General features: G+C 41.1%; 1 long non-coding RNA gene across 1 annotated transcript; it reads right to left on the reverse strand.

Annotated features, from left to right (window-relative positions):
* Nucleotides 1-3,294: 3,294 nt before the first annotated feature.
* On the reverse strand, nucleotides 3,295-37,064 carry LOC149471168 (uncharacterized). The gene is made up of 3 exons (XR_016307218.1): nucleotides 36,937-37,064; nucleotides 33,612-33,670; nucleotides 3,295-3,930 (listed from the first exon to the last, which is right to left on the reverse strand). It is a non-coding gene; the product is annotated as an uncharacterized LOC149471168 (long non-coding RNA).
* Between the last annotated feature and the right edge of the window lie 35,025 nt (nucleotides 37,065-72,089).

Raw genomic sequence — 72,089 nt, forward strand, 5'->3', positions numbered from 1 at the left:
CTGCATACAATGACCGTCTGGGTAGTGTAGCAAACCTAAGGTCAAAAAGGGTAGCTCCCAATTTTTTATCTAGACAATTTTTCTTTAAAAGTTTGCATCCAATTCCCAAAATGTCACCAGGCAGTACAGTATTTCCCTGTGTAGCTACTCCCATTGTCTAGAGTACGACCACCTTTACAAAAACAATTCCATTATGATGTATGGTTACCACATTTATGTTCAAATATATTCAATCCTCTACATTTATTAGGGTTTTGGAAGCAAGTTATGAATTAGGTCCTTGTAGCTAACTTGTAAAATGTTGTAGCAGGGAATAGGAGGAAACATTTATGTGCAAACCTATCCAAAACTTCTGCCTTAGTTATGAATTTAGAAGCAGATTTTGAATTAGATCCATTTAGCCAACCTGTAAAATTTATTACCAGCAAATAAAAAGAAACATTTATTTGCAGTGGTATCCAAGACTTCTGTTTTTGAGGTTTTGACTCATGGCCTATTCATACCTTTCCAATGTGGTGTATTAACACAACACACTGTAGTGCCATTCATTTTATGTGGCACCCCAATGCACTAAGGCAATGCACTTGGGTTGCAGAGCACCATAATGCACAGCAAAGCGATACCATGCGCCGTAGTGCGAGGCTTTGCCAAGAATAGTGCATGCCCAGTTTTCTTGATGTTTTGGCGCTTTGCCAGCCCATTAATTCAAATGGGGTACTGTAACTTAACATACATTTACCATGAGTTAAAGTGGTATTAAACCCAAAAGCGAACATATTATATTGCTGCTTACCAATTCTTAGACGGCTGCAATAGTTTTTTTTTTGCAGGCTTTCTTTCCCTTATTTTTACCTGGTGATCCAGCCAATAAGTCTGTACTTTATCAACAGATACAAGCTGCCCTGCAGATGTAGCAGTTGCAGGTTTGAGAAAAAACATTTACTACTGACAGGGGTGCTTACAATGATCTGCTTTTATTTATTTATGTAAAACCTTTATCCCAAAAGGAAAAAAAAAATGTTGCTGTAACTGCTTATAAAGTGTGAGCTGGAGTTCTGCTTCAATTTGTTAGTGTAGCTAAATCTGCTAGTTCATCTAACATTCCCTTTCCCCAGGCTGACAATGCTGCTGTCCAAAGTTGTCTCTTGCTCCTTCATCCAGAGTGGGAGTGCTCTAATACAGGAGGTGTGTTACTGGCCAAATCACCAGGAGAAAACAGGGGGAAAAAAGCCTAAAAAAGAAAAATATTGCAGCCACCACATCTAATTATTGGTAAGCTGCAATATATTACATTATTGGTTTTGGGTTTAATACCACTTTAACCACTGTCCCGCCGCCCTATAGCAAATATACTGCTACAGGGTGGCAGGGATGCGCAAAATCATATATATATATATATATATATATATACGTGATTTTGCATTTTCAGATAGGGAGCACAATTGTCGGTCTTTTTTGCTTTATAGCCAGGGGCGGACTGACCATTTGGAAACTCGGGCACTGCCCGAGGGCCTGGGGTCAGTAGGGGGCCCCATGAGATGCCCCTGGTACCTTTTTCATAGGCTTTTTTGAGTATGGGCAAGGACACAGGGGCCCCATGATCCCCTATTGCCCAGGGGCCCCATGAGTTGTCAGTCCGCCCCTGTTTATAGCACAAAAAATAAAAACCACAGAGGCGATCAAATATCACCAAAAGAAAGCTCAATGCGTGGGAAACAAAGGACGTAAATTGAATTTGGGTGAAGCATTGCATGACCACGCAATAGTCAGTTAAAGTAACGCAGAGACGTAACGCAAAAAATGGTCTGGTCAGGAAGGGGGGTAAATCCTCTGGAGGGCAAGTGGTTAACATAAATGTATTAATGCCAGACACCAGGGTACCAAGGTTTGAGTGAGCCCATGGATCATTGTTGCTGACCAGTAACTTTATCTGGATTTGATGGGGTTAAGTAACTATGTAGGCTAATTGTTGAACAATCATTTTGAAAATGTCTTCTAGCTGTTTGTTATGTGTTTTTGTTTTTCTTACATTACTTTGAGTTTTTCTGACAAGAGGAGTCTGGTAGTGTTGGAAGCTGGAGGAAAAGTTCTCTTGTGGTGAAAGTTGGAGTTCTGGAAATATAATGGTCTAGGATCCCTAAAAATACCTAAAAGGCGTTTATTTCACCAGAATCTGGTGAGTGCGGTATATATTTTTGATTTGAGCACTAATTCTTGGTGGAAGCACATCTCTGTGGAACAAGGACTTTTTTGTTTTTTTCTACCACCATTTTTGCACCTGTGATTTATATTTATAATAATTTTTTCACATATTGTTCACTTATTTTGGAGTAGGACTATTATATATATATATATATATATATATACTTTTGTTGTATATTGATTTGGTATATGTGAATTATTTGCGCTGTTTGTGATACTTAAATATTTTTTGGTGTTCAAGACACTTATGTACAGCAGCATTTAATTTTTAATTTTACATTTTTTTTTTTAATTTTGTATACTCATTTCTTTGGCGCTGGTGTTTTATGGTCATGTATTAAAAATATATGTTTACTTGTAACTTCTCAGTTCAAGTACCAAAAAATTAACTATAGAAAATAGGGTGCAGAATAGAAAAAAACAGGCAGTATTTCAAAGACTAATTTCAACTGCTTTGCTTAAAAAAGAAAAGCTTGTCCTTAATACATCTCAGTAAGGTGTCCGCTTATGACACAGAGAATAGCTGCGATTCCGAGGATCGCAGCTATTCTCTGGTCATTCACAGTTTATGACACTCAGGAGATCAGTGGAGAACATGTTCAGCCCTTCACTGGAGATCTGTGTTCTCCCTCCAGATTCTCCAGCCCAGAGTTGGAGAATCGGAGGAACCGCAAACTAAGCAGAGATAATTTACCTCTGCTTAGTAAACTGATCTTTTACTGTAATCTCGCGAGATTATAGTAAAATCAGCCGTTTTCCAGCATTTGTAAACCGTTTTCCAGCGTTTGTAGATCGTTCTCCCTTTGTTCGGAGAACTGATCTACACCGCTTCATAAAAGGCATTCACAGGAGAACTGTGTTCTCCGAGAATGCCGGAGACCTGAGCAGCGATCTATTACCGCTGGTTCATAAACAGACACCAAAGTTGGGTAAGAGGAGCGATCCATTTGTACAGATCTTCAACTAGAAAGAAAAAGTCTGAAAGCAAACAGCTGCTGCTACACATTCTCTTTATAGAATCAACAATGGCCAAAAATGTGTGTGTGTGTGTGTGTATGCATATATTTATATATATAAAATATTTCATAAATCTTATAACATTTACCACAATTTATTATAACTACATATAAGCACAAATAAAAAAGAAATATCACACTAAAAAGCAGGGGCATATCCTTTCTATGTCATATTAGTGACTCCTAAATTACACGTGCACTTTAATTCTGTTCTAAGAAATGATCTTAAGAAAAAAAAAAAACCTACGTCGAAGACCATGAAATGTAAAATTTAGTAGGGAGCCATATAAAAAATATCAGTCAGTAGTGAAATTACATAAACTCCCGAGACAAAATAGAAGTCTCATAACACAAACATTTCGATAGCGAAATTAATCTCAGCCGGAGTCTCTTCCTTAACCCTCAAGTAATTAGACAAAACTCATAAAGCAACAATATGATTTTGCATATAACACTTCTAGTGTCTCGTATAACAAATTCAGATTTTATATGTGCAGTTCAGTGCTTGGCTTGTATTTCTTTATGTGTGCCATCACTGCACAATAATATAGCTAGTTATTATAATGTCTTCATTAAGCTGTTGCGAAGTTGTAATTCGTCTTTCGTGGCTTTTCTCACTGCAAGTTAAAGGATGTGAAGTGGCGTCCCAAAGTGCCAGAACTTGTGATGGTTGGCAAGGAACCTAGAGGTCCCTGAGATGTTCCCAATATTCCTGCAAAAATATAAACACCTTAATTGAAAAATTAGATAAATAAAAATAACAGAAAATGTTGTTTTCTTTAATGTTGTTTTAGAAGGTTGATCAATTTCCCTTCAATTTATTTTATCTTTATATTTTTTAATTATTTCCTGTCCCAGGGACAATGGCTGTCAAGGCAAACAGAGAAGATGACTATGCCCAGGAGGAATACAAACATTTGATAGAGCTTCTTACTCTTCCCTATTCTAAAACTAAAAAATAAATTAACAAATTTGGCTATTGATACATTTAGCAGGTTGTTGACACTTTGGGGGTGTATTTATAAAAATCTGCAGAGCTGTTCATCCTGCAAAATTACATGTACATTTGTTCTGGCCGAATGCCTGAAAAATCAACTAGTTCTCTCTAGGTCTGATGTTCTATTCATAAGGTTAGCATGAATCAAGAAAACATTGAACTATGGCCACTAGAGCTGCTGATCCTAGTAAATATGCATTTATTTCCTATGATCATCAGCTCCATCTAGTGGCCATAATGTAGTATTTTCCCAATTTATGCTTTTCTTATCAACAAAGAACACCTGACCTGGAGAGGAATAGCCTAGTAACATTCACTTTTGCTGGCATGTGCACAGAACGATAATACACACAATTTCACAGAATGAATGGCTCTGTATAGTCTTAATAAGTACACTACATTGTGTTCTACCATAGCAATACTCAATAGCCAGCATTATCACAGATAATGACAGTCTAAGCTACAAGTAATGAAAGCTGATCTTTGACAAAGTTGTCCCCCCACTAAATTTTACCTGCCCCACCCCCTCTAGCTAATTCTCTAATTAAATAATATTTTTAAAAAATTCCTTAAAGCGGAAAAAAAAAAATAAAAGTCAGCAGCTACAAAAACTGTAGCTGCTGACTGTTAAAATACAGCCACTTATCTGTCCCTCGGTCCAGCGATGTCCTCACAACGGCTGGTTTCACCAGCTGTCTTCTCTCCCTGGCGCCGCCATCTTCAGTGTGGGCACCCGGCTGTCACCGCTTGCGGCTTCACAGCCGGGTGCCCACTGTGGATGCGTGAGAAGCACTGCGCTTTGTTAATGACCTGTAGTCTTCTGGGACCTGTCACGTGTTGCAGAAGACTACGGAGAGGGAGGGGGGACAACTTCTGCTTCCAATCGCACCGGAAGTGGGAGCGGGTACCTGTCAAATTTGGGTACCCCCTCCCCCCCGTTCCTCAAAGGTGCCAATCCTTAATGGGGAGCGGGGGACAAAGGCTTAAAGGGGAACTTCCCCTTTTGGGTGGAGCTCCGCTTTAACTCTCTCAATCAACATGGACTGTTTCAAATCGTTATGCTGCTAGCATTAGTAACTAGATAGGGATGTAAATTTTACCTACTTATTTAAAACTTTTTTTTACATTTCTTCAGTTACTTCCTGGTTTCCATGCCTAGGCCAGGGGGGACTGATCATTTGGAAACTCGGGCACTGCCCGAGGGTCCGGAGTCAGTAGGAGGCCCTATGAGATGCCCCCGGTACCTTTTTTCGTACGCTTTTTTGAGTTTGGGCAAGAACACAGGGGCCCCATGATCCCCTATTGCCCGGGGCTCCCAGGAGTTGTCAGTCCACCCCTGGCCCAGGCAAATGATGTCATACATCCCAGGAGTCTCCAGGAGGGGAAGGAGGGTTCTCAGCTCAGCCTATGTCTGAGCTAAGGGCAGACAAATTCCAGGAAGTAAATGATACTTGAATCATCTGCCCTTACTCAAGATGGTCACTGCCAGATATGCCAGGGGGTGCTTTTCATAATGATTTCTCAACAAAATAAAGCATGGAGACATGGATGAATGGGGGAGTTTGCTTTGAACATTAACCACTTACCCTCCAGAGGATTTACCCCCCTTCCTGACCAGGCCATTTTTTGCGACACGGCTCTGCCTTACTTTAACTGACAATTGCACGGTCATGCAACACTGCGCCCAAATTACATTTAAATTCTTTTTTCCCCACAAATGGAGCTTTCTTTTGGTGGTATTTTAACGCCTCTGCACTTTTTATTTTTTGTGCTATAAAAAAAGACCAACAATTTTGGAAAAAAAGCAATATTTTTGACTTTTTGCTATTAAACATGTCCAGTACAAAATCAAATTCCGTCATAAATTTAGACCAAAATGTATTCTGCTCCATGTCTTTGCTAAAAAAATCCCAATACGTGTAAATTAATTGGTTTACGTGAAAGTTATAGTGTTTACAAATGCAGATTTATGTACTAGAATTCTTTTTTTTATACTAGTAATGGTGGCGATCAGCGACTTATAGCAGGACATTCTGGGCATTCTGACACTGAGGGAGAACTGACTAACTGTCACTGACATCCCCAGTGACACCAATACAGTGATCAGTGCTAATAAAAAGCGCTGACACTGTACTAATGACACTACCAGGAAGGGTTAATATCTGGGGTGATCAAAGGGTTAACTGTGTGCTGTGTGTGTTTTACTATGTGCTGTGTTTAACTGTAAGCACGCTGCTTTGAGTTGCTATGCTATGCAGACCAATACAAAGCAGTGTGCAGGAGCTGACAGGGAGAGATCTGTATTGTTTACATATAGACCTCTCCCCCATCATTGTTCCTCGGCGATCGATGGGCGCGGGCGGGGAATCTCTGGCCAGGACCCGGTGATCGACAGCTGAAGCCGCCAATGGCACTGTGCACATGGCCCCTACCCGGAAATACAACATCACGTATATAGATGTGATTTTACGCAGCCCTTCCTCCCTGTAACAGTAGTTCTGCTATAGGACGGTCGGGAAGCTGTTAAAAATGAATAAAAATAGCATTTTTGGTTTGTGGTTCTCAGATGCAGTGCAGTTCCACTTTAATTTATTATATATCACCAGGTATGAGTCTTCCTTTTTCCGCATTGCAGAGTGAGAGGAGTGTACACATCCCTCCCTAGTGGCTACAAAACTAGTCCACTTTCCAGGTTCCTGAAGACTTCAGTGGCAGTGATGGGCTGTTTTGAGTATTTCAAAAACTGCTGATCTACTGGGATTTTCACGCACAACCATCTCTAGGATTTACAGAGAATGATCCGAAAAAGAGAAATTATCTAGTGAGTGGTAGTTGTGTGGGTGAAAATGCCCTGTTGATGTCCGGGGTCAGAGGAGAATGGGCAGACTGGTTGCTGCGACATTTAGATGGTTGGGTCAGAATTTGCGTAAACATGAAAGCATGGATCCGTCCAGCCTTGTATCAATGGTTCAGGCTGGTGGTGGTGGTGTACTGGTGTGGGGGATATTTTTTTGGCACTAGCAAAGTGTACCTAATAAAGTGGCCGGTGAGTGTAAGTGCCTTACATAAATAAATACATTGCAGAGCTAAGATGGAAGCACAACATGCATATGTAGTGAGATACAAAAGCTGTTTTTAGGGGGGTGGCAATCTAGCAGCTGCTGCTACATTTGGCGAGTGGGTGGCAAAGCGAGCAAGTGAGGTGGCACTCCATAGATCGCTTACTTCTGCATTAGCCACCAGAAGTGAACATAGTGACCGCGTATTATCTATGACACTAGGGGAAACTTGCAGAGGATTAATTGCTTGGCTATGAATAAAGCCATGTAGGCTGAAACGCGTCAACTAAATTGTATTTGTGTGCGCTGTACACTGTGGTTTTCTGAATAAATTTCAAGATTTTATAAGCAATAATGGTTGTGGGGATCAACTACATGGATGCTTACTAACTTCTGCATTGGCTGCCAGAAGAAAACAGTGATCACGTATTATCTATGACATTAGGGGAAGCTTGGAAAGGATTCATTGCTGTTTTGCACTGGACTCCCAATGGCCATATTAGGGTAGCTTGTGTCTGAATGGAACAGCGTTGAGGGGCTTGCATCAGTTGGAGATCATTCAGACTTCATTGATGGATACATTTGACCCTCAGTTGACCATCTTGTGACCTGCAATTGACTATCTTCAAGTGGAATTAGCATCCCTATAAACGTAAACCACCCCCCCATAAAACAGAAAGGACTCACACGCCTAGCGCATTATCTTTGGACACTTTATTAAAAAATGTGATACACAAAGATTTTACTCACAAACTAAAAACTCACAAAAATGTGGAATAGATTCCCTCAAGAGTTGGTTGTGGCCAGCTCAGTGGATTGCTTTAAAAAAGGCCTGGATTATTTCTTGGATACACAGAATATAACTGGATTCTAACATTTATAGGTAAAGTTGATCCAGGGAATATCTGATTGCCTCTTGGGGGATCAGGAAGGAATTTTTTTCCCTGCAGGAGCAAACTGGATCATGCTTTGCTGGGTTTTTTTGCCTTCCTCTGGATCAACTGTAGGTATAGGTTTATAACTTTTTTTTTTTTGGTTTAACTGGATGGACGTTTGTCTTTTTCAGCCAGACTAACTATGTAACTATGTAACAAAGTGAGCTAAAAGCATGCATTGCATTAAGCACACAGTGTGAACTACTCTCCAGCTCCAAATAGAGACCAACGGCAGAACCAGCTGATGCGTTTGGGAGACCTATTCCTCTTCTTCAGAGCTAGGCTAGTGTCTCCCACAACTCGGACCCCTAAAGAGTACAATAAGAAGGTGGTGTCTCCTTGACAGAACTCCCTGCCCCTTCTCCCCATCTCCCCCCCCCACCCTCAGTGGTAAGTGGGCTGAACAATCTGACAAAGCCATTTAAGGGGTCAGAGTTCTCGGATACACTAGCCTAGCTCTGAAGAAGGAGAATGGGTCCCCTGAAATGCATGATCCTGTTCTGCCATTGGTCTTTATTTGGAAGTGGAGAGTGGTTCATACTGTGTGCTTAATGCAATACATTCTTGTAGCTCACTTTGGTTTGTGAGTATAACCTTTGTACATCATATTGTTTACTAAAGTGTCTAAAGATAATGCACTAGGCGTGTCTCCCTTTCTGTTTTTCTTTAGTGTTGGATCTCCCTGGTCTGAGGAGGACTTCACCGCCTAAATCTCCTGTTTTGGTTGCCAAGGGACCTTATGATCATTGGCCTCTGCTACGAGTGCCTTTGTCCATTTCGGAGTGCAAATCGAGATCAACGTCAGAACCAACTGACGCGTTTGGGGGACCTATTCCTCTTCTACAGAGCTAGGCTAGTGTCTCCCACAACTCTGACCCCTAAAGAGTACAATAAGAAGGTGGTGTCTCCTTGACAGAACTCTTTATTTGTCTTCATTCCTATAAACTTGTATGGGAATGGAAAACTCAGGCCCAGAAATGGAAAGATCTTTTGAAGTTTGAAAAAATTTTTTTTCTTTAAATATAATTGAGATTATGAAGCTTGCACAGCAAGAATATATATTTTTAAATAGAGAGTATTATTAAGGTGTACTTGCAATACAGTCTTTGAAACATAAGTGTTGGTTGAGTTTCGATCATACATTTTTTTCTATTTTCCTTATATTCAAAGGTATTACTCCCTAGTCATCAATTCCCAGGCGATCGGCTCAGTTATACAATCTGGAGGAGGCTCTGCAGTGTTGCCTGCAATGGTCACTAATGGAATCAGGGAAGACCCAGAGGTGTAGGCAATAACCACCTCACAAGATCCACATATGAAGCAGCTGGGACACAGGCAGCTGGGCTAATCCCTTTAGGTCTTAGCTTTAGAACATAGATGCGGAACCTTTGGCGGAAACCAATATGAAGCTTCTTGAAAGGTCTGGCCATAACTCTAATATTCGGATGTTACGTGGCGTGCGGGATTATTTTTAGAGCACGCCGAGATGATTTTCTTTGAGGTTCTCAGTCACAGCAAGACATCAAGCATGCATGGAGCCTATAAAAATTACCAAGACCATAAATCAAAAATTGTTTACTTTCCTGCTTACAGTTTGCCAGTCCGGCTCACATTTGTGTGACTTCCAGTTCCACAAACCATCAGCGGTGACTAAAATAGCATCAAGCCTTTGCTAGCATTTCATTAATACTCTTCGGTAAGTTTGATAATCATGAAAAGAGGAATGACAGTCAGATGTTAAGAAAATTGTAAAAAAAAAATCTGCAAAGTACAATGGCTGCCTAACAGTATGATATGAGTTATTCTGTGAGCTTGGCATTTGGTTGTATGTGTCCTCTATGGAGTATACTAGAAGAGTTTTCTGGAGCAACAGTTTACCCTTTAATGAGTCATAGCTGTGTCTCCTGCAGGGGCGGACTGACCAATTGGAAACTCGTGCACTGCCCGAGGGCCCGAGGCCAGTAGGGGGCCCCATGAGATGCCCCCATACCTTTTTCATAGGCTTTTTTGAGTTTGGGCAAGGACACAGGGGCCTCATGATCCCCTATTGCCCGGTGGCCCAATGAGTTGTCAGCCTGCCCCTGGTCTCCTGTATCAAACATTAGGTTCAAACACCTTCTCATTTACTCTCGGTATGGGATGTCAAATTGTGTGAAGCACAGAAGCTAGGAGTTACTAAAAGTTACCCCTCTTGTTTTGTTTCAGCAAGTGGTGCAGCCAAATACAATGGCAAACTCATATGCAATTTAACCTGGTGTGCAGGAGATGATAGGTGTGTAATACACAGATTCTACTGAAGGGATAGATTGCTTTCTCCATGATGTTGGTGCGTGCACTTCATAATGATATGACATTTCAGCTGGCATGCAGTAGGTAATAGGTGTTTCATATAAAGTTTCTAGTGAATAGATAATCTGCATTCTCAGCGATGTTACTGATCTTTAGTGAATGGATAGGCTTCATTCTTTGTGGTGTAATTGGTCTCTAGAGAATGGGTAGGTCGCATTCTCACTGATGTAATTGGTTTCTAATGAACGGATAGGCTGCATTCTCCGTGATGTGAATAGACTCTAGTGAATGGAAAGGCAGCATTCTCAGTGATGTCACTGGTCTGTAGTGAATGGATAGGCTGCGTTCTCAGTAATGTCAATAGACTCTAGTGAATGGATAGGCTGCATTGTCAGTGATGTCAATGGCCTTTGTAGTGAATGGATAGGCCGCATTTTTAGTGATGTCATTGGCCTTTAATGAATGGATAGGCTGCATTCTCAGTGATGTCACTGGTCTCTAGTGAATGGATAGGCTGCATTCTCAGTGATGTCATTGGTCTCTAGTGAATGGATAGGTTGCATTCTCAGTGATGCCACTGATCTCCAGTGAATGGATAGGCTGCATTCTCAGGGATGTCAATGGCCTCTAGTGAATGGATAGGCTGCATTCTCAGAGATGTCATTGGCCTTTAGTGAGTGGATAGGCTGCATTTTTAGTCGTTGGTCTCTAATGAATGGAAAGGCTAAAATCTCAGTGATGTCACTGGTTTCTAGTGAATTGATAGTGTGCATTCTCAGTGATGTTACTCATCTCTAGTGAATGGATAGACTGCATTCTCAGTGATGCCACTGATCTCCAGTGAATGGATAGGCTGCTTTCCTAGTGATGTCATTGGTCTCTAATGAATGGAAAGGCTAAAATTTCAGTAATTTCACTGGTCTCTAGTGAATGGAAAGGCTACAATTTCAGTGATGTCACTGGTCTCTAGTGAATGGATAGGCTGCATTCTCAGTGATGTCAATGGCCTCTAGTGAATGGATAGGCTGCAGTCTCAGTGATGTCACTGGTCTCTAGTGAATGGATAGGCTGCATTCTCAGTGATGTCAATGGCCTCTAGTGAATGGATAGGCTGCAGTCTCAGTGATGTCACTCATCTCTAGTGAATGGATAGGCTGCATTCTCAGTGATGTCATTGGCCTTTAGTGAGTGGATAGGCTGCATTCTCAGTGATGTCATTGGCCTTTAGTGAGTGGATAGGCTGCATTCTCAGTGATGTCATTGGCCTTTAGTGAATGGATAGGCTGCATTTTTAGTCGTTGGTCTCTAATGAATGGAAAGGCTAAAATCTCAGTGATGTCACTGGTTTCTAGTGAATGGAAAGGCTACAATTTCAGTGATGTCTCTATCTCTAGTAAGTGAAAAAAATTCTGCATTGCCAAGGATGTCACTTGTGTATAGATGGATAAACTTCGTTCTCATGTAATGCTTGTATTGTGGTGTCATTGGTCTCTAGGTGACGAGTTCCCTTCAAATGTAAAGCATTAAATTTGAAACTGCACCAGTAAAAATCACCTAAGCATGTTTTTTTGGAATCTAATCCGAATTTCCATGCTGTCAGTGTGTTTTTCTATTTTGGTTCAGATTCGCGTTACAAAGAGTTTATTTAGTAGCCTCATGTCATCTTGATGCGGGAATAATGCAGGAAACAAACAAAAGACACTGACTCGAAGTGACAGCATGTGCAGCTATTTCCTAAAAAAAGGCTGCCATACCAGATGTTATCCAAGATACATTAGCTAATTGAATTTCATAATACAGGGTCACATACATTTAAATGTTTGGTGAATGCAGCAAATTTAAAGGACATAGGACAACAGTAAGGCACCCAGACAAGCTAACTTAGAGGAGACCAAATTATGTTTTTAAAAGGTCAAGTAAGCAGATTTTTATATTATTTCAGGAATTTTTGAGATTTTTTTGCTTGACCTTGTTCACGTCAGCGGTTTGTCAGCGGTTTTGGTATTTGTACATCTTATAGGAAAGCTTAAAATGCACTTGTAGTTTTGTAATTAATATGACCTCAGTGTTCCAAGTTAGGGGTTGTTGTATCTATAAGGGTCATGTTCAAACTTTCCGTATTCCAATTTGGCACACCTTGTCATTGTATATTGTTACAACTTACAGTACAAAAGGTGGGTCTTAAAGTGAACCTATGAAGAATCAAATGTATAATTTTAACAAGTAGTAAATTAGATCTAATATAAACCTTCACTAACCTCCGTAGCTGCAGATACTGTGGAACAATTCATCCACAACCTTTACAGCAGTAAACACTGATCTTGTTCAGGTTCTCATCAGCTCAATTTTCCTCCTACTTTTCCCATCAGTGACTTATCAGCTTATTCCCACTTCTCCCCTTCCCAGCAACAACTCAGCAACTCAGGTTCCCTCTCCCAGCAGTGGCTTAGCTGCCCCTCCCTTCCAGCAGTGAGTCAGCAGCCCATCTCACCATGTTTACTCCTCCCAACAATGACCTAATCTCTTATGCAAACAAAAAGTGAGCTGAGTTGCTAAGGTATGTTGTTATGTATGATTTTTGATCCTGTAGATTATCTTTTGAACTCTGCCTGTAACCCTAAAATTAACCTTGTCTGTAATGAAAACACAATTCTCCCTCCTTAACACTAAACCTAACCCACCCACTAACACTAACTCACCTATAATCCTAATAGCAAGCCTTCCTGTAACCCTAACTCTCACAATAACCCTTCCTGTAACCCCAATCCTGACCTTAACCCTTAAACAAAACTTTCTGTAACCCTAACACTAACTTTGCCTGTAACCATTACTCTAACCTTCCTATTACTTTCAAACACAAACATAACCTCTAAACCTAACCTCTAATTAGTGTTAACCCTAAAACATATCTTCCTGTAATCCTAACACTAATCTTCATTATAACCCTAACACCAACTCACCTTTACCACTACCCCCACCTCCCCCATACCACTGACCGTGTTTATGGGGGAATCGAGCAATTTTCTTTCTTGGATGGTTTCAGGAATGTAAATCGCTCCATCTATGGCTGGCTTAACACTAATCTGGATTATAACCCCAACACCAACCCACCTATAACACTACCACCACTTCCCCCGTAACACTAACTTTCCCTATATCTCAAACACTAACACAGCCTTTAATCCCAACCTCTAATTATAGTTAACTCTATCAGTAATCTTCCTGTAACCCTAACACTAATTTTCATTATAACCTCAACACCATCCCATCAATAACACTACCCCCACCTCCCCCGTAATACTAACCTTTTCTATATCTCAAACACTAACACAGCCTCTAATCTTAACCTCTAATTAGTGTTAACTGTAACACTAATCTTCCTGTAACCCTAAAGCTCGCCATAGACAGTTCAAACCTTGGCTGGTACTGACCAAGATTCGAACCATGTATAGGCAGACTGAATGCACTCAAGTTGATTGATCGATAAACTTGGGTACAACCAGTCGGTCAGATTTTACATGCCATTATTGCTAGCGGCTATTATAGCCTCTAGCAGTAGTCACTGTGTTCTCCCATTGGGGATGGCTCCCCCATCAACACTAACTGTGTTGATGGGGAATCAAGCGATTTTCTTTGCTGCAACCCTCGGTTGCAGGAAAGAAAATTGCTCCATCTATGGCTGGCTTAAAACTAATCTTCATTATAACCCCAACACCAACCCACCTATAAAACTACCATCACTTCCCCCATAACACTAACTTTCCCTATATTTCAAACGCTAACACAACCTCTACTTATAGTTAACTCTTACAGTAATCTTCCTGTAACCCTATTACAAATCTTTGTTATAGCCCCAGCCCTTTTTTTTTCAGAGGATAGGAGCGGGTACTTTCCCCTTCCCAATCACCCCTTGCCTATTCTCTCCTCTGAGCACAATCCCTTGGTTCCCCCCCCCCCACTCACCTCCCAGGACCATTCCGTTTAGAGAATACAGAACCAAGTATCATTTTGTGGTGCTCAGTAATTTGTATGGAAGTTGTTAATAAAAACAACAAAAGCAATAAAATAGATCCCCTGCAGCCAGGAACAAAGGACCTCCATCAAACAACAATAGATCCACTCAGCAACAATAGACCCCCTGGAACAATATATATCAACCCAAGCAACAATAGACCCCCACCAGCAACAATAGATTTCCCAGCAGCCACCATTAACAGATCGTCCAGTTACCAGCAGCAATAGACCCCTCAATCAACAGTAGATCCCCTCAGCAACAATGTATCCCCTCCTCCAGCAACATAAGCCCCCCCCAGCAACATAAGCCCCCCCAGCAATAATGGATTCCCTACTAGCAACATTAGACTCCCTGAAACAATAAATCCCCCCCAGCAACCAGCATCAATAGACCCTCTAGCACACCCCACCACCCCTTGCTATTACATACCATCAGTGCTGAAGGTACCGGAACTGCGTTCCTCCACATTCCTGCTGAAAAAAAGCCCTGTATAGCCCTAACACCAACCCGCCTATAACACTACCCCCACCTTCCCTGTAACACTAACTTTCCCTATATCTAAAACACTAACGCAACCTCTAACCCTGGGACGCTTTGTTTTGAAAATCTTTCTTTCTCCGAGGTTTCAAGGACGATTTATAAATAGGCCTGTAGAGTTTTGCCCTTTGCACAGACCCTGTCTGTATTTTTTTTTTTGTGGTCCAGGGGTGGACTGACAATTCATGGGACCCCCGGGCAATAGGGGATCATGGGGCCCCAGTGTCCTTGCCTAAACTCAAAAAAGCCTATGAAAAAGGTACCAGGGGCATCTCATGGGGCCCCCTACTGACCCTGGGCCCTCGGGCAGTGCCCGATTTTCCAAATGGTCAGTCCGCCCCTGTTCTGGTCAAAACTCTTCTGATTGCTGAGAATACATTGGACTATGTATGCATCATTCAAGGTCTGACCATTGTTGATAGTAGAGTTGATGAGTACCTACAAGACACTTGCATTACGTATAGACATCTCTTGTCTCTATGGAGAGCCTAGGTGCTCCCTGGGCTGGGCAGCATTAAATATACAAATGCCCTGCAAAAAAAGCAAGGGCCACACTCCAAAAAATATTTCTCAAAAATTCTGAAGCGTTTGAATAAAACACAACAGTGTGAAAAATTTCTTCAGTCTTTCTTCAATCCATTAAACATTTTTTTTAAAGTCCTCTGGAGTTTACTAAGCACAGGATAATCGCTTACATATTGTTTACTTTGCTGAATAGGGGTTTGATTTGAGGATTGTTGTGCATATCTTAAACTCTTTAGCCTGCAAATAATACATTAGGCTTTGGTACTTAGACTTTGGTGTCACTATTCATAAAATAATTGAGTTTACAAGAAAAATCGATCCTCATAATAGCTTGCTTTTTTTTTTTTTTTTTTTTTTTTTTTTTTACAAGTAGGTACATTTTATTTAAAATTACTAATTCAAAGGCAAGGTAAAAAAAAAAAATCTCACCTCCAACAACTTCCTGTAATTGCAAATTATTGTGAGGCAAACAAAAGGAAAAAAAAGATTTGAAAATTATGAACCATTATGCTTGAGAGAGAAAAAAAAGAGAAAAAATACAAGAACGGAAAGCTGAGAGAAAAAAAAAAAGATGTCTCAGCTTCATGAAACACAGCTGACAAGCTCGACTAAATTACCCCCGGACCATTACAAAAATCACTTAATTGGCAACCATTTTGTTAGGTCAATTGACTCTAATTGAAAAAATAACAAAAAGCTTATTATGCTGCAAATGTGGCCGCGGAAAATGAGTCTTGTGTTAGAAAGAAACGATAATTCTACATTTCAGCTGCCGCTAACAGCACAAACTTCTGTGTTTTCCTCCACAAAAATATACCAACGAAGAGACACTGAATGTGAATTGAATTGGTTGTTTTGTTATATTTAAACTCTGGCTTCCTCCCCTCCTCCAGTTTTTGAGTGTACGATTGTGGTTTCAACACTCGACGGGTGGAATATATAATAAAGTGCCTGTCATTGTAATTACAGTTTAAACCAATATTTTTACTGATTGGAATTTTTATTTTTTTAAATGAACTTGAGACTTGGAAGCCACATTAATATTAAAAGAGATCCCAAGGTCATTTGAGGGTCAGTGTTGGTATTAAAGAAGAACGTAGTGAGGACAAAAACACCAGTAGCATACTTTGCATAATCTGGATTTTTTTTATTGCAAACTCTAAAGGTATCACTAGTGATGTTTAAAAGATAAGTTCCATTTTAAAAAACAATGGAAAAAAACCTCTGGACTCCCAAAAATTCAAGTCATCTTGCAAAAAACTCAAAGATGCCACCCTACTGAAAGGGCAGCATTTATTAATTTCAGTGCCCATACAAGTATGCATGGGTGGGGTTTGTAATGGCATCTTGTCTTGACGCTATGAACTTTGTCTTCTTCCATAGGAGGTTCTAATATATTCTTTCCAGGAAATGTTTAATTATATCTAGTTGACATTTTCTGTAAAATTGTACATTTCCTTCCATGACTAAATGCATTGGCCTGTGCTAACTTTCAGTTCTTGCATCTAGTTTCTGGCTGTGCCTACCGCTATGCCAGATTACAGGTCAAGATTGATGGCACAACTATCAACATTTCCCATCATGCTAGGGTTCTCGGTGTAATCTTGGACTCTCCTTTCAACCCTACAACCAATCACTGTCCAAAGCTTGCTGCCTCAACCCACGCAACATGTCCAAAAAAATGCCCATTTCTAACCAATGACACCACAAAGCTGTTAATTAACTCCCTGGTCATCTCTTGACTACTGCAACTCCCTCCTCATTGGCTTACCTTTACATAGGCTATCCACCCTTCAGTCCATCATGAATGCAGCTGCCAGAGTCATCCACCTTACCAACCGCTCAGTCTCTGCAACCCCTGTCTGCCAACCCCTCCACTAGCTTTCGATGTGAAAACAAATAAAATTCAAAACATTAACATTCACATTAATTTGCAATCCTGCCCCGAGCTACATCACCAATCTTGTCTCCAAATATCACCCAAACCTTCCTTTTTGCTCCTCCCAAGACCTCCTGCTCTCTAGCTCCCTTGTCACCTCCTTCCATGCTCACCTCTAGGACTTTGAAGCAAAAACAAAAAAAGAAGCGCACCAACCTTGCACATTACCTCAGTAAACCAAATTTTTTATTATGCAGAAATATACTCACAAACAATGAAGTATTTCAAGCATGTCAGTTCTCAAAGGAACTATGGAAAGGTAAGACCTGCATGAGTCCCATCATAGGGGTGGGCACTCAGGGAACAGCTGACACGTTTCGACGGATGTTCCTTCTTCATCAGAGCTTAACTGAACAATGAGTGCTTTCTCCCATATATACTCTCTATAGTTAGAACCTCCAGGACTTTTCCAGAGTCTCTTCCATTCTATGAAACTCCATATCTCAATCTGTCTGACTATCTCCTACTCTGTCCACATTTAGGAGATCCCTGAGAACTCTTCTATTCAGAGAAGCCTATCCTGCCCCCAACTAACAACTGTTTTTTTATTTACTCCATCAACTCATCCCCCACAGTTATTACCTTTTTTATTACTTGACCCTTCCGGTTAGATTGTAAGCTCTAAAGAGCAGGGCCCTCTGATTCCTCCTGTATTGAATTGTATTATAACGGTACTGTCTGCACTAATGTTGTATAGCATTGCGCAAATTGTTAGAGCTATACAGTATATATCCTGTATAATAATAATAATAATCAAGTAGCCAACAGATGGTTCATAATCAAAATCCTTGTTGTTCCAGGCAGGACTTTAGGTTTATTATATGCTAATAGCAGTAGTGGTTCAAGAAAATAGACACATTTAAGAGAATTTGTCACGTTACCCATGAACCTTTGCCATGCTCCCCAGCCAGTCCATTCATAAATGCTTATGTTATGTCTCCTGAGTATGCAGATACCACATGTGTGAGACTTTTTTACAGCCTAGATGCATAGAGGGGCCCAAAATACAAGGAGCACCTTTGGGCTTTCAAGGAACATAAATTACACATGTGGGGAAGTGCTCACCCTTTCTATCCCTCCAAATAATGGCTTGGGGTTCCACCTAAAATTTATATAGATAACCTGCTTCTCCCCAGGAGAATGAGTACAGGGTACATTAGTACACATTATTACTCATTCCCAGAAAGACCTAAAAGTAAATAGGCACATCAACATTTTAGACAAAGTCCCTTATTACATTACAAAAAAAAGACAAAAGTGAATAATATGCCATGATGTAGATCCATTGTCACACATGACAACCCACCACCTGATGATGTTTCCCCACCTCATGACTACATTTTTCCTGCTGTTGCGACAGTGTGTTGATTTACATTAATCTCCTTCCAGTAAGGAGTAATAAAGGGTAGTAATGTGCCCTGTACTCATTCTACTGAGAAGGGGGGGCAGACATGCTTACTATAAAGGGGCTTCAAGATTCCTATAGTCCCCTCTTCCCCCCACAAGCCCCCATATCCTCTTGTGGACAGGATGTGGGGAAGACATCTGGAACACGGTGCTTTGCAAGGGAGGAGGCTTGTCCAACCCCCCCTTCCAAGGTATACCCCCTGGTGTTGAAAGGTATATGGTCTGGTGTGGTTCAGTAAGGGAGGGCTGCATACTGCCTGCTCTCCCTTTCCTCACCACCCAGGCCGCATGCCTGGATAAGGGTCTGGTAGGAATTTTAAGAGAAACTTATGTGCTTTTTCAATTTGCCCTCTAAGCCACATGAAAAGATCCTCTCCCTACTGAACTATATTTTTGAATATTTTTTTGTTTTGTGCCGTTACATGTACCCCATGGCAGTGCCTAGCTACCCATGACCTTTTTTTAACATAATTTTGAAAATCAGCCTCTAAAAATTCCACAAAAAATACAATATTTGCCTCCCACTGACCTCAATAGCAATTGTCACTATATTCAGAGATTGCAAACTTCTTGCTAGGTTAGCTGCACCGCATGTAAATTAAATTTCATTCATCCCTAGTTCCAACCCTTACATTACACAAAATAAAAAATAAAATTGATTTCAGATACACTTTAACCAATTACTGTGTTTTATTCTTTATAGTCCATATAACTGGGGGGTATGGCAGAGGTATCTCCATTACAGGCAGTCCCTGAGTTACAAACATCCGACTTACATATGACTCATACTTAAGAATGGAGACAGTGAGACATCACGCTGGTTCAGGAAACCACCAGGCAGCCATCTTGCTGCTCACCACATGCTGCCACCTACTGTCCGGCAGACCTATCAGCAATCTCACATCACTGCATGTCCAGTTAACCCTTCCCTATGCTATCCAAAACTGGAGTTACACTCAAAAAATGTACCTGTTCCAGCTTACAGACAAATTCAACTTAAGAACAAACCTAGAGAATAGCATTTGGCACCATATTCAGGGATTGCAAACTTCTTGCTAGGTTAGCTGCACTGCATGTAAATTAAATTTCATTCATCCCTAGTTTCAATCCTTACTTTACACAAAATAAAAAATAAAATTGGTTTCAGATACACTTTAACCAATAACTGTGTTTTTATTCTTTATAGTCCACATGACTGGGGGTATGGCAGACCTAGAGAACCTATCATGTCCATAGCCAGAGATTGCCTGTATCTACATACAGGGGTTATGTGCTAAAACTGGACAGTGCAAAATCTGGTGCATTTTTTATTGGCAAAGTTCAATTAAACAAGCTGAAGTTAGCAGCTGATTGGCTGCCATGCACAGCTGCATCAGATTCTGAGTGCACCAGTTTTAGAAAATCTACCTCATAGCTTTCCAACGAGTGTTCTTGTTTCTCATTTCAAAATATTTGGACATACATGACAGTCAGTTCATAGTCACTGCTTCTCATGGCCACCATGGTGGTCGTGGTGGTGCTGGATCAGGTTTTATTCAAGATGTGTATTTTGTATAAATTCAGTCTGTTCTCATGGATGCTAACAATCCAAAAAAAAAGATCCTCCATCACTTGAATTAGTGTGTTGGGGTTTAGGTGCTCCAATATAAAAAAAATGTAAGTGAAGAGGTCCAAAATGGAATCCCTTTATTTGTTAAAAGAACGTGTAACAAGCCTTTCTGGGAGACTCAAAATGGCCCCATGAGACTTGGAAATGCCTAGACTTCTTTCATAATCTTTTACCAAATAAAAAGATTTCCTTTTGGACCTCTTTACCACCAGGACATGGCTATCATTATTAGTGCCTTCGCACCTGTATTGGCAATTTTAGCTACTAACAATCCTCCCAGGCGGGTCCGTACAACTAGAACCACACCATTAGAGAAGCAGGGGAAGAGTTCACACTTTGGTAGCAGTGTGGTTTTAGGTGTAGTGATAAAGAGCAGATGTGAGATTGGGCAGAGGTGAAGGTGGCTGTAGACATTTACATCATAGGAGCATAGCAAAGCTCCATCAACTCTGAAGGATACAAAAGATACATATGACTAAGAAATAAATTATACTGTATATCTATGTCTATGTATTGAGCAAACACTTGAGGAAAGAAAAAAAAAATCAGACCACATTATTATTATTATACAGCATTTATATAGTGCCAACAGTTTGCTCAGCGCTTTACATTATAAAGGGAGACAATACAGTAACAATACAGTTCAATACAAGAGGGATTTGAGGGCCCTACTCCTTGGAGCTTACAATCTAGGAGACCACATCCCACAATGAATTCAGTTCAGACAACATCTAATGGCTACACATGATGCAGCTCAGTCAAAAAGTTAATCCTGGCCCAATGAAGATTGGAAACTTTGCTATGTGGAGTTGATCTGTTATAACTTTCAGCATGCAGGTATTGCTGCAGATTGTAATCAAGAAGCAAATCAGCAAGCAAACCTATCCTGACAGTAATTTTTATTCTAAGTGGAGTTCTCTTTTAAGGAAAATAACATTAAAACAGAATGTCACTCTCTCATTCAGCATTGACTTTTTTTTAAGCCTTATGCAGCTAGCCTTAGTAAATAGACAGGAAAATATATTATATTGTTAAACTTTTGTTAATTTTTTTTACATTTTCTCAGTTACTTCCAGGTTTCTGGCCTAGACAAACAATGTCATACATCCCAGGAATCTCCAGGAGGGGAGGAGGGGTTTTCTCAGCTAAGCACACCCTTCTGCCTGCCTGAGCTAAGGGCAGATGGATTCCAGGAAGTAGATGCTATATGAATCATCTGCCCTTACTCAAGATGGCCACAGCTAGAAATGCTAGGGGGGTGCTTTTCAAAGAGGTTTCTCAGCAAAATAAAGCATGGAGACATGAATGGATGGATGGGGGAGTTTGCTTTGAATATTAAAAATTTATTAAATAGCATTTTTGGTTTGCTATTTTTGAATACAGCGTAGTCCTGCTTTTACTTTAAACTGTTCTGATATTTGTATAAAATTGGATGTAACTGGTTAACACACACACAAAATCAGCTTTGTGTTGACATGTATCACTTGTAGAAAATGGTATGACAAGGTACACATCGGTACTAGAGTTCATATATATATATATATATATATATATATATATATGTATGGTGTGACATTTTAATTCCCCTAATGCCCGCGGTTTAGCTCTATGGTGGTGATTCACACAGCCATTTGCACTTGAGCATATTCTGACATGTTCTAACTTGCACTCTTCTGGGTCGCGGACCACTTGACTCGGAGTAGTGGAAGAAATAACACATGTGTGCGTTGCGCTGTTGGTGGAAACTGAATGACAGGAATCTGGAGCAATGGATTAGCATAAAATTTTGGGTGAAAATTGGAAAAAGTGCGAGGGAAACTTTAGGTCTGTTGCAACAGGCTTATGGTGGACAATCCTTAAAGATGTCAAGTGTTGAAAGTCATAGGTGGTTTAAGGAGGGGCGGTAAGATGTCCACGATGACACACGAAGTGGGCAGCCAAACAATGCAAAGGATGGATGCAAATGTGGAAAAATAAAAGGTTGTGGGACTCTGTTTATAGAAAAAGACTGGAACTCTACCCAACAAGTAGATTCTCCACCACAACAATGCTCCTGCACTTGATGCGCTAAATGTTTGCGAATTACTGGTCCAGAAATCCATTCTGAAACTTGATCAACCACCTTGTTCACCTGATTTATCACCCTGCAACTTTTGGCTGTTTCCAAAATTAAAAAATGCCTTAAAAGGATACAGATCTGATAAAATTAGTGAGCAGTATTCCAATCTTCAGGAATATTTCCAGCAGCGGCACGGTCATCTAGAAGTGCATCGCTTTACAATGTAAACAGAAGAAATGCAGTGCTAATTGAAAAGCATACAAATGTTAGAACTAAAAGTCCATATAAGTCCTCAAATGAATGAAACAAATTGCAAGAGAAGATTCTGATCCCATAAGCCGTGACCATACACCCCAAAAAATGAGCCCCGTACTGGACACTTTGACCATATAACACTGGTCAATGAACGCAGTGTGATAAGGAATCAGTATGGCAGATAATACTCAAATGAAATCTTCTCCCAGATATAGGATGGTTCCTCCGCTTTAAAGATCTCCAAAACTCACTCGCATGGTCAGTGTATTCTTTCACAGTGGAACTGCTTTGAAAGTGACAACAGCTGCTAGTGTATAGTTAAGCTAAATTTTGTTTCCATTCCAGGAATTAAATTGTCACACACACACACACATATATATATATATATATATATAAGATACCAGTATATACAGCTGCACAGGATTCTGGGAGTAACCTATGTCAGGCTTGAGCAAGGCAGCCTGCCGCGGCGATAAAATCTGTAACATTTGCCAGACCAGTGGGCCTCATCAATTAATCAGAACCAAATAATCACCACCTACATTAAAGAATAAAACATGAAAAGGACAGGGCACGGATTTAACTTATTCAGAGAGGACCGGCTCCCCGTTCCCTCCGAGTCTTGACATGTTAACTGGCTAGCAACTAATTAGATGTCAAAAATTCATAAGGGCTCTTTAATATTGCATAACGCTGCCGCAGACATTTCAATATGAGCGTTGTATACACAGAAGTCACTTGAACATTAAAACCCAGCAGGTGAACAAAATAAAAGTGATGCGCTGGGAAACAATGGCTCGTAAAAACCCCAGAGAAAGGAAGAATATACTTTCTTATTCAGAAAAGGTATCACCTTAATAAGAATTATGGGCGTACTGGTTTCACAGCCGTGTGCGGCATCGCTGGGAAGAAGGGGGATGATCTTGGCTTATCAAAGTGCCTGGCAGGTAAATAGTAATTTACTATGCATGCACAATGAATGCTACGCGGAGCCTTGACACAGGGTGATAATGAAAGACATTCTATTGTGGCATCTATCGAGGGAATTTTTTTTTTATCCTTTTTCTCTCCCCGTCTCTTCAGAGTCATGGAGAAGTGATGTATCTTGGCAGCTGCCTCCTGTTTTAAGCCATTTCACATAATATGAGGAGAACTGCAACTTTTTTGTGTATTAGGGAAGGCGTGTTACTTTTGTTGCCTTTCCCAGTGTGCTTTGCCTTACGTGAGCAACCAAATGAAGAATGGAAGTGGAAAGGGAAAAAAAAAAACAAATGAAAAAAAAAATTTCTGTAGTGTGAGTCATAGTTAATGTACTGAGCATCTTCATAGCTATTTTGCATTGGGAACAATGGTAATGGAGTGAAAGGTAGATCTTTACAAATAGAGGGAGGGTAGGAGGTGTAATACTGTAAAATGTAACTGAATTGAAGGTGCCATTATTCTAGAGCAGCCTTTCTCAACCTTTCAACCTAGAGCAACGCTTGAAATAACTATCCGATCTTAGGGAACCCTTTCTAAAAATGGCTCTATCTACAACTCATGATATATTAGTGTGATGATCAGTGGGAAGAATTCTCCTTACACTTGTCAGTGGGAAGAACTACCCCCGTACGAATAGCTAAAAAGATCACTGGTGTCAGTGGAAACGTATCTGAGAGGCAGAAATTGCTCATTGCTCAAGGAACCTCTAGTAACCTCTGAAGGAACTCTTGGGTTCCATGGAACCCTGATTGAGAAACCCTGCTCTAAAGAGAGTTAGAAAATGAGAGTGAGTGTGCAATTTGTTGAGAATGCAGGAAAACGTAAAGATGGGAGATATAGAGAAAGGAGTGAAGAGAGGCAAGAAAGAAAGAAGAGAGAAAGTGAGTGATGAGATGTGAAAAGTATAGCAAGAGGAGGATGGGAAAAGGAAGAGAAGGGAAGAGAGCAGAAGAAAAGAGAAGTGAGAAGAAAACAAAATTAAAGGAAAGACATAAATTGAGGAGTTCCAAGAGGACACAAGGAAAGAGAAAATAATAGAAGTGAGGAGAAACGAGGAGAGAGGATGGGAGGAAAGGTTGGAGCAGAGGAGGGGAAAAAGGGTGGAGAATAGAAGGGAGATTTGGAAGGGGAGGAGAGAGGAGAAGAGAGAAAGTGGTGGAGGTTAGAAAAATATGGACAGAAAAGAGAAGGGGGAAAAAAGAAGGAAGAGCTGTGAAGAGCAAAAAAGTAAATCACAGTAGAGCAGAGAAATTGTAGCCATGGACTTTAAAGGGCATATATATAATGACAGCACATCAAAGACTATAAAAGCATATAGATTATTTCTACAATTTAAAAAAAACAAACACATGTAACACCATGTCCATTATAGAGTTTACACACTTTTCCATCTAAAAATTCACATGTAGGTTCAACACGTTTCAAAAGATCGAACATCTTCAGGAGCACATGCAAATAAAATCAATATAATGGAACACAATTGTTTAAAGTCAAGGAAATGCATGGTCTACTGGGACAAGATTAGTGTAAAATATAATTTCCAAAAAGGGGCCACAAAGGAACGATAAAAGGCTGAAGGACATCAAATCCTCACGCAGGGAACCTGCCAAACGCTTACAGCCAATCATATAATGTAACAACATATCCAGCATGTGCAAGCAACATCCTACAGAACAGGACAGAAAAGGAGAAGGGGTAAAGGCAAGGGGGAAGAGCAAAGACAACTAGAGGAGAGTAGATCAGAGGAAAGAGAAAGAGGAGACTTTAACCTCCCTAGCGGTCTGATTATGTCCATATTTCTGTGCTCAAAGCGGCACATTTTTTTGCATGGAAATATGTATTTTTTTTATTGTAGGCCTGTAATTTTTAGGAATAACTCACTGAAATCTGTCCGAACAAGAGTCTAGTAAACATCCCGGGTATATTAAAATATGAAACACAAAATCATAAATTATAATTTAATAAATAATCATAAACAATATTAATATAATAATACATTTAATTCAATAATATAATCAAACCAAAAACACTGAAATTTGAAATACAGCGCCAAGTTCACACATCACTGAGCAAAGTCGCAGATTCGTTTTCAGTGTCTGATGACGAATTTTCCCCACGAATCATTATCACTCAATTCTGCAAGTGGTTCTGATTTACTATCGCTGTTCTCTAGCCGGTCTAAATCTGCTTTTGACCTAAAGGGAAGCTTTTTGGACACCATGGACGTTTCTCAGTTTCCAGGCAGAAAGAACAGTAAAAATGCAGGCAGGGCGCCGGACAAAGCACTCGGGACAAAATGTATGTGAAATGGTTTGATACAGTAATGTTATAGTATGTGATTTTAGTGAATTTTGTGAATATCACTTTTTGTCATTTTCAAATTTCCTGCCGTTCCGTCCCCCGTACGTCCTGACGCTCGCAGGGGACGGAACCCAAATGACAGATGCCGGCATCCGCCAGAGACCAATACAGGGGACACTGCAGGAGGGACATCGCAGGAGCGCAGGACAAGGTAAGTGATCGAGGGATCCCGGAGCAGCACCACATGGTAAGCCCGAGTGTAGCTCTGGGTTACCGCTTGTGGTGCTGAAACTTTACCCCGAGCTGCACTCGGGAATACCTCCAGGGAGGCTACAGGAGGTCAAAAATCGAGACGGCTGAAAACAAAGGGAAAAGATTAGAGTAGAAGAGGAGAGGAGACTATAACGCAGGTCAGAAAGAAAGAGGGTTGAAAACAATGGGAGGAGAGGAGAAAAATAGAAGGCAGGAAAGAGGAAAGGGGGTCGGGGGGGAGGGAGTAGAGCCACGGAGGAGAGTAGAAGAGGATACGGGAGAAAGGGGAACAAAAGATGAAGAGGAAAGAGGAGGTTTGAAGACAGTTACAGACAGACAGAGAATAAGAAGGTAAGATGGAAATCCATAAGGCATACAGAGATACTATAGGGTCTTCTGTTGTGCTGATGCTAATCCAGTGTTGGATGTACTCCTTGGGGAACTTCCCATCAGGAGGTAATGCTGTTGCTCATAATATATGACTTTGAGTCAAAGCAAAGAATAAATAAAATTTTAAACTTTTAATTTTTTCTTTTTAATAATGTTAAAAACATAATGTGTTGCTTGAAAAAAGATTTTAGGTAAAAAAGAGTGATAGTAATATATATAGTATGCCAGGCCGAAGATGTATGTCAAAAGGAGATTCAGAGACCCACAGCAGCTTGTAGTTTGTAGCTGACCTCTATAAAAGTGTACATAATTTAATACTGTTAAGAAATTCTATTCTAGTTTAAAATTCCCATGACCTGGATAAGAACTGACACCTTTCCCAAATTCTGAGCTACCCTATTGGTCATTGAGGCCACCTATAACAATAATAAACGTAAAAATAGATTGAGAGGTGAGAAGCAGACAAACTTAAAGTTTACAAGATTTTCTTGTCAGATGCCTATATTTCTGGATCTATATATATATATTTTTTTTTTTTTACTGACTGTACCCTCTGCTTATGTTTTTTTCCTCCTCATATGCTCAGTTTAAATTGCCAGGGTTGACATATTTACTTTAATGAGCATCTTCTTTAAGTCAATGGTGTCCCTTCTTATTGTGGTGAATTACATACTGCAATGTTACTAACTCTGGCTGGTCTTTGTGCTTTTTTCCGATTTATTCCTATGCCAGGACACATCGGAAGTTACCATGGCCAATTCCTATTCATGCCCAGCAATACAGACACATTCCACTCCATTATTATTCAGTGGGCTCACTGTAAAAATATTTAATGTTGCTGTCAGGAAGCCAAATCATGATGTTACTTTGATCCTTTCTGATTAGTTGACTTTTAATATTTGCTTTAAGGTGTGCTAAGAAGAAGGTGCCGTCCAGACTTGCCAGCTGGGTGGGGAGCCTCGCAAACCATAACCTCATCAATGGACCTTTGTTATTATTGTCCTTTAAGACTGAAATTCTCTGTTTCCTGAAACCATGGAAGAAGAAAAAAGAATGCATCAAACCAAGGGTCGACAGATGTTTAAAAGTTAATTGAGGGAAGAAGAATCTTGTCTCCGTTCACAATATCACATTGTAACAGTTGTGCTAGAAAGAATTAAAGGGCAACCCCAGACACGCAGCCAATGCAAACAGGAAACATGGATATAGACATAACCTTTCCCCTTAGATGTATCCAAATTTCAGCCTCTAGTTGTTGATAAATAGGTATGCCAATTTCTGTAGGATTCCCCTTTTCATGCCATTACTGTCCTGAAAATGCTTAACTTAAATCATCTAAATAATGATGAGAAGGTAGCATGAGCTCAGTATGTTTAAAGTGATATTAAACCCATAATTATCAACTACTTTCAGCAGCTGATTTAATCACTTAGTGATGTAGCCAGGTGCTGGGTTGGCAGCAATATGGAGAACGCATTGGGGGTTATTTACTAAAACTGGAGAGTGAAAAATCTGGTGCAACTCTGAATAGAAATAATCAGCTTTCAGGATTTGTCAAAGCTTAACTGAGAGTAAACTAAAGTAAACTAAAGTTAGAAGCTGATTGTCTACCATGCACAACTGCACAAGATTCCGAGTGCACCAGTTTTAGTAAATCTTCCCCCTTGCCTTTTACTCTTCTCTCCTTCTACTGAGATACTGGTATTATGCTTCACTATATACCTCTGGCCAGCAGGGGGAGGGCTAAAGCCAAGCAAGCCTTTAGATTTTCAAAGCAGAGCGCTGAGAAACCTGGGAGTTATAGTTTGAGATGGAAGCCATATATTGAGACAAATGGACTCCTTATACTACAGATCCTAATAGGCACTGTGCAGTAGAATGAGAGGGGAGATGACTTTTATTAAACTGCCCAGGAAAGTTCTTCCTCTTGACACTGAGCATGTGTGAGATGAGAACACCTCTGTATGAATATTCACCTGCCAGTGGATTAAACCAGCGGAGATCCAAGCCTGTGACTGGGAATGAGGACATTCAGGGGCAGAGCAGCACCGCTCACATCGGAGCACCTGAACCGCTGCCAAAGGGAGACTTCAGCATCCACTCACCCTCTGTTTCCAACCCCCCCTTCTACAGAGAGATATCACCACAGCATCTCGGGAATTGGTGAGTTGGCTTTTTGGCAATTACTGATACTGCTAGCAGGGAATAAGCAACTAAGAACAGAGTACCAAGTATACTCAATCCATACCACACCCATACTGCACTTTGTACCGCACTTCAAGACATAGACTGCATTTATACCAACCCTGTGCCACATTATGCCAAATTGTCAGGGATCCGGGTATGACCAGAGATGTGTGGACTGACACAGGGAAACGCAGGCTTCAAGTATGGTGTAAAACAATATAATTTATTAAGACCATACAGTACACCCAAACACACAGTGCAAAAACCAAACCTCCAACAGATCACAATATGTGCGGGAACACAAGCGTAGTTAGGCAGGCCGGATCGGTAACTATCGGGCAGACAAGGTACAAAGGAGCAGGCAGGAGAGTGGTCAGGAATAGCCAGGGTCGGTGCAGGCAGAGTTCTAGCAGAGTCAAGATCAGGCAGGAATATCAGGCAGGAAGCAGACAGGATGCAGGTACAGGGGCTCATGGGAACAAACACCAAGGCCTGGTCCTGCTTAAATACACCTCCTGCAATCAGCCTCAGGTGATGGCTTGACTGCAGGAGTGAGATTCTGGCTGCCGAGAGCACCCGCTGGCCAGCACTGGTACTGCAGCCCACAAGGCAGGTGAGCCCCAGCACTACCTGTGGTGAGTCCATTCCTGACACAAATCTTTACCGCATCTGAACCACATCTACCTTGTACTGTGCCGAGACTATACAGTACCTATACTGTACCTATACAGCATGCAGGTTAACTGGGACTGTAATTAAGTGCACCAACACTGTTAAAAGGCCCCAATGTTAGCTAGCAGAAGAGCATTTCTGATTACTGCCCCTTATTCTGTAAGTTCCCTTTGTTCCCCTGCCCCCTCCTCTACCATTCTCTTTTCTTTTAGACAGTGCATACCCAGTCAGTCTAGGAATATAATTGTCGCCATGAATATGCTCTGGCAGTATAGTTCCAGCACTTGGTAGATTAAACTTTACTTCTGCTCACTGATGCACCTTGCTATTGTTTACATTGATCTGGATGCCAAATGTCATCATTTTATGTCTAGTACTTACTGTTAATCACTTGTGTGCTAAATTGTGTCATTCACATTGATAATCTATTTTATGCTTGCCTAGTTACCAACCATATTGGGGGACAATATAATAAGTTTGCCTTTACTACCAGGTTTGGTGCCTGTAATAATTTCAGTGATTTCCTGTGATATTGTATGTTTGTTCACTCAACCTGGTGTGTTAGAGAGGTTGAGATTCTTAAGAAGGTCAAGGCAAAGAACGGAGGACCCATTCTAATCAGTGGCTCCTAGAGTGTAAAAGGTATACCTATACTGTAGCAACATATCTATTATAAGGCAGTGTTGGTACTTTTGTAGTGTATTGTAATATGAGGTATATCTTCAACAAGAACTCAAATCGGACACTTCCGAATAGATGAATTAAGGTATTTTCCTTATAAACCATCCTGGTATTTTATGGTACAGTAGAAAAAACCTCAACAGTATAAACTAGTAACTTAGTATATGCAGCTTCCCAGTCTTTGCAGAAGCAACATACTATAGTATCAGCCAAAGATATCTTTTTAACTCAGATTAGTTTTAGAATCACTAGCAGCTTTTCAGCTAACTAAAGGCAAAACGTTGTTTTCATTTTGAATAGAGTAAGTGTAACTCCCTTAGGGTTATTCCCCATTCAGTTTTTTTTTTCTTGCCATCTGTGTCCCATTGGAGAGATTTCCTTTCCTTTCCTGTCCCATATCCAAAACAGGAAGTTAGAGAGAATCTATCCAAGGTCAGGGAATCCTTGATTGTCACCAGAACTAGTGTCCTCACTGGAAGATTTCCCCACTATTCCTGTTCTGGTGACAACCCAAGATTTCTTTCATGTTCACTCTCAATGATAACGGTAAGCATGAGAAATAGAAAGGGTGAGTCTACTTAATGAGGGCACAAACAGCAATAAAACCTTAGCAGGGGCTTTATTCCCTCTCAACTCTATCCAAAACAACAAGAAAAAGTTTGTAATGTGTATGCTACCCTATGTTTTTTTTCTATGTGTGTTCACATATGTGTGTTTTATAAATCATAGTCTTTGTCATTGTCATGTACTTCTTCTATTTGATGTTCCTAGTTAATCCTTCCAGTCACCTTTATTCCATGTTCTAAACTGACCACACAAAGCACCCAAGTTGATCTGGGTTAGTGTGGTCAGTTGTCATCCTTTGACTGGCCATTCTGAAGTACAGGACACTGTTCAGACAAGTCTACACAGTGTGCAGATAGAAAGAGACAGTCTACACTGTGTGCAGGGAGGAAGAGGCAGTCTACACTCTGCAGGAAGAGGAGACACACTGCTCTGGGGGCAGCTGATCCTGTCCTAGGAGGATGATCCAGGGCTGACAGCACAGCTCATCCAGCAATCCCTTGCAGCAGCAGCAGCAGCAGCCCTGGGTGTCAGCAAGAAAGATGAGCAAAACTGTCTGTGCCAGAACCCTGATGACCACCAGTGTTCCCCGGATATTATTACATGCACATTAATATTGCGCTTCCAGTGAGTGCAAGCATATTTCAATCCCTTACCACTGAAGTCACGAGCACGGAAATTTGACGCATCACTTTATGGACTGCTTATATCTCAAGATATCTCTAATTGTCATCTAATTTATTGCAATTTTATACAGTTGCAATTTTATACATTTGCCATTTTATTTATCACTTAGTGTGATACTGTTCACTTATTTATCATCCATTCACTTTTTATCTCGTCATCCACTGACAACACTTTTGTTACACTTTTTTAGCGCATTTATTTGAGCCTTACCTTATGCACTTGTCACTTTCTCATCATTTTCAGTTAAGCGCTGCATTTTATGTTACTAGTTTACTGTTCAGGCAAACAGCATGACTGTATTGGGTAGTTTGTTTAGCCACCACACCCCTTGACCAATCACAGCCTGCCTCTGGCACACACCCCCTCCCAATCACAGCCTGGCTCTGGTACACAACCCCTCCCAATCACAGCCTGCCTCTGGTACACACCCCCTCACAAGCACAGCCTGCCTCTGGTACACACCCCCTCCCAATCACAGCCTGCCTCTGGTACACAACCCCTCCAAATCACGGCCTGCCTCTGGTACACACACCCTCCCAATCACAGACTGCCTCTGGTACACACCCCCTCACAAGCACAGCCTGCCTCCTGGTACACACCCCCTCCCAATCACAGCCTGCCTCTGGTACACACCCCCTCACAAGCACAGCCTGCCTCTGGTACACAACCCCTCCAAATCACGGCCTGCCTCTGGTACACACCCCCTCACAAGCACAGCCTGCCTCCTGGTACACACCCCCTCCCAATCACAGCCTGCCTCTGGTACACACACCCTCACAAGCACAGCCTGCCTCCTGGTACACACCCCCTCCCAATCACAGCCTGCCTCTGGTACACACCCCCTCACAAGCACAGCCTGCCTCTGGTACACACCCCCTCCCAATCACAGCCTGCCTCTGGTACACAACCCTTCCAAATCACAGCCTGCCTCTGGTACACACTCCCTCCCAATCAAAGCCTGCCTCTGGTACACACCCCCTCCCAATTTAAGCCTGCCTCTGGTACACACCCCCTCCCAATCACAGCCTGCCTCTGGTACACACCCCCTCCCAATCACAGACTGCCTCTGGTACACACCCCCTCCAAAGCACAGCCTGCCTCTGGTACACACCCCCTCCCAATTTAAGCCTGCCTCAGGTACACACCCCCTCCCAATCAAAGCCTGCCTCTGGTACACACCCCCTCCCAATCACAGCCTGCCTCTGGTACACACCCCCTCCCAATCAAAGCCTGCCTCTGGTACACACCCCCTCCAAATCACAGCCTGCCTCTGGTACAGACCCCCTCCAAATCACAGCCTGCCGCTGGTCCACACCCCCTCCCAAGCACAGCCTGTCTTTAGAACACGAAAATAAGTATGTAAACAGCGCAATAATGTACAAAAATAAAAATAAAATGTATGAGCAGCAAGCACCAAAGAGGATATCCTCTCCAATAAACAATTCAATAATAAGTGTTGGTCTAATGCATACGTGCACTAACATCTAAAGCAACCAGACAATGTGATATTACAAATAAATAGCATACAATATGTAAAATACAGACAGTTATTTATATGAACAAATAATCTCATTAAAGTGAAAAATGAACCACATAATCCAGTGAATAAAGCATCCCAATGAAGAAAGCAAAAGAAAATGGTCCAAAAGTGAAAGCTATTTGACAGTCCCCTTAAAGGTGAACATTTCAAAATCATTATCTTCTTGTTATCACCAGTGTCACCCAACACCACCTTGAGAGCAAATTGCAGGCTTACCATATACACTGACCCCCCTATTCAGAGTGGTCAATAAACACTTTGGCCAATAAAGCAAAAAGGAGATCCTCCACATTAATCCAGGCATTGGTAAATCAAACCACTCTTCAGATGGATGGCGAATACAAGGTGTACATATATGATCACATAAAAACAAAAAATACACCACTCATAGTGCAGATAGGTTAAGACACCATTTAATAGGCAAGAACCACACATACAAGCATAAAAAACATAAAATTCTCAGTATAATCACCAAACAGCATAAAAAATCCAAATTTCTACTAAAATCTTACGTGATTATGTCACAGAGAAGGCTCTGTCCGACGTGTTTCGTCATACCAGACATCTGGGGCTAGGAGAGACAAAACACAGAAGTTGTTCTGGGTTAGTGTGGTCAGTTGTCATCCTTTGGCTGGCCATTCTGAAGTACAGGACACTGTGCAGACACACAGCAGGACTGTAGTTTGTTCAGCCATCATACCCGCTGACCAATCACAATCTGCCTCTGGCACACCTCCCCAAGCACAGCCTGCCTCTTGAACACGCCCTCTGCTCAAGCACAGCCTGTATCTTGCCTCGGGCTGAACAGACTATGGAATACAGGCACACAGTGTATCTGCGCAGTGTCCTGTAACCCTGCCCTCATTATCAAGAAGAAGAGATGCATGGTCACATGACAGAACAAAAGCAGTTATGGTACTACATAGTTAAAACTGTATTAACATTGTATGTTCACAATGACTTTAAGTCCCTTTAAGCCCTGGTTCACATTGATGTCAATTGTCATTTTGTTCAAATCGCATGCAATGATCAGCAATGGAACTGTCCAATTAGAAAACCAGTTCCTGCACTACTTTTGCTGATTTGGGGTATGACTTGCATAAACATCTGTGCATGAAGTCGCACAGATGTCTATGAAGTCACACTTTAGGTCGCACCGCCATCCAACTTTGAAATTTCTTTCACTTGCACTTGAAGTCGCACGATTTTAAAGTTGATCAAGTGTGGACCAGGGCTTAAACAGATCCACAGCAATCTGGCATTAGTGAGGGAGGAAGGATCCCAGTTAGGCCACTGAGGGCTGCTAGTGGCCCAGCAACTCTAGACTTTGGGGATTTTTCCAGAGTTAGTTCACCTTTTATTGTCCATTTTCCAAAAAACAGCAACAGTTTCAAAAAATCTCCATGGGTGATACTTTAAAAGCCTGCACAGGTTACTAGTTTAGAATTACACATATGTGGTGCAGGAGCTACATGCACGTTTTTTTAACACTACTTTTTTTTATTGAACTCTATAGTTATTACAAGGGATGAACAACATACTTTGTGGTAGCAATGGCTGTGACAGTATGAAGAGATCTGGGGTCTATTAGACCCCATATCTCTCTTCTGGCCTCCAAAGTAACTGGTCAAATCAAGATCAGTTTGATCAGATGCTTTTAACCTCCCTGGCGGTATTCCCGAGTGTAGTTCGGGGTAAAGTTTAAGCACCACAAGCGGTAACCCGGAGCTACACTCGGGAATACCCTGCAGTGTTGCTCCGGGATCATTTCTTCACTTACCTTGTCCTGCGCTCCCGCGATGTCCCTCCTGCAGCGTCCCCGGCAATGTCCTCCGGCTGATGCCGGCATCTGTCTTCTGGGTTCCGTCCCCTGCGAGCGTCGGGACATACGGGGGACAGAACGGCGGGAAATTTGAAAATGACAAAAAGTGACATTCACTAAATACACTAAAATCACATAGTAAAACATTACTGTATCAAACCATTTCACATACATTTTGTCCCGAGTGCTTTGTCCTGTGCCCTGCCTGCATTTTTACTGTTCTTTCTGCCTGGAAACTTAGAAAAGTCCATGGCGTCCAAAAAGTGTCCCTTTAGGTCAAAAGCAGTTTTAGACCGGCTTTAGAACAGCGATAGTAAATCAGAACCACTTGCAGAATTGAGTGATAATGATTTGTGGGGGAAATTTGTCATCAGACACTGAAAACGATTTTGAGACTTTGCTCAGTAATGTGCGAACTTGGTGCTATATTTCAAATTTCAGTGTTTTTGGTTTGATTATATTATTGAATGAAATTTATTATTATTATATTATTATTTTTTATGATTATTTATTAAATTATAATTTATGATTTTGTGTTTCAAGTTTTATCCTACCCGGGATGTTTACTGGACTCTTGTTCAGACAGATTTCAGTGAGTTATTCCTAAAAATTACAGGCCTACAATAAAAAAATACATATTTCCATGCAAAAAAATGTACCGCTTTGAGCACAGAAATATGGACATAATCAGACCACTAGGGAGGTTAAACAAACTGAAACCGGAAATGACAAAATCCTGGTTTTTACCTTTCATGTAAAAGTGACTGTATAGCCACTTGGATCACTTTTACATGAAAGCCTATCACATGCTCTAAAAAGTGAGTGGGAGTGATATCACCACTCCCACCTGAGGGTGTATATATATGTACAGCAGATGGGACATGGTTAAAGGTGAACTAACCCTTTAAATTCATTATTTCTGTATACTCATTAATGGCAATCTATATAAATGTATACAAAAATAGCAAATTATGCCCTATACCCCATGTTGAATGTCACTGATGCCCAGGTATCGGATCACAGCTGCATACATGGCGCCAATTCTCAGTCCAGTCCACTGACCTCCATCTCTCCCTGCCAAACTCTTTTGTAGGTGCAGCGTGTTGTGGTAGTGGCAGGAAGCACACAGAGTCCCATCTTGCAGTAAATGATATATTGCAGAACTTGTAAAGCAATTCAACAGCTTGGAGGGGGGAAGCACACCCGAATGGGAAACTTACAACAGTTTAAGCAGAAAGTCGGTGTTGTGTAGGCCTGAGCTGATGACAGCACCTGTTCAGGAGAGTGGAGTGTGCCCTGGCTGGTCCAACCCAAAGGGGAGATGAAGACAAAGGCCCTAAGCTTTCCCTATTGCTCAGTATCCTCTCCCTGTCCCTGACAAATGGGTACTCTGTCCCCATGTTAGCTACATTGCAAATGCGCTCCAAAACCTGGCAACAGTAACATAAAAAGACTCTGCATGACCCAAGATGGCCACCAGGGTCACCTGTATCCAGCCTAGCTAACCGGAACGCTGCCTCAGGGGACCGAGAGAAACATAGAGAAATCCAGTTTCTGTTGACTTCCTCCCCCAGCTGCATTGCCACTCCCGACGAGCACCACCTGCAGTGGACCTAGTTTCAATTGACTTCCTCCTCCAGCTGTATTGCCGTTTTGGTTGAGCACCACCTGCAGGGAGAAAGTAGGCTGCATATGCCTACAAAACAGTTTTCCAAAAAAAGCAGCACATGCCCCCAATTATAACCTTGGCATCTAACCAACAATATGGCTGTGCCAATCAGCTGCCAGAATCATACAACACAGAGAAAACAAGAAACCCCATAAATATGATATGATTAGGCTTAACTAATAATATAGCAATAAAAGGAACAGTCAAAGTATGCATGAAACATTAATACTAACAAACAAAAAACACACATACTGTACGTATTCCTACTACACTATGAAAAAGTTGGTGGAAATATGAAAATTACACTAAAACCTTTATTGCTAGGAGAACCCAATGTGGTGCCTACCTGCTTTCCTTCTTCACAGCACTTTGCCTTCTAGATAATTGCAGGTGCTCTTGAATTTCTCCAGTAACATTTGGAAAATTGACTTCATTTTGTTGTGAGCAGAAAAGCTTTGAGGTATGAATTATTCTAGCCAGGTAACCTGAGGAAATCTCCTCAACCGTATCATTTACAAGGCAATCTTCTATAGAATTTGGCAGCGAATGCTTTCATTTACATATTATATTAAACATTCCAAAAATAAATACACCTTTCACACTCTTTCTGGGCTGAAGAGATATTGCATATCTTAATGTAGCACTACTAGTTGTGAAGTGTATATAAAGAGGGTTTAAACTTTCGGAGAGAGAATTACACAAACTCTACACCATGTGACCATTCCCAGTTGATCAGCAGGAATGTACCACTTGAAACCCATCAATAGTGTTTTTTCTCTCTTGTTTTGGACTGATTTTCTACATAGCCAACATAGGATGAAGATTAGGGTGGAAGGGGATACCAATGGTGGCACACAGGCAACCAAACACCATGTGGATAACTGTCACACACATTCCCAGAATAAAATATTCAGCCTGATAACCTGACGGTCATTCTAATCTGGCCAGAGCCTCATTGTTATTCCTGAACATTGGTGGGCTATTTTATTGTATACCAATACTGACCACTCAAATATGGGGGAATTCTTCCTTCTGTTGACCACCCATATAAACGGGCGCTCATCTTTCTGTTGACTATACATACACTACACTACACTGTGTGCACAATTGTTAGGCAAGTGAGTATTTTGACCAAATCGTCATTTTTATGCATATTGGTAAACGCTAAGCTATATAAACTTGAATGCTTTTTGGATTTAAGCATATCAGGGGATATGTGTATTTATGTATTGAGGAAGGGGGTGGCTTAAGGAAATCGATATTCTATATCAAAGTGTGCATAATTATTAGACAGATTCTTTCCTCAGGCAAAATGGGCCAAAATAGAGATTTAACAGACTCTGAAAAGTCAAAAATTGTAAACAGTCTTTCAGAGGGATGCAGCACTCTTGAAATTGCTAAGATATTGGGGCGTGATCACAGAACCATCAAACGTTTTGTTGCAAATAGTCAACAGGGTCACCAGAAACGTGTTGAGAAAAAAAAAGAAGCAAATTTACGGCCAAAGATTTGAGAAGAATCAAACATGAAGCTTCCAGGAACCCATTATCCTCCAGTGTTGTCATATTCCAGAAATGAAACCTACCTGGAGTGCCCAGAAGTACAAGGTGTTCAGTGCTCAGAGATGTGGCCAAGGTAAGGAAGGTTAAAACCCGACCACCACTGAACAAGACACATAAGTTAAAACCTCAAGACTGGGCCAAGAAATATCTGAAGACAGATTAATCAAAGGTTTTATGGACTGATGAGATGAGAGTGATTCTTGACGGACCAGATGGATGGGCCTGTGGCTGGATCAGTAATGGGCACAGAGCTCCACTTCGACTCAGATGTCAGCTAGGTGCGTTTATGGTATGGGCTGGTATTATTACAGGGATCATTACTGATCCACGCTTGCACACTGAGCTTAGCGATAGCTTTATGGGTTGGTGGCTGCCTTCAGGCTTTCTGCTGGGCTGGCTCCTTCCCTGCTGCTCAAGCTGTCCCTCCTAGTAGATGGTGGCACAATGGAGGTCCTCTCTTCCAGCACCTGCCCGTAGGTGGGCCCCTTCCCTGGGCCCCCACCCAGGCTCCACACTCCAGCCTCCTACTCCATCTTCCATCCGACACACACTGACTCACTTCCTGCTGAGCAGGTCCAATTACATCTAAGGGCGGTCCTGACCCCATGTGACCTGGCTGACTCATACCCAAGCTGACTCTTGCCCAGGTTTCTGTTTAGTCTCTGCCTAATAAAACCTAGCTAGCTCCCCCTGACTAACTAGAGGGGCACTACACATGCACGCGTCAATGAGTTTTATACACAATGCAGATTCCTGCACAGAAAAAGTCTGCACATGATACTAGTGTTGTGGTGTGAACAGAACACATAGAGAACAATTGATTTTGTTGTGCCTTTGCAGAAAGCATGCAGAAAGACTGAGGTCTCTGCACCATGGTGTGAACAAGCACTTAAGGAAAGCCTAAATTAGAAAACCAATGCAGCCACTACCTATAAGGAAGCTTCAATATATTACATTTTTGTTCTTGAGTTTAGATTTTCTTTTCAATATTTATATTGGCATTTTATAAACGCAAAGCCAACAATGTGTTTAGATGTGCTTTAATGGCACCAGCATTCTAACCATTTACTGAAACTCCAGAAAACACAAATGCAGGTTTGTTTCCCACTGTGAAAGAAAAGACAATAGACTTTGTTCTCAGACTAATCAAATGAGTTGAGATAAGTGGAGACACACACGTGTAGCTGATGCATTTAGCATGCTGCCTCCAGGGGTCACAGAAGCGGCGTGACAGAATGAGTTGACCCCGGCTGGATGTACATAGCATGAAAGGAGTGGAGTTTTCCCTCTACAGGTTGCACAATGCCACTTTGATTCTGCCAGCCAGGGTCACAGATGGCTGTTTGTGACAAGCATGGCCAGCTCCCAGGCTTCGGTACTGTTGCCCTCTGGTATCTTTTTCCTGGTCAGGACGCCCCCCCTGCAAGAAGTGGACTCTGCGCTTGCTTTCCATCCCGTTGCACAGCCCAACGAAGTTGGCAGAGGGCCCTTTGACAGGACGTGGCTGTAAGGGAGGCCCACTTGTTCCACTTCATCTCTCACAATCATAGTAACTGCAGAGAGTGAACACCACCCGGAGCAACTGAACATTTTAAAAAGATGAGAGTGGATTTGTTCAGTAAGGAATAGCTGCGACAGACTGATCTCTCCTCTAGAACTGGGCAAAGAAATTTCTCTTAAATCATCCCATGTCTTCCGTTAACATATGATGGATTCAAGCCATTATTTCAATTAGCTTTGTGCACAAGTCATCGCTGGAGTCCTGAAAGGCCTGGAACAGCTGCGGGCATAACTATCCATAGACACTTCTCTGGACTAGAAGGAAATATCGGTCTCCCCTCTAAAGGGGGGACCTGCTGCTTGTAAAGCTCACTTCTTAACATGAAACTAAACTGTATCTGAGCACTACAAACTGAAAACGCTGTTTGATTAATTTTTATTATTCAAAGCAATTGCACCCATAATTTATTTAGTTGAGAAATCACCTTGAAAAAACACCCACTAGCATTTCCAGCCACAGCCATCTTGAGTAAGGGCAGATGATTCATGTAGCATTTACTTGCTTGAATCCATCTGCCCATAGCTCAGGCATGCAGACAGGAGGGTGTGCTTAAATGAGAAATCCCCTCCCCAAATGAGAAAAAAAAATATACTGTATGCCCATGAAGACTCCTGGGATTTATGGCATTACTTTGGTCTGGGCCAGAAACGAGGAAGCAACTGAAGAAATGCCCCAAAAAAGGAGTAAAACAAGTAAATATAATACACTTTACCATCTATTTACTAGCATAACGCATTAAAATAGTTAATGTTGATTGACAGAGTTTAGTTCAGTCTTAAGGTTAAGTTAACCATAGTGGCTGGGGGAAGGTAGTACTTTTACTTAAGTGGTACTTTTACTACTTCCCCCTCTCCCTTCCCTGACTTCCCACATATACACTATATTGCCAAAAGTATTTGGACACATGCCCTTACACGCACATGAACTTTATTGACATCCCAGTCTTAGTCCGTAGGGTTCAATATTGAGTTGGCCCCGCCCTTTGCAGCTATAACAGCTTGAAGTCTTCTGGGAAGGCCGTCCACAAAGTTTAGGAGTGTGTCTATGGGAAGGTTTGACCATTCTTCCAGAAGCGCATTTGTCAGGTCAGGCCCTGATGTCAGACTGGCTCGCAGTCCCCACTCTAATTCATCCCAAAGGTGTTCTATCGGGTTAAGATCAGGATTCTCTACACGCCAGTCAAGCTCCTCCACCCCTAACTGGCTAATCCATGTCTTTATGGACCTTGCTTTGTGCACTGGTGCGCAGTCATGTTTGAACAGGAAGGGGCCATCCCCAAACTCTTCCCACAACGGTGGGAGCATGAATTTTTCCAAAATGTCTTGGTATGCTGAAGCCTTAAGAGTTTCCTTCACTGGAACTAGGGGGCCAAGCCCAACCACTGAGAAACAACCCCACACCATAATCCCCCCTCCACCAAACTTTACACTTTGCACAGTGCAGTCAGGCAAGTACAGTTCAACTGGCAACCGCCAAACCCAGACAAATCCATTGGATTACCAGACAGAGAAGTGTGATTGATCACTCCAGAGAACACGTCTCCACTGCTCTAGAGTCCAGTGATGGCATGCTTTACACCACTGCATCCGATGCTTTTCAATGCACTGAGTGATGTAAGGCTTGGATGCAGCTGCTTGGCCATGGAAACCCATTCCATGAAGCTCTCTATGCACTGTTGTTGTGCTAATATGAAGGCCACATGAAGTTTGGAGCTATTTGGCTATTGACTCTGCAGACAGTTGGTAAATTCTGCGCACTGTGCGCTTCAGCATGCGTTGACCCTTCTCTGTCATTTTACGTGGCCTACCACTTGGTGGCTGAGTTGCTGTTGTTCCCAGTTGCTTCCACTTTGTTATAATACCACTAACAGTTGACCATGGAATAATTTGTAGCAAGGAAATGTCACGGATGGACTTATTGCACAGGTGGCCACCTATCACGGGACCACGCTTAGAGTCACTGAGCTCCTGAGAGCGACCCATTCTTTCACAAGTGTTTGTAGAAGCAGTCTGTATGTCTAGGTTATTGATTGTATACACCTGTGGCCATGAAGGTGATTGGAACATCTGAATCCAATGATTTGAAGCGGTGTCCGAATACGTTTGGCAATATAGTGTACATGGGCATGGCAGTGATGCTTCACATTGCAGCAGGGGAATTTTAACCAACTATAAAGCTTGCCCACTGAAACCAATGGAAGCATGCTGTAACCATTTGTCAAAGGCGGCTATGATGATTGTGTCATTGTAGTTGGAACAGACTTCCAGCAAAGGTAGGTCCATTTCACACGGGGCGGACCTTTCAACGGATCCACTTGCTTAGCAGGGGATCTGTCTGCTGCTCTCCAGTAAGCAAGCAGATGACAGGTCTATGTCCTCCAATAGGAGGCTGGGTGATGTCCCTCCAGCCTGAGTGATGTAGACACCTGAAGAAGGACTCTGTTGGAAGTAAACAGAATAAGGCAGAAAGCTCGGAGTTGGAGCCTTACCTGACCACAGCTTCAGGTAAGTAAAAAAAAAGATTTGATTTTTATTTCAATTTCAACAATTGGAACAGGGTGCTAGAGGGTGAAGCCCAGAGAAGGGCTTTAATAAAAGCCAACTTGTAAAATATTTTAAAGATTTAAAATTAAAGACCTGACTAAAGCTGCTTGAAAACACTAGAGAAAGGCTAGTCATGGGACCCTTCATGCCAAACTTGTATGTTTTTGCCTATGGAGGGGGCAGGATCACTGCAGATAACAACCTGTCTGGTGGGAAAATCCACCCTAGCCAATCAACTTTGTCAATATGATGCATGTTTCTCCCACCCTCCCTTCTCTAACCCTCTCCTCCCCCCCCCCTTGTAATTTCTTTACTTGCTTCCTTTTATCTATTTTTACTTTTTGTCGAGATACAGTGTCAACATATATCAGAATGGTATTTACTTCTTAATTTTTACAGTCATGGGAAAGGTTTCAGGGTCTTTGAAGGCAATGCTGGTTGGGAAAATCTGGAGTTGGGCCAATCTCAGGTTTTGTGTCCCTTCCCAAAATAGGTCACATTGACTTTAGAACTAAGTCAAGAGAGCTGTAATCTCCCTGTCCAATGAAAGTTCCAACTGAGGCTCTGTCATTGGACAAGGGAATGGTATATGGCAGGTCTTAGTCCTGGAGACAAAAGCACATAGAAGTCTTCTGCGTGATATCACTGCCATAAACAGAAATTGCTGTCTACTTTTTTATTATTAGAACCTCTAATAAGTAAGTATACTACACCCTTATTGGGCCAAATTATGTTGTGTTAGGAACCTCATGTCAGTTGTCAGAAAGATCATGCTCATTTTCATGTGCAAAAGCATAAACATGCACGTTTTCGGGCAACAGAATCTATTTCAGCGCATAATGCATGCATGTGAACACACAGGCATGTCCATCACAGATACTGCTGTCTTGTGGACTGTTTAAACTAGAGCTCCACATGGGGTCATTGCTGGAGCTTGTATCTTTGTTATCCCTGATCCTGAAATCTGCTTGACTCAGCTTTTGTCTGACCTGCCTCTGGATTACCCTGCCTTGTCAAGTCTCCTGCCTACCTGTGTCACCAACTTCAGCCTGGACTGTTGTCCAAGATTCTGCCAATTAATTCTGTACCTCATTGACTGCACATTGTCAACTTCTACCCATCTCTGACCTTGATCCTGCTCGTGATTTGGTGCCTTCCTGCCCAACTGTTACCGAACTAGGCTTGGGACCTGGCTCTGCTCTCTACCGGTCTGGGCAGATTTGGGATTCCTCCCTACACTTCTGCTTACCTGACACCAGCTCTCCCAAATTCAAATCTGTGGTTCCAACCTACTGGCACCTGCGCCCTTCCACTACCCTAGCAGTCCCTGTCTCAACTTCCAGGGGTGCTTGGATGAGAATTGTGCAAAAGGCCACCTTCATCATCTTGAGCTCCTCATATACAGTAGGTACGTGACACAGTTTCCTACCCTATGATTCCTTTCAGCCCTAAAAGTTGGATTCCTGTTTAGGGGGTCACTGCAGACTTTGCAGCAAACCAGTAAGTGGTCTTTTCCAGCTCATTTTCAGTTCATTTAGTGAATCAAGTTCACCAGCTAAAGTGGATTGCCGCCTCTTGGTAAACCGAGCTCTGATTCTGCAAATCAATTCATTAATCCTTATTGGCCAACCAAAATAGAATTTCCTTTGTGTTTTTGGAGCCGTCTTCAGAAATGGGATATTTTATTTATGTTCAGCAACTTCCATTCAAACCTCAAAACATTAAAACAGAGAATTCTGTCTCTTTACTAGGTTAAACAATGAATCATTTCCACAGTATTTGATTTGGTGCTAGAGAAGGCATGTAGAAAGGAAGAAAATTATTTTTTGGTAATTTCAAATAAAAAAAGAATCCCCATTTATTTGGACATATATTAGAATAATTCAGAAATAATTCATTACTGTTGTCTTATTGACCAAATTAATTATATCCTTTGCAGGGCAATAACACATGTGAAGCTTTGTTTGTAGAACAGATGCATTAGGATGAAATTTAATTCTTACTGCAAATGTGTGCTCTCCAACTCAAATAAAATGCCCCGTCCCTAATCTCCCATTTGTTTATTGCTTTTTGCATCAGCACAAGAAATTGTTTTCTTAAAAGGGGGACCATGACTTTGCTGCGCCAAGCTGAAGATTGGTTTTTAATAAAGCAGCAAATTTGACCCAAAGTAACAAATGGACCAAAAAAAAAAGTTGAATCCTAGGAAACCAGCTAACTATAGACCTATAATGCATATTTGAACTTCATAATTGTAATGGTCAAGTGTCTACAAATGTTTGGACACATAGGGGTGTATTTAAAAAAACACATAGCAATTCATGAAGTGAAAGCGCATTTACTTTATTTCTGTGCAAATGGGGCAAAAAAATTGGTATTAGGCCATTTCTTGTGCTGTCATAAGAGAAGACAGACATCGCTAAACCTTGTGCTGGTCGACTGTTTTTTTTTAAGTTTAAGACAGAAAATACAGCGTTTGGCCACTAGGTGGTCTTAAGTATCATAGGAATTTTCTATAATACTTAGCACCATCTAGTGGACAAAGGCAGTATTTTCCCAGTTAAATCACTGCAAAACATTCGATCAGTACAGGAAAAAGCCTATACCATTCATTTTGTTCTCCATTTACACAGAACAAATGTGCATGAACTTTAATTAGGCTATTTGTTTTTTTAAATAAATACACCCCATTGCATATTTTGCCTGCCAAATGATTTGGAATTGTGTCCAAGCAATCTTATGATCCTGACATGTTTGGCTGGTCAGTTACCTCACTTTACTGAACAACTGTTAAACAATACAACAGACACCTATACATGGGGTATTTAAAGATCAATTATGTTTTTTTTTTATATCTGCTGGATGTTTGGCTTTAGAGGAATAAGTGGTCCAGTCTAAATGTTATAATGGTGCCACATCCCAAATTAGAATAGACATTGACTTGTATAGGTATGTGGGATTTTAAAGACACTCCGTGTATACTAAAATATAAAGAACATAAATTAAACATTTTACAAAGTTTATTAAGGTTAAAACACCCACAAACATGATAAAAATAGCCAATGAATGATGTCTTCACATATTTTAACCACCATACCTATTCATATATGGGCAGTTGTAGATGCCATCATATAGCGAATCAGCCTCGATGCATTTTGATTACAATTACAAAAATCTTCAGCAAGAGGTCATAGTAAGGTGGTGAATTAAACATGAAAGATAGCTTTACAAATCAATGTGTTAATGTTCTACTGCACAGAGGAGGCCATATATGTGAAGGCTTACTCCTTACCTCCTTATCTTGGACCATCCACAAATGTGGGCATAGCTATATTGGCATCCTTTGCAATTCCTTTGAGTTTACACCATGAGATCTGCATGGGAGAACACACTGATTTTAAAGCTGTCTTTGATGTTTAATTCACCACCTTACTATGACCCCCTGATGAAGATTTTTTTAATTATAGTTGGAATGCATCAGCCTGATTCACATTCACCACTGCCCATATGTGATTAGTTATGGTGGATAAAATATGTGGAGACATCATTAATTTGACTGTTTTTATCATATTTGTGAGTATTTTAACTTTGTTTAATAAACTTTGTAAAACTTTTATTTTCTGTATATTTGAGTATGTATGGCCTGCCTTTAAAATCCCACATGCCTAAACAAGTCAGTTTCTTGCTGCCCAATGTGTTAAAAAAATCCATGTGAAGGGGGCGGGGTGTAAAAGTGCGGTCGGACGTCAGCTCTAAATCAGAAAGTCCCCCCAAATAAATTTTAATCGGAGTTTCATATATTCTTTTGAAGCTGATGTACCGGCCCATGACCTGGGCTCTCTAAATGTAGTACATCCCTATACCTGGCTGATTGCTTCTGCCTTCATTTGGAAGAATGTTCCAGTGGGAGGATCAATCCCTGGGCTATGAATATTTATTGGATCCTAGCCAGTCCCTGGGAGAGAGGTCAAGAAGGTGTGGCTGGAGAGAAAAGGGAGGGTTTGATCAGAGAACTCTGCCCTTGGGAGGCAGCATGTGTGTGATTCAGAAGAGCTACTGCTGTTAGGCCTCAGCATGTGCTATGGCAAAGGACCTACAGAAGCTGGACTTAAGGAAACATGCCACAGGACACTGTCTTCAGAAGCTGGGCTGGAGAGGAAACCCTGAAGAGTGTTGCAGAAGTGGTTGGGATCTGCCTCTGGTCAATATGAGTAGAACCTTTCACCTATAGCTTCAGGAGTGGAAGTGTTTGAGGGTTAGATACCAGAGGTTGCTGCAAGCACTGTGACTGCTCGCATAGGGTCTCAGATTGATTGATATTCCCCTCTACTACCAGCAATACTTTGAGGCTGCTACTGAATTTCTAATTACTGTTGAAACAGAACATTGTATGGGAATCGGTCCTCCAAGACCTGCATGTGTTGTGAGTATCCTGCACCATGATCTGCAATAAAATCTCAAAAGGTGCCCTCAGACTAAGCCTGAATTTTGTTATTGGGCTTTTAAAGCTGGTACCAGGGCTACCAGCCTCTGAAAAAGTAGAGAGATCTATAAAGCTAATCCAGTCTTCACCACTCAACTTTGACCAGTAATGAAGAAGGGAGAATCGGTGTCCAGGGTTCAGTGTCTCCACACTTTCACTGCTGCAGCATGAATAATAGGACAACCAGAAAATTGGTATCTTACAAAATAGGTCAATTTTTTTTACGTCTACATAGTTCATCGTCAGGATAAAATATGCCAAGGCATTTTGGCCATCAGGCCTTTGTCATAGCACCTAATCATAGGCCTTAGTCATGATAAGATTAAGGCCTGAAACATGTTAGTGTATTTTATCCTGCACTGGCGATGCAGCTATAAAAATTGCCCTATTTTGTAAGATATCGAGTTACCGGCTTTCCTATTATGCAGGTAAGGGAGATCTGGTTTATTTGCAGTGGCCCCTCTATGGGTAATCACTACACTACATAAAACAAAATAGTTATGCTTCTAGATGGCATTTAGCACATGATCCTGCTATGTGAAACATACTTCACATACTCCAAGGTGGGTGAAGGACTATACAGTGATTGCACACAGAGGGTGGAGGGTGGAACAGAGACCAAAGAACACACTGATCTGCAATTTCACAAATTCAGGTCATTCATAAGATGAGGATATCAAAGGAAATGTGGATTCAGCCAATAGCAGCCTGCTGCACTAAAATATTGGATATAAATGAAAGCCATTCGGCAAGTAAGATGGCCTCAGCATAATTGTTGAAATACTACGGCTGCTGTAAAAATATCCCAGAGAATGGATTGCCCCTTTAAGAAGAAAACTCAGCGCTGCTTTCTTATTTCTAAGCGCGGCTGCCTTGTTTGCAATCAATGCATATTTTCCTTTTGTGGAACAATAACAGATGTTGATAGAAATAGCCATTGGGTTTGTAAAGAAGCCATTTCATGTGTCAGTTTGGTTGTGCCTCTCCTCCATGAAATGTCAAAAGCAGGCAGATATCTCAATGTGAAATGACCTTAAGAAAAACCCGACCTCGCCAATGATGACCTTTTTTCAGCAAAGAAACATTAAAATTACAACCATATTCCTGGCTGCAGCTCTCCAGAACAATATGTAGTTTTTCCTGCTCTGCGTGGATTGCTGTCTATACGCTTTGCATATTTTTATTCGCAGCAAACACGATCATTCTCACACATTCCATTAAGCTTTGTCTGTTCTCTGAGAGGTGCAATGATTTGTAACTCCAGATCTCCTCTTTCCATCTCGTGTCTCGGATGTAGCAAGCATAATGTGAGGATTTTTTTCGACAAAGGACTGAAAACGGCCAGGCAAGGACCAACACTGGGTTTTCAGTGGAACAATATTACACATTCGTGGCATCGAAATCACCTTAAGTGTTCACCTGCTAACGCCATATGCTGTAATTTTGTTTTACTTATTGTTAACTCTATCGATCATAATAAACAGCTGTAAACAAGAGTACCAAATGGGCAGCTGCCTAGGGCATTGAAGAAATGGGGAAGGGGGGGGGGGGGCAATATAATTTTGGAGTGGATGAAATACGAAATAGGCCAATAGATCTGTAAACTAGGGTGTAATTTAAAATAACACCACCCCATTCCACTGAGTCTCTCCATTGGTCCTTTAATGTGATGATGTCATAACAAAATGTTGATGGACCATTGCTGCTCCACTTCGTCCACCCCAGTGTCTTCTACACTTTCATAGTATGTTCTGGTAGGGGAAGAATTGCCATATGTGGAAAGGATTGAAGTGTTTAAAGGACTGCCCTCTTACCTTAACTTCTCTGTCTTTTAGGTACAACACTGTTTTTTGTTCTTCCTGTCTGAACCCTTGACTCTGGCTCTTGATGCTCCATTAAGAGGTTATGAATGATGGTGGGCAGAGTGCTCGATCATGTTACCACTGTAAATGCTTTGGACTTCCTCTATCCTTGTGAGCAAGCCAGGAGTGGTGAAACATGTCAAGGAATTGTTAAAAATACTGCAAGAAGAGCTAATTGGAGTGAGGCTGATTTTTTCATATTTTCAATGAAGAGTGGATATGGACTATGACTGCCAGTATCTAGGTTGACCATGTGCAGGAGAGGCCAGTCTTGAGCAGAGTTATTGATCTGTGTGTGTTTCTGTTCACTGTAATTGCAGTCACAGCAGTCACATGATCAGGAGCACCTCTCACCACCTTCTGATGATAAAGGCCTCATTCACATGGGCATACTTAAGTGACCAAAAAATCCTCTACCAGGGCCCACCTAAAACAGGGCAGATTAAGGCCTAACTCCCAGGCCTGCACATGGTCCACAGCCCTCCAACTGCTCTTCTCCACCTTTATACCTGCATGTGCAGTGTGTCAATGACAAGGTGCACACTCACAATACTCCTGGTAACTCTTGTCAGTGCAGCTCCTCTGGCTGGGGGCACTCTTGCATGTGGTTCCAGGATAAGCTCTCACATCCCCATCCACCACTATCCCCTATCTCTCCATGTGGGTATCTAATGAGATGTACAATCTAGCATCAGCTTGACAGGGTACTATCCCACGTCATGGCAGCAAGGTTACTAAGGTTCCACTTCAGACTCAAGAAGCAGTAATAGACTCAGGATTTTTTTTTTTAACAGTTCTTCTCACAAGTCCATTAAATCAACATCCTCTCAAGCAGTTGTGTTCAAATGGTGGTGTACCTTTATGTGCCCAGTAGTACGTTTTCTCTTCTAGGTCATTGCTGTCCTCCCTGGAATGTTCTTCCCTTCATCCAGCTTCTCCCTCCTCAGAGACTCCACCCCAAGCTTATATAAGATCTTGTCAAGAAGGAAATTAACTCATTCAGCTACCTGGAAGGATTTCCAAGGAGCAAATACTTTCAAGGGGCAATCTAGTGACCCCTTCCTAAATATACATGTGTGAGGGCCATGTTTGCCAACAAAGGGGATGCACAGCCATGTGGGTGTAGATGTATGCGGGATCCCAAATGCTAACAGTGTGCCAACATGGACCCACACAGCAATGGCTGTGTCCTTACCAGGGGCGGACTGACAACTCATGGGGCCCCCGGGCAATAGGAAATCATGGGGCCCCTGTGTCCTTGCCCAAACTCAAAAAAGCCTATGACAAAGGTACCAGGGGCATCTCATGGGGCTCCCTACTGACCCCGGGCAGTGCCTGAGTTTCCAAATGGTCAGTCCGCCCCTGGTCCTTACAACCACTGTATATCAATTGACATGCCTGCACTGGCGATGACCAGGAGATCTAGGTGACAGTTTGGTTAGTTTGCTGGGAATGTACAGTGAGCACACTCTCAGCACAGAGCAGCAATGCACCATGGACAAATAGGTGTAGCCCATGGGTGTTAAGAACCACTGGCGCTGCTTCCACAAATATACATTAGGTCGTCAGAAAGAGGTTTAAGGAAATATTTTTTTCTTGAATATAGTTTTGTTATATAGTACATTTATTATGTTTAATACTAAATAACAAACAAAAAACCTTTACTCAAGTAAATATTAAATATAGTATGTCAATGTTTTACATTTACCATTTGGTAGGTGTAAGGCAATGAAGACACAAATACAACACAATATTTTACTACTATGCTTTCAATAGCCAGTGTGAGTTGAATAGCAGGATATCAGATTACACATGTACAGTTGAATGAGTCAGGGCAGGGATTCATGCCCCTGCCCACTCTCTTACTAGAGATCCCTCTAAACTGTTTTTCAGTATGCAGGAACAGAAAACATGCCCAGAACTACATCTGGGCATTCTTAGAAGAGCCTACATGCTCTGAAAACAATGGAATAAAATTATATTTGTAAAATAAAGATTTAGTGCAAATAATGAAAAAAGGACACAAAAACAGTTTATAAACTAGTAATCTCTGGGGGTAAAACAGTTTTGCTTTAATATTTAAAAAATAATTTCCTTTTGGATTTTTATAATGTCTTCGCTCAAATCCAAAGAGCATACAGTACATATTTATGATAACGTGCTAAAGGTGTGTGATGAGACAAGAAAACATGATATTCTCATGTAAACTTCTTCACACTGCTATATACCTTTAGGGCTTATGTACATTGGTTTTTGTTCATATCAAAACTGCTTTCTCTTCATACAAGCCAACAAGTATGCAAAATCTGCTTAATGTTGCTTAGATTACGACTCCTGGGGCCTCTGTGGAAGGAAGCATGGCAATTTTAATGGGTGTTTCTTTGCTATGTGTAATAAAATATTACAAATATGAGCGGGTTGGATGGAAGGCTTGGGTTGGGCCCTTTACTTTAATGACTTTATTTAATGCTGGGCTGACGGTAAACACTGACCTTGAAGAACTATCAGCCATCTTTAGTTGCCGACCATCTGTTGTTGGATGTCACTGTTTTATTGGTTGTAATACCTTTGCAGCGGTTAGCATTTGTTTATTGATTTAGGCTATCCAGATGGCTTTTTGGCCCTCATGGCATGGACAGACTTTTAGGCTACGGTCATGTTATTGTTCAGGTGTTCTCGTGATGGCCTAGACTGGTTCTATTTGACTTCGACTGTGGAGATTAAATATACAATATTCTAATAAAGCTATGATTTTGCCCTTTATGGCAATGTTTGGCATGATTATTTTTTATTTGGTTGATTGTTCTTTCATGCCCGTGCTTCTCAGTACTCATGGAGGTCAAATTCAGGACAGGAGGAGGTCAGAGGCATGTGTGAAAGTTCTGAGAAGCCTCTTAAACTGATTTCAAATGAGAACTGAATGCACCTGGAAGCAAGCTGCATTTGCCTATCTACACAAAACCTTACACAACTTTAGTAAACATTAGAAACAGTACACTATATTTTTGCACTGTAACGCAGAGGGACACACTCACAGGGGAAATATGCCAAACTAGCCTATAACTGCACAGCATTCTTGACTTGGGGCAATAAACACGGCTTCTCTGTAAATTTTTCCATTGGGCTCTCTAAAGTTCCCACTCCTCTGGAAGGTGAAAGACAACATCACCCTATTGGGAATTCTGAGCAAGGCCCAGCCTGGCCTAATCAGATTACATCCCATCTATCAAGCCCACACATTTTGCCAACATTTGACCATTTGTCACCACACACAGGTTGCTAATCAGGAGGGCTCACCTTAAAGGAATAATAACAGTCACGATGGAAATTGCATATTACCAAGATAAACACTTTAGTGTACACGTTCAATAATGTCGTTTCAAACATCTACAGAGGAATCTGTTACATCTCAGTTACTTCTGCAACACTTGTCTTTTTAAAGTTCCAAAGATCCCTTGGAGAGACCCATGTTGACACATTGCATAAACTTCCTCATATATACTCTTCCCAACTAAAGAGTGATGTGGCTTTCCTCCCCTCTCCAATAGGGAGAGGTCTAGTAGATAAGAAAGGTCCTGCTGCTCTGTTGGCCAACCAAAATTTGCAGTCACTCCAACCCCCACTGCTTATACCTTGGATGGGTGGCAGGATGGGGCTGCCACACAACTTGAAAGCAGGACCCCAACTTAACAGAGCTTACAACGCACCACACAACTATATGTTCATTTATGTGCAGTCTGTCTGAAAGTATTTAGCACTTTGCTAGTAAAGACTGTCCAGATAGAGAAATTACTTTGACCCAGTTGACAAAGTTGAATGTGTATTGTCATATATGCATAAAACAACAATGATTCTTAGTTCTCCTATATTGTGATGGACATTCAAACTGGCCAATTGTATCAAAATGAATCACTTTTTGGTTGATACCAACTCTACCAGCAAAATGCCAAAGACTTCTACAGTACATGTAATCAAAAAAGTGCAGTGCTGAAAATACAACAAAGGAGGAGCCATACGCCGTGACGTCACGCCGCCGGAGCCTCACGAAGGTCCGGTGGCCAGCTTTGATTTTGGCTGGTCAGTGTTTTCCTCTGCAACTCTGCTTGTAATGAGATTTCTTCCACGTGGATGATATGTCTTTTATCTGAATAAATTCTTAACATTACTACACTATGGGTACCCTTCTTTTTGCCTCTACATTGAGCAATTAATCTACAGAATCCCATGTGACACTAAGCTGCAGGGCATCTCCAGGATCCAGAGGAGGGAGATCCTTTCCAGGCTGTACACCCATTCCACCTTAAAGGGGACCTCTGGCTGATTACATCTTATATACTATGCTGTGCATTTTAAATGCGCATCTGGTGAGTGTACATTTTTACCATATTCCCTGCACTTCACCGAATGGAATAAATGACACATGGAATGTATCTTCACCTGAGCACAGGACTTTCACTTTACATCAATAATTAAGGACAATATATCACACTTATATGGACTTTAATTGATCGTATATGGTCATACCAAATAATCACACAATATATACAAACTTTGTACTTTATGAATTATTTGCACTATTTAAAGCACTGGTACTATTGGATACATTGTTGTATTTTTAGCTCTGCACTTTCTGATTACATATGCTATTGAAGGTTTCAGGTTTCCTTTTAGTGCATTTTGCTGCTGTATTGATTTAAGCGCTCACTGATCTCTCTAACACATGCACTTCTACAATACAGAATGCACTTTTAGTAAGGTTTTGGTTTAGGTTTGTAAGAGTGCATAGCAGTGTGCAAAGGGTAATTGGGAATATTAGGCGTTACCATGTGGACACACTCTTCTAAAACAACATGTATGTTACATGTATATATGTTTGGGGAGCAGACATTTATTTTTCAGTTCCGAAGTATGGGGTGGCTCAATAACTAAACCTGGTTCTTCAGTTGTCCTCTGGTTAACCCTATATTTCCACTCTATGTCCAATTAACCTGTCAGGGAATGGGAAGATTGCCACGGCGAACGAATCTGCACATGCGTAGAATCCTGACAAAATGTACAGGCAGGCGGGCACTAGGACCCAGGCGCACCTGTCACCAATGACGGCGCCGGGCAAGCACTAGGACCCAGGAGCGCCTGTCAGGAGTCGAGCGGGCTATTTAAACCCGGCTCTTGCAATGATCAAGTGCCCTATGGTCTTTCCTGTGTTCTGTGAGTTTACGTTGCTGCTGACCCTGCCTGATCCTGATCTGCTGACTTCTCCTGCTCTGACCCCTGGGTTGCCTGACCATTCTCCTGCCTGCTCCTGCACTTTTGATCTCCAGTTGCCAAACTTGGACCGTGACCCGTTTATTCCTCTGCCTGCCGTTTGTACCGACCTGCTCCGCTGTTACCGACCCGGCCTGTCTGACCTCGCTTACTCTACCTCCTCACATCAGACTCTCACCTGCTGCGTACCACTGACAGGTGCCTCTACCACAGCTGGTTGCACCCAGGGGTCGCAACCTGGTCTCGGCTTGCTCCAAGTCCATCCCCACCATCAGGGGCTCTGGTGAACAAGCAGGTCGGAACTTAGATTCCACGCCCTGGGGAAGTCTGGTCTGAGGAACGCTAGAGGCTACCACCAGCTGATCCTTAACATAACCCATCTTAAGGAAATAATCCAAAAGAAGGAAAGGAGAGTCACTCACCATAAAAGGCAACTTAGGTTTACTGAAGCAACGTGATGCACCAACATCCACTTGGTGCCAGAATTACTCCAACGCGTTTCACTCAAAGTAGCCGAATCATGGATTCAAAGTAGGCCATTCCTGCACTATGTAGATGTCAGTACATAATCTTTGCTTCAGTTAACCTAAGTTGGCTTTTATGGTGAGTGATTCTCGGTTTTTTCTTTTGGATTATACAAGCATTACATGTTTAGCGGGTCATGACCGCAAGGAGTCTGCTCCAGCTGCCGGGAAACAAGAGAGGGGAGTGTAGTCTGCACTAGAGCACTATCCAGACCAGTATACTGTATTAAAGAAAGATTAAACAAATTAGCATTCTTGTGAAAAAGGAAGCTCCATAAGCTATCTGTACGTGTCTTTGGTTTGTATAAATAAAACTACAAAAATCACAGAGACCGGAGAACACATTATATTTACTTTAACATTTCTTCAGATTTGAACATAAGTGATAGCTCCTGACTGTTCATCATTTGGAGGGACTATTCCTTTTTCTTTTGGAACCAAAGTATTGGTGGAAACAAACATTGGAGGAAAACAGCAACCATTCTCTGTTCAGAGCAATAGGGAGAATTGAGCGATCAGCAGTGTCTGATTGCTCAGTTCTGACCCTCAGATCTATGCTGCATCCACATAGGAAAGTATGATCTAAAAAAAACCCAGACTTCTCTCTTAATGTGCTCAGCACAATGTTCTCCAGGTTCCTGCAGAGCACACAGAACAAGGCACAAAATTCACTGTTCTTGGGAAATGTGTATTCTAATGTAACGTTCATAGTCATACAATCCAAAATCAAGGGTCAGTATAGGTAGAACACAATACATTTTGGGTTGTGAGGAACTCACACAAACACAGCAGGGACATGCAACCACCTTGATCAAAGTGACTCTGGTGGGAAAAAGCGATGAGCAAAGTGATCGCCAAGCCTGAACACTGTTACTTAAGGGGTGAAGGTTAATAAACCAGTGTAAGTTCAGACACAGAGAGTACATAGAGTTGACGCTAAGGATTCTGACAGCTAAATGGATAGACAAAGTAATGTGGCAAAGTTGAGTTTAAAGTGTCAGTAGGTTTCCGGAAGGGGTCTCCTGCTGAGAGTTCATACAAAGTAGCTAGAGAAAAAAACATTCAGAGAGCTCACTTGCTTAGGTTAGGCTGCTCACAATAGAATAACCTTCAGTGGGTACCCAACAGATTACATGCACCAATGGAAGGAATGTCAGACCAAATGATAAAAGAATCCAATTGAATATACTGGTTTTCACTAAAAATGCATTTTGTGGGCCAGAAAACACCCCCCTTCATCAAGGCTTTAGTTAAAATGAGATGCAAAATAGGGATTTCCTGTGTGAATGTAGGGAAGATAATTTGCTGGACTAGGAGAGTTATTAGCCAGCAATCAATATCAAAACCAATAAATTAATTTGGACTCTTTTATCATTTGGTCAGGATGTCCCTGCTGTGTTTGTGTGAGGTTGGTTTTTTTTTGTCAAGAGAACCTGTCACTTTGCCCTATGTGGCCAAAGAAAAGATTCCCTTTGAGAGAAAGATCCCCTGACCTGTCCAAGTATGTCTTCTATCAATATCTTGCAGCTCAAAACTTGCCGTTTATAAATGAGATGGATTTATCTACTCTATCGGGTCATCTTGCAGCTCCCAACATGTCATTTGTAAAAGGCATAATTATATGGCCAAAGTGAAGATTCCCTTTAATAACAAGATCCTCGGACTAGTTTCTACTAATGTCTGGTCCAGTGTTTCTCAAACTTTTTTGTCAAGGCACCCTTTAAAACTAGGGACAATCTCATGGCACCCTTTAAAATTCTGCACAATCTCGAGGCACCCTATTCTAAAATGTAAAAAACGATTCTGCTAGTTTTACATTATACAGCAACATCCATCACATAGTACACCCAACATTAGAGGTGATTATTCTTCGAAAGCAAATTACCTTTGCACACCAGTACTGACTAGAATTCTAATACTTCTATGGGCAAAGTAAAGATCCTCAGACTAACTGTTATGAATGTCCACTCTGTTAGGTCATTTTGTTGCTCATGACATGCCATTTGTAAATGGGGTGGCTATATGGCCAAAGTAAAAATTCCCTTTAATAGCAAGATCCTCAAACTAGTTGTTACAAATATCTGCACCTTCAGGTTATCTTGACACTCACATGTCATTTGTAAAAGGGATGGTTATATGGCCAAAGTAAAGATTCCCTTCAAGAAAAAGATCCCCAGACAAATTATTACAAATATCTACTCTATTGAGTCATCTTAACAGTCACAACATGGAATTGGTAAACAGGAATGGCTATGTGGCAAAATAAAAAAAATCCTTTTAAGGACAATATCCTTACACTAGTTGTTATTAATATACTGTATACTCCACCAGGTCAAGTTGCCACTCACAACTTTGCATTTGTAAAAAGGATGGCTACTGTATATATCAAAGTAAAGATTCCCTTTAATAACAAGATCCTCAAATTCGTTGTTACAAATATCTGCACCTTCAGGTCATCTTGACAATCACAACATGTCATTTGTAAAAGGGATGGTTATATGGGCAAAGTAAAGTTTCCCTTCAAGAAAAAGATCCCCGGACAAATTGTTACAAATATCTACTCTATTGGGTCATCTTGACACTCGCAACATGGCATTGGTAAACAGAAATGGCTATGTGGCCAAAGTAAAGATTCCCTTAAGAACAAGATCCTTGGGCTAGTTGTTACTAATATGCTGTATACTCCATCAGGTCAAGTTGCCACTCACAACATGGCATTTGCAGAAGGGATGGCTATATGGCCAAAGTAAAGATTCCCTTTAAGAACAAGATTCTTGTTACTAATATCTACTCCATCAGGTCATCTTGCAGCTCACAACATGCCATTTGTAAAAATTTGGCTATATGGTCAAAGTAAAGGTTCTGTTTAAGAAGAAGATCCTTGGACTAATGTTACAACTATCTACCCTATCAGGTCTTTTGGTTGCTCACGATATGCCATTTGTAAATGGAATGACTATATAGCCAAAGGAAAGATTCCCTTTAAAAACAAGATCCTAGGACTAGTTACTTATATCTGCTCCATCAGGTCATCTTGTTGTCACAACACCATGTGTAAATAGAATGGCTAGATTGCCAACGTAAAGATTCCCTTTAAGAAAAAGACACTTGAATTACTTGTTACAAATATCTGTTCCATAGGGTCTTCTTGCCACTCACAACATGTTATTTGAAAAACGGATGGCTATAGGCCAATGCAAAGATTTCCTTTAAGAACAACATTCTTGATCTATATGGCCAATTTAAAAATTCACTTCAAGAATAAGATACCTCAACTAACTGTTAAAAATATCTACTCTGTAAGGTCATCTTGCCACTCACAACATGCCATTTGTAATAGGGCTGGCTATGGCCAACCCAAAGATTCCCATTAAAGATGAACTTCTTCAGCTATATGGCCAAAGTAAGGATTCCCTTTAATAACAAGATCCCTGGACTAGCTGTTAAAAATATCTACTCTGTAAGGTCATCTTGCCACTCACAACATGCCATTTGTAATAGGGATGGCTATGGCCAACCGAAAGATTCCCTTTAAAGATGAACTTCTTCAGCTATATGGCCAAAGTAAGGATTCCTTTTAATAACAAGATCACTGGACTAGCTGTTACAAATATCTACTCTGTAAGGTCATCTTGCCACTCACAACATGCCATTTGTAATAGGGATGGCTATGGCCAACCCAAAGATTCCCTTTAAAGATGAACTTCTTCAGCTATATGGCCAAAGTAAGGATTCCCTTTAATAACAAGATCACTGGACTAGCTGTTACAAATATCTACTCTGTAAGGTCATCTTGCCACTCACAACATGCCATTTGTAATAGGGATGGCTATGGCCAACCCAAAGATTCCCTTTAAAGATGAAATTCTGAGCTATATGGCCAAAGTAAGGATTCCTTTTAATAACAAGATCCCTGGTCTAGCTGTTACAAATATCTACTCCATCAGGTCATCTTGCCGCTCACAACATGCCATTTGTAATAGGGATGGCTATGGCCAACCCAAAGATTCCCTTTAAAGATGAACTTCTTCAGCTATATGGCCAAAGTAAGGATTCCCTTTAATAACAAGATCCCTGGACAGGCTGTTACAAATATCTAATCCATCAGGTCATCTTGCCGCTCACAACACGCCATTTGTAAAAACAGTTGCTATTTATAAATACATCTCTTCACGCTTGAGGGTGCCAGAACACACCAGCCTAACACAACTGCTGAAGAACCATACATACAAACACATCTTTGCAAGACACAAAAGTCCCGATGCCAAATGTGCCTTTCCTAATGAATCGTGACTGCTTACTTATCTACAACCCTTCTGTCCTGAAGTCTCTCTCCGCAGCTTGTCCCCAATTAAACCTCTCAGCCACCAGCTCTTCTCCCCCGCCATAAAAGGGACGCACAACAAGAGAGAAACATCATAATTAAGGCATTATTTTAGGGAAAAAAATAGAAATTTTTGAAGCCTTAAAACGCCCCACGCTCCAAAAAAAATCATCAAGTAATAAAAAAAAAAATAAAAAGATCTCTTTAAGTCAGTCCTTTCAGTCAGTCACTCCAAGCCTGCCTAAAATATCGCCGGGGAAAGTCAGGGACTTATCCTTTACAATCAGCACAGAGGCTTTTAAATTTATTCAGTCTAATGAGGTAGTCTAAAAATTTGAGAATGCTAATTCGGTGCAGCCGATTCTATGTTGCGGGGGAAACAAAACAAGGTTGTCACTGCAAGTGAACAAAGTGAATTGCTTATGTGACTAGCAGTTGAGAATTCTTTCAACATCAGTAAAAAGCTATGAAGTGACAGGTGAAGGGACAGATGCAGCAATGTGCGGCGCTCTTGCAGTTTGTGTACGGTAACTAAGGGACAAGTTGACTTGATATACCAACTTAATAAGCTCAGCAGGGGCTAACTGAAAGGATATATGAAGCGGCATCGCTGTAATCAGTCACCTATACGGGAACTACGATAAAGAGGAAAAAAAAAAGAAGCGGAATATGTTAAAAAGTGTGAAGGCGGATTCGATGTGCCAGCATGCAGATATTCAAATCAGTTTCCGACTGGAGTTTTTTTTTTTTTTTACTTCAGTTCATTTTATATTTAGATATTCCCAAATGTAAGGGAGTTACTAAAGGTTTCCATGATAAAATATTTATAAACTTATTTTACTCAGGAAGAAAGACATCAAGATTATAGTCTCTGTTTTCAAGGATCTGCTGAGCGGAGTAAAAAGTTTTTTTTAGGTGGCCGAAAAGAGTTTGTCAGCTCTCCCCAGATTTTTTTGGGTGAACGTGAATTGACGGGCATGTGACTGTGATGGGACTGACTGGTCATGAAAAGTGAAATTAAAGTGTTACTAAACCCACAACAGTAAAATCAGTCTATATATGCGTTAAAGAATGCTTGTTATACTCACTGTGGAACCTAAGGGGTTAAGGCTCCGCATGTTGTAAAAACGCCATTTGATCCTGACTTCTCTGATCCTCCCCATATTCCAGTGTTCCACCCTTATCACCCGGTAAGACATATTGTATGGAGACACTCTACATATGCTCAGTTTGATGTGTATTGTTAGAGAGGTTTTGTTTTTTTTTGTTGGGAGTGTATGTGATTTTACTTTAATTCCTGTGTGGTCACTAGTACAGGAAGTGAGATAAGTCTCTCCAATAGGTACACAGACAACATTTTTTGGGGTGGAGTTTAACTTCTGTCTGTGACAAATTCCCCCTCCTTTCCTGAGTGGCCTCTCAGCAACGAGGCAGTAAAACTAGACAGAAGTTCTAAACCACTTCATTCAAAACAAATAAAAACATAAGTTCTGCTTTATGTCAATTTAATATTCTTGAGGATGGTGGGACAAGGACCTGGCTGTGCTGTCAGGAGGGGCTGGGTTAGTAGACTGGCTGAGTAGAATTAAAAATCCTTTAGTGGGTAAAACAGCTCCAATATATGTGTATCAACTATACATTTAGCTATTTGCCTGGAGTTGAGCTTTAACATTTATCTCAGCCTGCATAGCCCCTGAGACAAGTGTAGATACAAAATAACAAAAATAATTCAAATTACAGTTCTAGAGTAACCATATCAATAAATAAGACATGCAGTGATATGCAAAGTTTCCATTTTTGGAGGAGTTTAAGAGTTAAATTTAATTTGGAGATAATCAGACCTTACTTGTTAGAAAAAAAATAATCAGAACTGACGATATGTGCTCATTTTAAGTCCTCCAGCTTTTCGTATATCTTTACATTCTATTTTATAGACCCATCATTCTCACATCGGGACTCCAAAAACACCACCGCCTTTTTTTCCTCTCTCTTAAATGAAATAAATATTTTTTTCTACGGGTACAAGCAACTGGAGATACTTGATAAATAGCTTTGCTTGGATTAAAACCTCATTGAACCAAGAATCTAAACAGTCTGTTCTGTTCGGAGTTCTGTGATGCACGCTGATGCACGGGGCATTCTGTGACTGCCTAGTTTTAATGTTTGCCATATATCTGTGTTTAGCTCTTCCCAACATACTCTACTGCAAATCACCCGCACTTTGTCATCTCCGCACCTTAGGTATCAAGCTTCAATGCATGCCCACCGCCCCAAGGCACATTGTTCTAGAGTCTTGTTTCAGCTTTGTTCCCTTTCTGTAGATCCTATTATCTCTCTTTTTCCTTTTCTTTGCAAATCCTTCCTTCCCATCTCCCCCGTCCTCTGTCCCTTCTTTCTTCCCACAATTTTGCTCTTCTTTCCTTTCCTTTCCGTTCCTTTCCAACCCTCTCCTCCCCTCCCATGTTCCTTATTATTTCCTTCCTTTTTTGGCTTCTTTACACCCTTCCTTCCTTTCTCATCCTCCTTTATTTATTTCTCCTCTCCTCTCCTCTCCATTCCCTCCCCTTCCCTCTGCTCTTCTTTCCTCCTCTCCCATCTCCTTCCATCCCCTCCCTTCACCGCTCTTGCCCTCCCATCTCCTCCCCTTCTCCACCCCTCTCCATCAGCCTCTTCTCTTCCTCTTCTCCTCCCTTCATACTCCTCCTCTCTTCTCTTCTCTCCTCTCCTCTCCACTCTTCTCCTCCCCTCCCCTCCCCTTCTCTTCTCTTCTCTTCTCTTCTCCTCTCCTCCTTTTCTCTTCTTCTCTCTTCTCTCATCTCCACTCCTTCCCTCCCTTCCACTCTATTCCTCCTCTCCTCCTCTCCTTTTTATTTCTCCTCTCTTCTCTCATCTCAACTCCTACCCTCCCATCTCCTCCCCTCTCTTCCACTCTATTCCTTCTCTCCTCCCCTCCTTTTCTCTTCTCCTCTCTTCTCTCATCTCCACTCCTACCCTCCCTTCCACACTCTTCCTCCTCTCCTCCTCTCCTCCTCTCTTCTCTTGTTTCCAAACTTCCTACCCTCCCATATTCTCACCTCCCTTCCAATCTCTTCCTTCTCCCCTCTCTTCTCCTCTCCTCACCTCCTCTCCATCATTGTCATCATTTTCCTTTTCTCTTCCGTTCCCTTCCCTGTCCTGTCCTCTCCTCTCTTTCTCCCCTTCTTCTCTCTTCACTCTCCCATCCTCTCCCATCTCTTTCCCTCCCCTCCCATCTCTTTCCCTCCCCTCCCATCTCTTTCTCTCCCCTCCTCTGTCCTCTCCTCTCTATAAATACCCCCTTCATCATCTTCTCTTCTTCTTCCTATCTTCTTTCTCTTACTCTGCTCTCACTTCTTTTCCCCTCTTTATATATATATATATATATATATATATATATATATATAAAAACAAGCCCAAGCTGTAAAGAGAGGCAGGATTCTTGACATATTACCATACCCTGATAAATGAATTTTCTTTCAGCTAATCACGTTTACATTGATCGGTAAGGTATAAGACTGGAGACTCCCTCTTCAAGTACCCCGCATTATGAAAACAGCAATAACGGCTCAGGCGATGGGCGGTGTGAAATAGTGAGCTGAAATGGACTTCTTGGACAAACAAGTCACAATAAAATCTGCTCTTTGCCGCATGTTTATTGGGAGTTTTAAATCTCTAGTTTCAAGCGGCAGCCCATGTTCAGAGTGGATTTCTATTCAGACAAGAGTTTAGATTGATAATGGTGAACGATGTATGCCAGAGCTATATAAAAATAGTCTCTGCTCCTTGCGCAGATTAAAAATAAACTGTAATGTTTTTTTCCCATTTTGCTTGGAGGTTGGAAGGGGAAGGACTCTATGTATGGAGGGATGAGATGTTTATTTATTAACGGGTAGATATGAAAAGAGAACTGCAGAGATGCTGTCTTCATATCAAATAGCTGCAAGTTTTTTTACACAGTTGCAAACAAATAGTAAGTATGTTCCAAGACGAAGGCTCATCAACATACAATTAATTTCCAGTATGCTGGTCTCTCCACACCCCACTACCTAAAATAGACATTTCCTGGAGTTTCTGTAGCGCCCCTAAGAAGTTTGATGCTCACTGGTTCATATTTTTTTATAAGTCATGTAGTTGCAATGTCATCACTAGAGATGAGCGAATCGAACCAGGCGAAGTGGAATTCGTTTCGAATTTCAGGAAAAATTCGATTCGCGTCGAATCCGAATATTTGCATACTTCGGGTGCGCGAATCGGATTTTTCCCGATCAGCCGGCAAAAGTGTCCCTGCAGAGAGCTCCGCTATTTCTGACAGTTCTCTGACAGTTCCTTCACATGTACAGCGGTTGAAACATTGTATCTATTTGTTTCCATTTAGGATACAGATGTTTTTATTCGGAAATAAATAGATACAATGTTTCAACCGCTGTACATGTGAAGGAACTGTCAGAGAACTGTCAGAAATAGCGGAGCTCTCTGCAGATACACTTTTTGCTGTACTGGAATACTTCTTCTTTTCATTCTTCTCATTCTTCTTTTCATTCTTCTTTTCATTCTTCTTCTCATTCTTCTTTTCATTCTTCTTCTTCTTTTCATTCTTCTTTTCATTCTTCTCATTCTTCTTTTCTTCTTCATGAAAAGAAGAATGAGAAGAAGAATGAAAAGAAGAATGAGAAGAAGAAAGAGAAGAATGAAAAGAAGAATGAAAAGAAGAAGAAGAATGAAAAGAAGAATGAGAAGAAGAATGAAAAGAAGAATGAGAAGAATGAAAAGAAGAATGAGAAGAATGAAAAGAAGAATGAAAAGAAGAAGAAGAATGAAAAGAAGAAGAAGAATGAAAAGAAGAATGAAAAGAAGAAGAAGAAGAATCTTTTCATTCTTCTCATTCTTCTTTTCATTCTTCTTCTTCTTCTTCTTTTCATTCTTCTTCTTCTTTTCATTCTTCTTTTCATTCTTCTTCTTTTTCTTTTCATTCTTCTTTTTCTTTTCATTCTTCTTCTTCTTTTCATTCTTCTTCTTCTTTTCATTCTTCTCATTCTTCTTTTCATTCTTCTCATTCTTCTTTTCATTCTTCTTCTTCTTTCCATTCTTCTTTTCATTCTTCTTCTTCTTCTTCTTTTCATTCTTCTTCTTCTTCTTCTTTTCATTCTTCTTTTCATTCTTCTTCTTCTTTTCATTCTTCTTTTCATTCTTCTCATTCTTCTTTTCATTCTTCTCATTCTTCTTTTCATTCTTCTTTTCATTCTTCTTCTCATTCCTCTTTTCATTCTTCTTCTTTTCATTCTTCTTTTCATTCTTCTCATTCTTCTTTTCTTCTTCATGAAAAGAAGAATGAGAAGAAGAATGAAAAGAAGAATGAAAAGAAGAATGAAAAGAAGAATGAGAAGAATGAAAAGAAGAATGAGAAGAATGAAAAGAAGAATGAAAAGAAGAATGAGAAGAATGAAAAGAAGAATGAGAAGAATGAAAAGAAGAATGAAAAGAAGAAGAAGAAGAAGAATGAAAAGAAGAAGAAGAAGAAGAATGAAAAGAAGAATGAAAAGAAGAAGAAGAATCTTTTCATTCTTCTCATTCTTCTTTTCATTCTTCTTTTCATTCTTCTTCTTCTTCTTCTTTTCATTCTTCTTCTTTTCATTCTTCTTTTCATTCTTCTTCTTCTTCTTTTCATTCTTCTTCTTCTTTTCATTCTTCTTTTCATTCTTCTTCTTTTCTTCTTCTTCTTCTTTTCATTCTTCTTTTCATTCTTCTTCTTCTTTTCATTCTTCTTCTTCTTCTTCTTTTCATTCTTCTTTTCATTCTTCTTTTCATTCTTCTCATTCTTCTTTTCATTCTTCTTTTCATTCTTCTTCTTCTTCTTTTCATTCTTCTTTTCATTCTTCTCATTCTTCTTTTCTTCTTCATGAAAAGAAGAATGAGAAGAAGAATGAAAAGAAGAATGAAAAGAAGAAGAAGAATGAAAAGAAGAAGAAGAATGAAAAGAAGAATGAGAAGAAGAATGAAAAGAAGAATGAAAAGAATGAAAAGAAGAAGAATGAAAAGAAGAATGAGAAGAATGAAAAGAAGAATGAAAAGAAGAAGAAGAATGAAAAGAAGAAGAAGAAGAATGAAAGGAAGAATGAAAAGAAGAAGAATGAAAAGAAGAATGAAAAGAAGAAGAATGAAAAGAAGAATGAGAAGAATGAAAAGAAGAATGAAAAGAAGAAGAATGAGAAGAAGAATGAAAAGAAGAATGAGAAGAATGAAAAGAAGAATGAAAAGAAGAATGAAAAGAAGAAGAATGAAAAGAAGAAGAAGAATGAAAAGAAGAATGAAAAGAAGAAGAAGAAGAATCTTTTCATTCTTCTCATTCTTCTTTTCATTCTTCTTCTTCTTCTTTTCATTCTTCTTCTTCTTCTTTTCATTCTTCTCATTCTTCTTTTCATTCTTCTTCTTCTTCCTTTCATTCTTCTTCTTCTTTCCATTCTTCTTTTCATTCTTCTTCTTCTTCTTTTCAATCTTCTTTTCATTCTTCTTCTTCTTTTCATTCTTCTTCTTCTTCTTTTCATTCTTCTTTTCATTCTTCTCATTCTTCTTTTCATTCTTCTTCTTCTTCTTTTCATTCTTCTTCTTCTTCTTTTCATTATTCTTTTCATTCTTCTTCTTCTTTTCATTCTTCTTCTTCTTCTTTTCATTCTTCTTTTCATTCTTCTCATTCTTCTTTTCATTCTTCTTTTCATTCTTCTTTTCATTCTTCTTCTCATTCTTCTTTTCATTCTTCTTCTTCTTCTTTTCATTCTTATTTTCATTCTTCTCATTCTTCTTTTCTTCTTCATGAAAAGAAGAATGAGAAGAATGAAAAGAAGAATGGAAAGAAGAAGAAGAATGAAAAGAAGAATGAGAAGAATGAAAAGAAGAATGAAAAGAAGAAGAAGAATGAAAAGAAAAATGAGAAGAAGAATGAGAAGAACAATGAGAAGAATGAAAAGAAGAATGAGAAGAATGAAAAGAAGAATGAGAAGAATGAAAAGAAGAATGAAAAGAAGAATGAGAAGAATGAAAAGAAGAATGAGAAGAATGAAAAGAAGAATGAAAAGAAGAAGAAGAAGAATGAAAAGAAGAAGAAGAATGAAAAGAAGAATGAAAAGAAGAAGAAGAATGAAAAGAATAATGAAAAGAAGAAGAATCTTTTCATTCTTCTCATTCTTCTTTTCATTCTTCTTCTTCTTCTTTTCATTCTTCTTCTTCTTTTCATTCTTCTTTTCATTCTTCTTCTTCTTCTGAGGATGAGGATGAGGATGAAGAAGAAGAAGAAGAAGAAGAAGTAGGATGAAAATAAGAAGAATTCCAAGCTGGCAAAAAGTGTATCTGCAGAGCTCCACTAAGTGTATCTGCAGAGCTCTGCTAAGTGTATCTGCAGAGCTCAGCGGTTGAAACATTGTATCTATTTGTTTCCATTTATGGAAACAAATAGATACAATGTTTCAACCGCTGTAAATGTGAATGTCAGAGAACTGTCAGAAATAGAGGAGCTCTGCAGATACACTTAGTGGAGCTCTGCAGATACACTTTTTGCCGGTTTGGAATTCTTCTTATTTTCATCCTACTTCTTCTTCTTCTTCTTCTTCATCCTCATCCTCATCCTCAGAAGAAGAAGAAGAGGATGAGGATGAAGAAGAAGAAGAAGAAGTAGGATGAAAATATGAAGAATTCCAAGCCGGCAAAAAGTGTATCTGCAGAGCTCCACTAAGTGTATCTGCAGAGCTCCGCTAAGAAATAGCGGAGCTCTGCAGATACACTTTTTGCCGGCTTGGAATTCTCCTTCTTCTCATCCTTCTTCTTTCTCTCATCCTTCTTCTTCTTCTCATCCTTCTCCTTCTTCTCATCCTTCTTCTTCTCATCCTTCTTCTTCTTCTCATCCTTCTCCTTCTTCTCATCCTTCTTCTTCTTCTCATCCTTCTCCTTCTTTTCATCCTTCTTCTTCTTCTCATCCTTCTTCTTCTTCTCATCCTTCTTCTTCTCATCCTTCTTCTTCTTCTCATCCTTCTCCTTCTTCTCATCCTTCTTCTTCTTCTCATCCTTCTTCTTCTCATCCTTCTTCTCATCCTTCTTCTCATCCTTCTTCTCATCCTTCTCCTTCTTCTCATCCTTCTCCTTCTTCTCATCCTTCTCCTTCTTCTCATCCTTCTCCTTCTCCTTCTTCTCATCCTTCTCCTTCTCCTTCTTCTCATCCTTCTCCTTCTCCTTCTTCTCATCCTTCTCCTTCTCCTTCTTCTCATCCTTCTCCTTCTCCTTCTCCTTCTTCTCATCCTTCTCCTTCTTCTCATCCTTCTCCTTCTTCTCATCCTTCTCCTTCTCCTTCCTCATCTCCAAGGGCATTTAAATTAAAGGTACAGTGTTCTGCACTAATTTAAAGGCTCTCTGAAGCCTAGAAACCCTTTTTATAAGTTAAATTCGTAGCGAATAAATTCGCATCGAATCAAATTTCTTCCTCAAATTCGGCGAATCAGCCGAATCGAATTTTTGAATAATTCGCTCATCTCTAGTCATCACTGATACGGTGATCACATTATTATTATTATGCAGGATTTATATAGCACCAACAGTTTGTGCAGCACTTTACAATATAAGGGAGACAGTACAATTACAATACAATTCAGTACAGAAGGAATAGGAGGGCCCTGCTCATGGAGCTTACAATCTAAAGGAAGGGGAGGTGGTACAAAAGGTGATAGCTATGGGGGGATGATCTGGTGGAGGTGATTCAAGTACAGTTCTTAGGTGGAGGTGGCTTCCTTGAATAAGTGAGTTTTCAAAGATCGCCTAAAGGCAGACAGGGTGGGGGCTGACCGGACATACTGTGGTAGGGAGTTCCAGAGGATGTGAAAGGCTCTGGAGAAGTCCTGGAGGTGAGCGTAGGAGGAGGTGCTGAGGGAGCTAGAGAGGAAGATGTCTTGGGAAGAGCGGAGTGGGCTATTTGGGCGATATCTGTGGATGAGGTTGGTGATGTAGCTAGGGGCAGTGTTGTGGATGGCTTTGTAAGCTGTGGTTAGTATTTTGAATTTTATACATTGGGTTAGTGGAAACCAATGAAGGGATTGGCAGAGAGGGGCAGCAGTCACTGATGGTAAGGTGTCTGAGTCTAGCAGCAGCATTCATAATAGACTGAAGAGGGGATAACCTGTGTAACGGTAGACCAGTGAGGAGGGAGTTGCAGTAATCAAGGCGGGATAAAACCAAGGTGTGGATAAGTTGTTTTGTGGTGTCAATGGTCAGAAAGGGGTGGATTTTGGAAACGTTCTGGAGGTTGAGGAAGCAAGATCTAGCCAGTGATTGGATGTGGGGCCCAAAGGAGAGATCAGATCTAGGATTACGCCTAGCACCCTGGCATGAGGGGAAGGACCAATGGTTGTGCAGTTGATCTTAATGGTAAAGTCATGAGTGGGGGATCAGGGGGGAGGAGGAAATATTACAAGCTCATATTACAAGTTCGGTTTTGGAAAGATTGAGTTTAAGGTAGCGGTGTGACATCCATGCTGATATGTCCCTCAGTAGATTTGTGATACCTGAGGAGATTGAAGGGGTGAGTGGAGAGCTAGATCTGGGTGTCATCAACATAGAGGTGTTATTGGAAGCTATGGGAGGTTATCAATTGGCCCAGGGAGGAGGTATAGAAAGAGAAAAGGAAGGGCCCAAGGACAGAACCTTGGGGTACCCCAAAGGAAAGAGGGAGAGGAGCAGAGAAGGAGCAGTTGTATGTGACACTGAAAGTGCTCTGAGAAAGGTAAGAGGTGAACCAGGAGAGCCAGCAAACACAAATGCTCCTGCGCTTGGGGATGGACTTGATGCAGGCTACAACCACATTAAGAATGTCCTGGAACATGCACACCTTGCTGCCCTCAATAGACCAGGGAAATCCAAATATACTAAATGAGGAAAGAACAAACAGAGAACGCACAAGCCTAGTGCATTACCATAAAAAATGTTTAATAAGAAATAAAGTAGGTGTTGTACTCACAAACAACAATAAAGTCAAGGCACGTCATAAAAGAACAGCTGGGTCAACACCACGCTGAGTAGGGAGTGTAGACATCCAATAGGCTGACGTGTTTCGAAGACTTGTCTCTTCCTCAGAACCCTCTGAGGACGAGGCAAGTCCTCGAAACGCGTCAGCCTATTGGATCTCTACACTCCCTATTGCGGACTGTTACTCAGCGCGATGTTGACCCAGCTGTTCTTTTATGACGTGCCTTGACTTTAGCTGTTCTTGTTAGTGAACCAGCAGAGAGAAGAGTCATGGAGGCCGATGGAGTGAAGTTTACTGAGGAGGAGTCGGTGCTTGACTGTGTCAAAGGCAGTGGAAAGGTCAAGGATTATGAGTATGGAGTAATGGCCATTGGTTTTAGCAGTTAGTAGGTCGTTAGTGAGTTTTAGTAGGGCAGTTTCAGTGGAATGTTGTGGGCAGAAGCCAGACTGTCGGGGATCAAGAAGGTTGTTGTCGGTGAGGTAGCAGTTCATACGGTTGTGAACAAGGCGCTCGAGAAGCTTGGAGGCAAACGGGAGCAGGAAGATGGGTCTTAATTTATTCAAACAGGTGGGGTCCAGCAAAGGTTTTTTTAGTATGGGGGTAACCAGTGCATGTTTGAGCGGGCAGGGAAAGGTGCCCATGGAGAGTGAGAGGTTGAAGATGTGGGTTAGAGAGTTTAGGGTAGAACAGGAAGGAGGCTGCAATAATCGTGAGGGGACAGGGTCCAGGGGACAGGTGGTGAAGTGGGTCTTGGAAAGGAGTTCGTTAACTTCCTTGGTGGTGAAAGGGTCGAAGGAAGAGAGTGTTGAGTGTGGTGTTGGGCCTGGTATGTTGGTTGGAGGAGGAAGCTTGACACTGGAGATCTCATCACAAATTGTGTTAGCAAATAAAGACGTAATTTTTCTTTTCCATTAATTTTTGCCTAAGCAGTCTGGAAGGGAAAAAAAGGATTACTTTTGATTAAAATTTAGCAAAGGCCAAATTGGCAATTTTGCTGTGGGATCAGTTTTGTTTAAATTACTCACCTTTTGCTTGAAATTCTATCTGTTGCATGTTTGAACTGAGAATTCAGGCCAGGTCTGTCCTTAAAGCACAACTAAACCCAAAAACAAAAATGTAATTTATTGTATCTTACCAATCATTGGATGTGGTGGTTGCATTGGTTTACTTTTTATTTTTAAGGTTGCATTTTGTTATTCCCCCCTGTTGATTGGCAAGTAGCACATCTCTTGTCTTAGGGTGGTTACATTCACTCCTCCACTTTATCTATGGAGGACCAACAAAGCCATCCTTGGACAGCAGCATGAAAAAAGATAATCATTGTAAACACCCCTGTAGGTTTTAAATGGTTTGTCTCAACCCAGTGGTGGGGGTGGATGTGGGGGCGGCCAATGCCTGCCACCCTCCCCAGCCACACCCTTGGACAGAAGCATGAATAAAGACTGACCATTGTAAGCTCCACTGTCGTTTTTTGGGGGGTGGCAAATGGCAGCCTCCAACACCCCATCCACACCTTCGACAACAGTATGAATAAAAGCTGACCATTGTAAGCACCCCTGTCAGTTTTTAAATGGTTTGTCTCAAACTATTGGCGGGGCAGGATGGGGGTGGCAAATGGCTGCCACCTCCCATCCACTCCCTTGGACAGCAGCATATATAAAACCTGACTATTGTAAGCACCCTTGTCGGTTTTAAATGGTTTGTCTCAACCCAGTGGAGGGGGTGGATGGTGGTTACCAATAGCTGCCACCCTCCCCTATCCACCCACTTTGACAGCAGCATGCATAAAAGCTGACCATTGTATGCACCCCTGTCATTTAAATGGTTTGTCTCAACCTACTGGTGGGACTGGGCAGCCATTGGCCACCCCCCCATCCATCCCCTTGGATAGCAGCATAAATAAAACCTGACTATTGTAAGCTTCCTTGTCAGTTTTAAATGGTTTGTCTCAACCCAGTGGAGGGGGTGGATGGTGGTGACCAATAGCTGCCACCCTCCCCTATCCACCCACTTTGACAGCAGCATGCATAAAAGCTGACCATTGTATGCACCCCTGTCATTTAAATGGTTTGTGTTAACCTACTGGTGGGACTGGGCAGCCATTGGCAACCCCCCCATCCACCCCCTTGGACAGCAGCATGAATAAAAACTGACCTTTGTAAGCATCTCTGTTGGTTTTAAATGGTTTGTCTCAACCCAGTGGTGGGGGTGGATGGGAGGGTGGCCAAGCCGTCACACCACCCCCTCCATTCCCTTGGGCAGCAGCATGAATAAAAGCTGACCATTGTAAGCCGCCCCCTGTCAGTTTTAAATTTTTTGTCTCAACCCAGTAGTGGGTGGGGGGAGGGGGGGGCAATGCAATTGTGGATTTTTTAAATTTCCTACTGGGTTTTGGGATTAAAATATTTTTTAGTTTTAGATAGAGTAAGGAAGGGTTAGCAACCGTTAAGTTTTACTTTACAAATATGTATTTTTTCCTTAAAAAAAAAAAGTTTTTCCCTCAAAGCTGCTGACACTGATCGCCTTTAGACCACCTAAGAACAGGAGCTCCGGAAAAAGTGAGAATTAACCAGCCCTGCAAACGTATATCATGTGGTGTTAGGCTAATCGTCACAAAGCATTTAATTAGATGGGTACAAACAATAGAGTGTGTGTTGGGCCTCCTATCAAATCCTGAACTTCTCCAGTAGAAGCACTTATTACAATACCGGTCTGTGCTTTGGAAAAAAACAAAAGAGAGAGAAAGTTTTCATTTGTAGACTGGCGTTGAGAAGCGGGCAGATTCATTCACGTCCACTTTGCTCCGTGCCAAACCAACATTCCAGGGGAAGCATTTAATCATCGTCTGAACGCAAAGCCTCCACTAGCCCTTAGGTGATGTATACCACCATTTTCCTGGCGTTACAGTAACACCTGTAGTCTACTTAGGAGGTAAAGTAGAAAAACCGACATCAGACAAAAGTGCCTAATCGACCAACTTTCTTTTCATTACATCCTTTTGTTTAAAGAAAAAAAAAATTCATCAAATTAATACAAATGGAACCTTATCTGGACAGGTGTGAAACTCATTCATCAAGGCAGTAATTAAATATTATAAAACACCACTGATGTAATATATGATTACTTTTATCTACTGTTAATTAATATTGTGAGGCTGGAGGATTTCCAGCTGGCTTGTCTCCTCTACGAATTTGTTTTTGACTTAGCCATAGAATTGTACAAAAAAAAAAGTTCAACGTATCTGAAATAATTAACATGGCTATTTTTCTCTAATTATTGTTATTTAGAATTATGATTACTCTTACACCAGCATTCGGGGCAATTTCCTAATATTAAAAATATGAATATGCATTTTGT

This window comes from Staurois parvus, unplaced genomic scaffold (assembly GCF_062004578.1).
Source record: "Staurois parvus isolate SC_StPar_1 unplaced genomic scaffold, SC_StPar_1.0 ptg000026l, whole genome shotgun sequence".
Classification (NCBI taxonomy): Eukaryota; Metazoa; Chordata; class Amphibia; order Anura; family Ranidae; genus Staurois; species Staurois parvus.